Source organism: Equus asinus, chromosome 20 (genome assembly GCF_041296235.1).
Source record: "Equus asinus isolate D_3611 breed Donkey chromosome 20, EquAss-T2T_v2, whole genome shotgun sequence".
Classification (NCBI taxonomy): Eukaryota; Metazoa; Chordata; class Mammalia; order Perissodactyla; family Equidae; genus Equus; species Equus asinus.
Window position 1 is genome coordinate 12,444,420 of NC_091809.1, and position 68,701 is coordinate 12,513,120.

The following is a 68,701-nucleotide window of genomic DNA, read 5'->3' on the forward strand; positions in this document are numbered from 1 at the left end:
GTGGCTGTGTCAGGGCCTCGCTCCTCTTCACGGCTGCATCGTGTTCCAGTGTGTGTACGGATATGTTGTCTGTATCCATCCATCCATTGATGGGTTCTTTTCTTTCTAAACTTTTACAACTTTATTGAGGTTTTTCTTTTTTTTTCTTTCTTTTTTTTTTTTTGAGGAAGATTAGCCCTGAGCTAACTGCTGCCAATCCTCCTCTTTTTGCTGAGGAAGACTGGCCCTGAGCTCACATCCGTGCCCATCTTCCTCTGCTTTATATGTGAGATGCCTACCACAGCATGGTTTTTGCCAAGCGGTGCCATATCCACATCCAAGATCTGAACCAGCGAACCCCGGGCTGCCGAGAAGCAGTACATGGCTCTGCTTAGCCACTGGGCCGGCCCCAAATTATTTTTCTTCAAAAAAATTTTTTGGTTTTGGGAAATTGGTTATCTCGAGGCACTCAGAGCACGATTTTCCCCTAACTGGGGCCCCCCCTCCCCAAGGCCGGGTCAATCCTTTTGTATATAATTTGAATTATGTCTGTGACACACAGCTCAAGTCAGTGGTCTTGGGGGACTCAGAGGTCCCCCCTGCCCGTCTGGACCTACAGGTGGGACCAGCAGAGTAAGAGGGAAACTGAGGCAGGCTCCCCGAGAGAGCCAAGACCCACAGAGACCAGGGAGTCACCGAGACTCCCCTGCAAGTTGATGGCCCCTCGCTGTCCCCTGACCAACCGGGGGGAGGGGGGCCAGACCTCAGGGAGGACCAGGTGACCTCAGGGTCAGGAGGTGGCCCCGGCCCCAAGCCTGGATGGCCCGCCTGTGCTGGCCTCGAGACCTTCCAGTCATGGGGGTCAGGCAGCCCCGGTGGTCGGGGAGTAAGGGTGGGGGTCTTGGGGAAGACGCCCGGGGTGGGGTGGACATGGCCACCCTGGGGGTCCGTGAGGCCTCCGTGTGGGGGGCAGGGGAGTAAGGGGAAGGAAGCCGAGACCCACGCTCGAGTGACCAACAGTCCCGGTTTGCCCAGGACGCCACGGAGGCAGGCCTTCCCATTTCAAAGCCGGGACGCACCGGTCCCCAGTGACACGTCAGGCCAGAGGGGGGCTTGGGGAGGCCCAGGACACGGTGCACACGGGGCCACCCTCTTAGGGGACGTCGGGCAGGTGTGCAGCTCTGGGGCCTTTCTTGGTGGGGACCCCATACCTTCTCCCTGCTCCATCCACCCCAGGGTGGCCTCCCGGTGCCTGTGGCTGGGGGGTCTCCATGCTGGCCCCGAGCTGCAGCCCCTCCGCGGGAGTTCAGAGAAGGGGTTGGGGCCCCCAGGTCAGAGGACTGAAAGACGGGGTGTCTGGGGAGGCCCCCCGGCACCGTGCTCCCGGGGTGCGGTCCCCATGCCCTGGAGCATTGATCCCAATGAGATCCCGCGTGCTGGAGAGGCCTGAAAGCAGCCTGGGGTCCCGGGGAGGGCTGTGGGGCTGTTGGGCTGTGCGCAGGGGCCTGGGGGACCAATGCTGCTTTCGGAGGACAAAGGCCGCGAGCTCCCTGCAGGTGCCACCACCCAGAGGCCGGGGTGTCCCCCTTTTCGAGGGAGTGGAGCATGGGGCAAGGCTGCCCATCACTTGACACCCAGCCAAATCAGGACAACCACCCCACACTGGCCATCCCCGTCCTGCGGCCAGTGGCTCCTGGGGGAGGGGGGCACCTCAGGTTTGCATTGGGTCTTTTAATACAACTTTTAATAATCTGGTTGATCATGAAATGCAACGCCCAGTTCTAGAAACAGCAGCAGAAACAGCAAGAGACGAGACTTTTATACAAAAAAATTCTTTGCTTACAAAACATATGCAAAAAAAGCTAAAAAAACAAAAACAAAAAACCGAGAGACCAAAGGCATCCTCCTTGCTAATTTTCTTCTACGTTAATAAAAAAAAAAAATCTTATAACTAATGTTCTTTTTATTTTCCTTAAAAAAAATATCAGGCGTAGGCACAATTTGCTGGTGGCTTCAGAGCAAGCCAGGTCTGCACGCATCTCCCTCGGGCGAGTGACACGCTCCGGCTCCTCCCCATCCATACTTAAGGCATTTTCTTTTCTGATAACGTGTGTATTCCTTGCTTGTTGTCCGACTTCGTTTCCAAAAAAAACAAACAAACAAACAAACGCTCCTCGCGGCCCGTCCTGGGTGGCGGGGCCGGGACACAGTCTCCGGGACCCGCGTCCCCGCCGGGGTTCCCGCGCTCGCAGCCTCCCGGGTGGGTGTCGGCGCGACGCTGCGCATGCGCGCGAGGAGCGCACCGGCCAGCCCTCGCCGAGGATGGAGACCGGCGCCCGGCGGGAGCGCCCCGGGCTGCACCGAGGTCGGGCACTCGTCCCTCGGCGGCGTCCCTGTCACATGTGCCCGGCAGGGTTGTGGGCCTCGCTCAGGCCTGGGTGGGCGGCCGACAGGACCATCTGGGGGTCTCCGACCACGCCCGACACCTTCTCCTCTTCCCGTCGCTTCAGGCAGGCGGCTTTGGGGTTCAGGTTACGCTCTGGGGGGAGGGGAGAGCACTGTGGGAGAGGGTCCCCCGGGAGGGCGAGCACGGCGGGCAGGGCTCCAGGGGGCGAGTGGGGGCACGCGTGGCCTCCTTTTCTCGGCTTGCCCCCTCCCCGGAGGGGAGCTGTGAGCCACAGATCGGGGGTTCGGGGGCGTCAGTCTGAGTCCCCCGCGGAGACGTGGGCAGAGCGCCCGGCGTCTGCGGGGGCGGGGGGGCGGGGCGGCCGGGAGCCTACCTCGCACCTGCTGCTCCAGGCCCAGGATGACCTGCACGGCCTGCTGCAGGATCAGCAGTTTGGTCTGCGCCTTGTCCGACTTGAGGTGCAGCTGGCACATGCGCCCCAGCTCCCGGAAGGCCTCGTTAATGTCCCGCACGCGCACCCGCTCCCGCGCGTTATTGGCCATGCGCCTCTCCCGGTCCCTCAGGTCTTTCTCCTCCAGGGACAGCACCTCCTCTGTACTGCTGGGTCACAGCACCGGGGCCTCTGTTAGTGACACGCGGGGGCGGGGGTGGGGCCAGGGCTGTGGACGGGACACCGACTCGCTGTGTGTGTGTGCGGGTGCAGGTGTGTGGTCTGCAGGTGCGTGGTCTGTGCAAGTGCATGGTCTGTGCAGGTACGTGGACTGTGCAGGTGCGTGGTCTGCAGGTGCGTGGTCTGTGCAAGTGCGTGGTCTGTGCAGGTGCGTGGACTGTGCAGGTGCGTGGTCTGTGCAGGTGTGTGGTCTGCAGGTGCATGGTCTGTGCAGGTGCGTGGACTGTGCAGGTGCGTGGTCTGTGCGGGTGCAGGTGCGTGGTCTGTGCGGGTGCAGGTGCGTGGTCTGTGCGGGTGCAGGTGCGTGGTCTGTGCGGGTGCAGGTGTGTGGACTGTGCGGGTGCAGGTGTGTGGACTGTGCGGGTGCAGGTGTGTGGACTGTGCAGGTGTGTGGACTGTGCAGGTGTGTGGACTGTGTGGGTACAGGTGTGTGGACTGTGCAGGTGTGTGGTCTGTGCGGGTGCAGGTGTGTGGTCTGTGCGGGTGCAGGTGTGTGGACTGTGCGGGTGCAGGTGTGTGGACTGTGCGGGTGCAGGTGTGTGGACTGTGCGGGTGCAGGTGTGTGGACTGTGCAGGTGTGTGGACTGTGCAGGTGTGTGGACTGTGTGGGTACAGGTGTGTGGACTGTGCGGGTGCAGGTGTGTGGACTGTGCGGGTGCAGGTGTGTTGACTGTGCGGGTGCAGGTGTGTGGTCTGTGCGGGTGCAGGTGTGTGGTCTGTGCAGGTGCAGGTGCGTGGTCTGTGCGGGTGCAGGTGCGTGGTCTGTGCGGGTGTGTGGTCTGTCTGGGTGGGTGGGTGGTCTTTGTCAGGGTGTGGTCTGTGTGAGTGGGTGCACATGCTAGCGTGTGAGCTCACGTCCACAACCACATGCTCCTCTGGGTGCACAGGGCACGCGTTCTGGAGCAAAGGGCTCGGGTGTGCCTGCGTGTGTGCCCCTGGACCTGCTCTCGGCGAGGCTGTGTGATGGTGTCTCAGGGAGACCAGGGCCTCGCTGTTCCTGGGATGTTTTCTGGGGATGGACGCAGGGCCGTGATTCCCCAACCTGGGAGTCTACAGGGAGCCGGGCGCACCCCTGGCCACTCCATGCGCCCCAGGACGGGCCAGGAGGGGGGGGGACCTGGCCCCCTCCCGGGAGGACGACCTTCCTGCTCAGAGCCGTGCGTGCTGGGGGAGGGGGAGCTGGGCCTGTCCTGATTTGCCCTGGGTGAAGAGGCCGCGAAGACAGGCTCAGCAGACAGCGGCCTGGGTCCCCAGAGCCCAGGACGGGGAGACCTCTGGGGCTGGGGGGGGGCCAGGACACTCAGAGTCCCACAAGGAGCCAACCAGCTCACCCCCAGGGGTCTCAGCGATGTCTGCCCCACACTGGGCTTTGCTGGCCCGAGGACGGGGCCTGGAGCGGCTGCCGTGCACCCTGCCTGTGGGCCTGACTCTGGCCGGCGCCTCCCGAGCTCCAGGACTCTGGTTCCTTATCTCTACGGCGAGTGACCCCGGTGGCGGGTCCAATCTACTGGACACTAGCGAGCCCTTCACACAGGCAGGGGTCTGGACCTGGTGCTCAGACACCTGCGCCCCTGCCCGCCAGCTCCTAACCCCGACTGGGCTCAGCAGTGGTGTCGCCGGGTGGCCACAGACAAGTGACTTTGCTCTCTGCCTGTTTCCTGGGGAGGGCGGGGCCGATCACAATGGGACGCCCGCCGTGCCACGGCTGTGGCGGAGGTGAAACGAGCCCGGGTGGAGGCCTGAGACGCGGGGACCCCTGGAAGCTGAGGAGCCGGGCACCTGCCTCTGGTCGGACCCCCGGGCCCCATCTGGTGCCTGTGGCCCGGCGGCTGCTGCCCTCAGGCCCGAGTGAAGACAGCCGGGTGGCGGCACGGCCTGGAGCCCAGGACAAGCGCACAGACCAAACTGACAGTGAGGCCTGGAGCCTGGCGCAAGCCTCGCCTCCTCCTCCCTTCCCTCAAGTCCTGACGGGGGCTCGGGGGAGGGGAGGCTGCGAGGCTGCAGCCCCGTCGTGCCGGGGTGCCGGGCGGGCAGCAAGTGCGAGGTGAGGAGGGGCTGCCGGTGGTGGGAGCGGAGGAGACGCCGGCTGGGGGTGTGGGGGAGGGGCGAAGCGCAAGAGGCAGAACAGAGAGGCGGGCGTGGGGACATGGCACAAGGCCCGCGGCCGTGCAGACGCAGAAACTCGAGCTGAGGGACAGCGGCGGGCAGGCCGGGCCCCAGCTCCCGTCCAAGCGACAGCGCTGCAGGAGAGAAGAGGTTAACGGGCGCAAGAGGGGGCGTTAAGGAAGCAGCGGGGGCGAGTCCCGGGGCCTCTCCGGACCCCCACCCAGCCCCGAAGCGGGGCATGAGCCCCCTGGAGGTGACAAGGATGCGCTCAAGGGCCCGCGGGTATCCACTCAGAGCAACAGTGATGGGCGCAAGGGCCCGGGGGGCACTGGCCTCTGCAGCCCGGCGATGAGCTTCCTGAGAAGGAAGGGCTGGGCGGGCGGGGGTCCCTGGGGTCTGGGGACACTGCTCTGAGCCAAGGTGCCCAGGTCTGCAGGCCAAGGAATCCAGAGTTTTGTCCTCCCATTCCAGGAGGGACACTGGGGCCGGGCGGAGGGCCAGTGGGCCACGGGGTGTCAATGCAGGAAAAAAAGTCAATGCAGAAAGGACAGCCACAGCAGAGAGACGGTCACCACAGCGGGGAGGGTCACAGCGGGGAGGACAGTGGTGACAGGGGAGGACGGTGGTGACAGAGGGAGGACGGTGATGATGCAGGGGGAGGACGGTGGTGACAGTGAGGGGAGGACGGTAGTGACAGAGGAGGGAGGACGGTGATGACTGCACGGGGAGGACGGTGGTGACGGGGAGGACGGTGGTGACAGAGGAGGGAGGACGGTGATGACTGCAGGGGGAGGACGGTGGTGACAGGAGGGGAGGACGGTGGTGACAGTGAGGAGGACGGTGGTGACAGTGGGGGGAGGACGGCGGTGACCGTGGGGGGAGGACGGCGGTAACCGTGGGGGTAGGACGGTGGTGACAGTGAGGACGGTGGTGACGTGGGAAGGATGGTAGTGACAACAGGGAGGATGGTGGTGACAGGAGGACAGTTGTGACAGGATGGTGGTGACAGCAATGGGAGGATGCTGGTGACAGCAAGGAGGACGGTGGTGACAGGGAGGAGGATGGTGGTGACAGTGCGGGGAGGATGGTGGTGACAGTGGGAAGGACAGTGGTGACAGCAGGGGACAATGGTGACAGCGAGGGGAGGACGATGGTGACACTGTGGGGAGGACAGTGGTGACAATGGGAAGGACGGTGGTGACGGCAGGAAGGATGGTGGTGACAGCAGGGGGAGGACAGTGGTGACCGTGGGGAGGTCACAGCAGGAGGGGAGGCCATCCAGGCCGCGGCGCGGGCAGCGGGGAGGGCGCGGCACCCCCACTGACCTCGCACCTGCTGCTCCAGGTTCAGGATGACCGACACGGCCTGGTGCAGGATGAGCAGTTTGGTCTGGGGCTTCTCACTGTTGAGGTGCAGCTGGCACATGCGCCCCAGCTCCTTAAAAGCCTCATTGATGTCTCGGACCCGCAGCCGCTCCCGCGCATTATTGGCCACCCGGCGCTCCTTCTCCCGCTCAGCCTTCTGCTCTGGGGGGAGAAGGTCGTCCTCGTCCTCGTCCGGGCTACGGGGCCGGGGGCCAGAGGGAGACAGTGAGCGGGGGCACGGGGTGGCCCGCCGACGGCCTCGCAGGTGGGCGCCATGTGTGCGTGTGCGCGCGTGCGTGTGCGTATGTGTCCTGGTGGGGGCGGGAGGGGGCGGGAGGGGCCGGCACCTGGTCCGGGTCCGGGGAGGCTTCAGCTCCTTCTTGTCCTCCTCTGAGGGGTCGGCGACCGACGCGTTCTCCTCGTCCTCCTTCGCTTCCCGCTTGATGTCACCGGCCGAGGTGGCACCCGTGCGCCCGAGCCCTGCAACAGGGCCTGGGTGAGGGGCGGGGCCGGGCCGGCCACCAGGGCCCCCGACCAGCCACTCGTGGGAGGGGAACGAGCTCTCCTGGGACAGCCGGGCCTTCCGCTGCCAAAAATGAAACCAGGATCCCTGCCTCACGCCAGACAGACTGAGGTCTGAGATGCAACAGGTGAAATGTGACCTTCAGGAGGACCGTGGAAATCTCACTGTGGCTCACGGCAGGGAACCGCGGCTTAGAATGCTAAAGAGCTGCTCTCACAGGAAGAAAAGGAATCGCCAACCTGACTCCACTGAAATCGAGAATTTCTCATCGCCGGGATAAAGACACGCCAGGACAGAAGATGTGCGTCACATATAAACCAAGAGAACGGGGCCCAGAGGACGTCGGGCGCTCCCCCAGACGGTGGAGCAGAGGACGGGCAGCCGGCAGGGAAGCAGGGACCCGAACGGGAGGTTCAGCAGGGGAGCAGGCGCGGCGGGCGGCTCCACCTCCTTCATCTGGAGGTCATGGACCGTGAGTCAGGGCCCAGCGCACCCATCTCCCGCCTGGATTCGGCAAGATCGAGGGGCCTGACGCTCCTGACGGCCCGTGAGGCACGGCCTCTTTGGGAAACGCCTGGGCATTCCCTGGACAGGGCAGGCACATGCGCACACGGAAATCCCACAACTGGAAACCACACTCGAGAGACTTCGGCATGTGTGCCCCAGAAGACACATTACGGAATGTTCCAGAAGGCAGCCAGCATGAAAGCAGAGTGCGAAAGGACCTGACACGCAGCGCAGGGGACCCAATGCCAGCGCAAGCCAGCAGACAGGTGGGAAGACAACACAGCGGGACGTGGGCTATAACGGAGCCCCGGAGCCATGATGACAGAGAACGAGGCTGACGGCGCGGCTACGCGGACCCCAACCTCGCAGAGACGCAGTCAGCAAAGCGCCGGCCAGTCCTCCAGCAGTGAAGGGGAGGAAGGGAGGGGATCCTGGGATATGACAGCACAGCGTCCCCCTGGCACTGGACATTGGGGCCGGATCACTGTCTGGGGGGCCACCCTGAGCACTGTGGAGGGTTGAGCAGCATCCCTGGCCCCCCCCCACTGGATGCCAGGAGCACCCCCAGTGTGACAACCACAGATGTCCCCAGACGTCACCCACTGTCCCCAGGTGAGAACCCTACAGTGCGTTGACATTGAGAAACACAAGGAAGCATTGACTCTGAACTGAGGCTGGTTTTGGGGGGCAGGGGGACAGGGAGGCACGAGAGAAGCTGCCCTAATGTGGGTCATGTGGTGGGTCCCTGGGGTGCTGGACGTTTAGGCAGCGTTGTCACACACACGTGTCCTGTTACTGTCACGTGACGTGGAATATCTTTCATGAAGGTGACGGGGGGGTGGGTGGCAGCCCAGCTCAGCCACTGCCCTGCAGGGAGTTCCCGCACCCTCTCTGGGGCTCGGTCTGCCCGCTGGAGCAGGGTAGGGGTTGATGGCCTGCGGGACTGGCCACTGTGAGATTCAGGTCCCGGGCCCCAGTGGGCACGGGAGCCCTCCCCCTGCTGCCTCCCCCCTCGAAGGCCTCCTGCCAGGCGGACAGCGTCCTGCTCGCCAAGGGCCCCCCTCAAACGCACCATGCCCTCTTCGGTCTTGAGAGGTACCCTCTCTTGACCTCACCCCCCACTTGCCACTGCCAATCCTCTGCTCCCCCGGATGGTGATGTCCCAAACCCACCGACCCTGCCCCGGTCAGCCTGACCCCACCTGGGTCCTCACCCCGGCGTCCCACACAGTCCCACCTCCTCCGCCTCCCACGGCCGCCTGTCCCGACCCCAGCCCGATGCTCGGGACCGAGCTCTGCTCCTCCCAGTGACCCCGTGCAGGGTCCTGGCTCTGAAGTCCAACGTGGGCCAGTGATGCTGGACGTCACTCTGAATTCCGGACCCAAATCCCACCGCTGCCGCCACATCTGCAAATCCATGGGCTCCGCCTTCACACTACCAGGAACCCACTCACTGCTCACCCCTCTGCAGCCCTGCCCAGGCCGACCCCCGGCATCGCCTCCCTGGACCAGCTCGTCCCTTCCCCTTGGTCCCACTCCTCCACCTGCAGCCCTCCAGGCTCTCCCTCCCTCGGGGGAGAAGCCAAGTCCTCCCAAAGGCACCCCAGGCCCGTATGACATGCCCTGTCCCCTCCCTGCCCTCGCTCTTCCCACTCCTCCCCCTCGCTCCCTCTTCTAGCCACACGGGCCTCCTCGCTGCCCGTCTAACACACTCGGCCTGCTCCTGCCCCAGGGCCTTTGCATGGCTGCACCCTCAGGTGCCTGCCCGCATTCGCTCATCCCTGGCTCTGCTGAAATGCCACAATCTTGCCCCCTCAACTTTAAAACTACAAGACCCCCTGCAACCTCTCCCGGCCCCCCGTCTCCCCCACCAGAACGTCACCTCCCAGCGAGGGGCTCTCTCTCATTCCCTATTTTATCCCAGTGCCTAGAAATGCCTCAGACATGGCTGATGCTAAATACACAGGTGCCGGCTGAACTCAGAGCAGGGGCCACCACAAACCACAGCCTCGCTTGCTCTGAGGCTGCGCCCAGAGCGCTGGGCCCCACTTCCCTTTCGAAAGATGCTGACCCACCGGTGACCCTGCCGGCCTCTCGGGCCTCCAGGTGCCTCTGATGGGGACCGCACCTGCCGGCTCCCACCAAGGCAGACACCGCTCCCCCACCCCCAGCTGGGATCCTGGGCACCTGGTCCCAGTGGAGCTTCTTGCCTTCTCCTCTGCCTCAGTTTCCTCAACTGGAAACGGGGGTGGGACAATCCTGAGCCCGTGGGTCACCGTGAGGGGCTGGCAGGTAGCATGGGGTCCAAGCCCCAGCCCTGTGCCAGGCAGAGAGCAGACGCTCGGGGCCACGTGGCGGTCCTCAGACCCCCGGTGATGAGCCCTCTGTGTCCCCTTTTTCCAAGGAGGGACGTAGCTCTGTTGGGAGCTGCCCACCACCAGTGGGTCCCACCCACGGAGCTGGGGTGCAGGGGACCCGTGTGCAGGCCGCCCGGGCCAGGCCAGGCTGGGGCTTACCGCTGTAGGAGTCAGGCGGCCGGGAGAGGTCGGGGAGGGCGCCAGGCTGGCCAGGGAGGGCCACGTGGCTGTGCAGGAGGCCACCGCTGCCCGCCGGGCCGTCCTCTGAGGGGCCGCCTCCGACCTGCGGATAGGGAGGCGGTCAGGTTTGCCCGGCCCGCGTGCCCACCCACCCGCTGGCTGCCCAGCCGCCCTGCCCGCTCTCACCAGGCCGGCGTGCCGCCCACCCAGCGGCAGGACGGGGCCGGTGAAGCCCGGGGCCAGCGCCCCATGGCCAGGCAGCAGCCCGTGCACGTCACCTGCCGTGCCCACAGCGTGGCTACGCAGCACGTGGATGGCCTCGTCCAGGTGGTCCTCCATTTTGCTCTGCTGCGGGGGGATGGGCGTGAGGGGTCTGGGTCGCCGGGACCCCAGGCAGCCCCGCGCACCTTCGCTGGTCACGGCCGCAGCTCTGACCACCCCCAGCTCCAGATCTCGTTCCCAACACATCAACTAAGTTTATTCTTGTCCAAGCAGCCTGCATCCTACTGCAAATTCTGCCCCCGCCCCACCAGCACACCCACAAGCAGCCCTCCACCCCCGCGCCGGGCAGGAGGCTCACCAGGCTGTGGAGACCCCCATCGTAGCTGGGCGATAAGGCACCGGGGGCTCCTGCTCGGGGCCACTGTGACGTCCCTGCAGGGAGAGGAGGCGTGAGTTGGGGGCTGGGGCAGCGCATCCTCCTGGCCTGACTGCGGGAGGGAGGCCGGAACCAGGACCACTGGGCAGGGAGCCCACTGCCAGCCCGCGATGCCCAGATGGCCACACAGGGGCGCCACACCCACAGACTGATGGCAGGGACCGGAGTCAGGCTCAGTGCTGGAGGCTCGCAGGCCCACCACGGACCCCTGGGGTCTCGGGCTCACGTTTAAATCTAGCTTCTCGCTGGGCCAGGGTGCGAACCCACCAGGCAGGTTCCTGTCTCTGAGCCTGTCCCCATCTGCTGGACCTGACCCCTCCTTTCCCGTGGGGAAGGCGGCTCAGCTAGACGAGGAGCGCAGAGCAGGGCTGGCTCCTCCCGGTCCCGCAGGGCAGTCGCCTGCTGTGAGAACCACAGAGGCCAGGGCCGGGTCTACTAGCCTTATAATGCCACCACCCCGCCTTCCAGAGACCCGCGGCTCACGTCCCCAGCTGATGCTGGGCCCACCCTCATGGCGACAGGGGCCGGGGCCGAGGCATACAAGACATAGAGTCGGTGCCTGACTAACACACGTGGGGTGGACACACGCCAACATATGCCGTTTGGAGTCTGGGCCAGAGCCAAGCCTGAAGCCCTGACCCCACTGGGTCCCCAGCCCCCCATGCTGACACAGTACAGACCACCACCTCCTGCCTCCTGGCCTTTGCCGGCGCAGTGACGTAAGAGCACTGGCTTGGAGGCCCCCTCCTCCAGGGAGCCTTCCCGGATGCCCATGGGAACACATGCTCTGAGGCGGCTGGTCTGTCCAGCTCGCCGCCCGCCCCCCCCCCCCCAGCACCCCGCACAGACCTGCCAGGCCCTGGGGGGAGCCCACGGGGGGCGAGGGGCTGGATGAGAAGTTATTGCTTGAGTGATCCGGGGAGTAGATCTGCAGTGGGGACGAGGAGAGACAGGCCACGGGGTGGCTGGTCAAGGGCCCACCTCCTGGGGCTGCCAGCCCGGCCACCCCCACCACCCGCTATGCCCATGCCTCACCGAGGCCAGCGCCTTCCCGAGGGCGTCCCCAGAGCTGCTGGCCGTGGTCCCGCGGGAGCCTGTGGGTGCAGAGACGTGAGGCCCAGCCTCCGGGAGGGAGCGCCCGCAGCACTGGGCCTGGCCTGCATCCCCGGCTGAGGGGGAGCCCCCTTCTGTGCCCGGCTGCCCCCCACACACGCCCCCAATTTTGCTCTGGTTGCTGCCTGACGTCCCACCACCTGCCTCCATTGAGGCCACGCTGTGAGGCCCTGAGTGATCGAGTCCCGTCTCTGGGCCTCAGTTTCTCCAGATGTAAAATGGGGACACTCTCCTCAAAGAGCTGCTTCCAGATTTCTGGGAGGGGGTCTGAGGAGCCGGAGCACGTGTGCGGGTGTGAGTAACAGGGTAGCTCCCGGCCACCCCCCACCCCCTGCCGCCACTAAACACTTCTGCGCCCGCCCTAGTCTCCAGCTCGGAGAGTGGGATCGGGGTAGGGTGGAGGGGGCATACCCATGAGGCTGTCAGCCCCACTGACGGGGGGTGTGTGGCTGGAAACGCTGCCATAGGCAGCCGTGGGGGCCGAGGAGAAGGTGGACACAGCCGGGAGCCCGCCATTCACCTCCGCTCCGTGCAGCTGGTAGCCCTGTGAGCGGACGGGGCGGGAGGGCGTCAGACGTGGTGGGAGGGCATCAGAGGGGGCGGGAGGGCTCCAGAGGGGGTGGGAGGGCATCAGACGGGGCCGCCCTCACCCCGTGCCCCAGAGCTTACCAGGCGCTCGTGCTGGTGCAGGCCGCCAAACCCGCCGCTGCCAGTGCTGCCCACAGAGCCGCCCCCGCCCGGCGGGAGGGGCAGGGGGGACGAGCTGCCGCTCAGCATGGGCCCGAAGCCGGCCTGGCCGGGGGCGCTCCAGAGCTCGGCCGAGGGGTGCAGGCTGCCATCTGCGGAGAGGGGAACGGTGAGGGGCGAGGGGGCCCAGGCCCTGCCCCACCGTCCCAGGCGAGCCCCACGCACCTGCCACATAGAAGGGGGCAGGGTAGGCGCTGCCGGGGGTCTTGGCGGACGGGTAGGCGGTGGCGTCCCTGCCGTAGTCGTCACCTGAGCTGGGGGGGTACACCTGCAGGCAGGCGAGCACGGTCAGGTGGGAGAGGCCCCTGCCCCGGCCTTGCCCTCCGCCTGGGCAGTTGTCCACCCACCTCCCCGTCTCCCCGTGGTGTGCCAATGTTTCCCCCAAGACAGCCCCGTGTCAGCGTTCGATGCCCTGGGGGCACTGCCATCTCCTTCCACTCTTCTTTCCCACCCTCAACCCCGGCCTTCGTGGACTGGAGGCCCTGCCCAGGACACCTTTTCCCTCCTTAATCCAGCAAACGCCTACTGACTTGTCAAAGCCCAGCTGGGAAACCCCCAGCACTAGAACCTCCCGGGGCCCCAGCCCGGGTCACACAAGACCCTGGGGCCTCAGAGGCCAGGCCCTGGGTTGATACTGCGGCCTGACCGCCCCAGGACAGTGGGATGGATGGGGTTCCAACATCAGTACTGACTCTGATAGACTGGTGCTGCCTGGAACCGCGGCCGGGCCCAGCGGGAAAATGCTGGGGTCGACTGGTGGCGCCTGCCCTGGCCGTGGGGAGAAGGCAGGGCACACGTGCCGAGGGCAGGGGTACCAGGAAACCAGCGTGGGGGCAGGGGTGTGAAAAACAGGGATCCACGATACAGTCCTGTCTTAGAACAGCCTGCACCTGACTGCGCCTCCTAGCAGCACGGCAGCCTCTGCGGCAAACCCTGAGCCTGGGGCCAGCGCGGGGCCAGACAGAGAGGCCGGGGGCGGCCCTGTTGGGGAACCAGCAAACTGCCTTCCTCCTGATGTGAGGACGTCAAGGGAGCCCACCCTGCAGGCCGCTGAGGGCCCTGCGCCGTCTGTGCACCTGGCACCCCGCCAACCGCCAGGCAGCGGGGCGGGGACTCAGGGTGGCACGACCAGGGCGGATAGGGCAGGGCCCTTCTGAACCGGCCCCCGGGACCCCCATCCACGCCCTTTCCAAGGCCTCGGACACAAGAAATGCTCTTCTCCTAAAGCGACAGGCATCCAGGATAGACCCCAGGAATAAGCCCCACCCCTCAGAGGTCGGGCTGCGGCCTTGGGGCCAAGTCCAGCCGAGCCCATGGGGTTCGGGGTCAGAACCCACAAGGAGCCCGCCCACATGCAGACCCACACATGTGGCCAGTGTCCCACTGACGTGCTGGGTGGCCTTGGGTGGGGAGGGCCCTTGAGCCTGGGGACAGGAGAGGCGCTGGCCTGTGGGGTGCCCACCCCGTCCCCCGACTCACCGAGGACGGGAGGCCCGGCGGCACCTTTCGGACTTTCTTGGGCTGCGAGTCTGTCAGAGCGAGAGCAGAGAGCACCACGTCTGGCCTGGTTCCTGCCCCGGCTGCCAGGGGTGTGGGGGGCCCTCCACAGCCCCGGGGACGTGCCTGTCACGGGGGGGTGGCCAGGTGACAGCCCCACCCTGCACCTTGGAGAAGGACCCTGGGACTCTCCTTTGGACAGAATCACTGACCCGTGACCCAGCAGCCCGGCTCTGAGGGTGTGCGGGCACCCCAGGCAGGGTGCGAGGACTCAGAATGGAGCCGCCCACCCCGGCTCCCCGGACGGTGGTCCTCGCTGTGCAGACCCCCACTAGCTGACAGCTGGGGCCCCGACCCCTTCTCCCTGGGTTTTGCGCATGCGCCCAGCTGGGGTGGGACCAGCCTACGCACAGCCTTCAGACGCCAGCTCAGGCTGGAGGCCAGGATCCCTTCTCTAAGATCTGGGGGTGACTTGCTGTCTAAAGTGGTGCCAGGCACAGAGCTCAGATGCTGGCCGTGAAGGGTGAGCTCACAGAGACAACACGCGTGTGCAGAGCTTCCTGCAGCCCGTGGGACGGGGACTGACAGCGCGGAGGTGTCCTCAGACACAGACGAGGTCGGGCACCAACGGCCCACGAGAACCCATGCGGGACCCCCCGCTGCAGTGTCCTCCCCGGAGCGGACAGCAGTGTCCACGGCTGCTGCCCAGTGACTAATGGCTCCGCTTGCACTCACTCCTCGCCTGGGTCCCCCGCCATCTCCCCAGCGTCCCCCCGCCCCGGCTGCCCCACTCACCAAGGCCACCATCCGCGGCTCTCCGCCGAGTGTGCCCGGGGTAGGAGGAGTAATACTGGGAGGCACCCTTGATGCCCGAGGGTGACAGCGGCCCGGGGCTGCTGAGGGCCAGCTCGCCGGGCAGGAAGCCGGCCTAGGAGGAGAGGGAGGCGTCAGGAGGCCGGGCTGCCATCCAGCCCCAGACAATTTCGGTTAAAGAAACACCTCATGCAAAAGGAGGCCGCAGGGACCATGTGGGGTGACAGTGGCCCTCGCGGGAGCCCCTCTGCCCTCTGGGGCTGCGTCTCTGCAGACAGCATCATGGCCACACTGCTGCTGTCACAAAGGGGAGAGAAGCGGCGGGCTCGGGCACACCGGGGTCAGGAATTGCCTGGGGCAGCGTGAGATGGGCTTTCCGCCCTCAGGACCAGGCGGGTCCAGCCCTGGCTCTGCCGTTCCCGACCCCCATCTCCCGTCTGTATGCCCATGGCTCAAGGACGGACAGGGCCCTGTGAGTTCCGCCCGTGGCCCAGGGCCTGGTACCCAGCTGGGGCCCAATAGCTGCGTCTGCTGCTGCCCTGGCTTGGGCACAGCGTGCACACAGGCGGCGCCACCTGGGACAAGGCCTAGCGCACCGCGAGACCTGGGGGCTGCAGGTGGGGACACGAGGGAAGGCCTCGGGCATCAGGGGAAAGGCCCAGGGAGTGACCGGGACAAGAGGCCATGCTGGGACCGCGGTGGCCACCACCGCTCCTGTCGGCCGCACAGGGGGCCGTGGTGTGAGTCCTGCCCGGGCTGGCAGCCTGTGGGGCGAGCTCCCTGGGAGGGCAGGCAGCTTCCAGGATGGCCTCAGTTTCCCCATGTGCCACTTGGGGGTGGGCGGGCGTCTCTTGGAGCCCCTCCAGCTGCGCACGGCGGCCCCAGGTATTCCCCACCTCTTGCTTCCTCCCCGTCCACACCCAGAGGGCCCGGCCTGGCCCACGGTCCAGCCCTATTTCAGCTGCTGCTGGAGAGTGACCAGCGCTGGGCCGACTAGAGAGCCTGCTGCAGGTCAAGGGGCGGGGGACAGACCGTGATGAGCTTGTTTAGAACTAAAACCTATGGGGGGAGTATACGGGGGGAAGGGGTCAAGGCCCCCCAGGCTCCCCACCTGCGCCGCCCCCTCCATTCTCCGGGCTCCACAGACTGAGCACACCAACAGGCCCACCGCTGCCCCCGCCCCGCAGACGTGGGCCTCACCTGAGTCAAGCCACCAACACCCGCGTCTCTCCCGAAGGCGGTGTACGCGCTCCGCTCACCGCTCTTGCCTGGGAGGGAGGAAGGAGGATCACTGGGAGCTGACCCCAGGGATGGTGTGTCCCGAGGGGCTGACCCAGTGCAGGGAACATGCCCGTATACAGCAGGTGCTCCATAAGTGCACAACACCCAGAAAACCATGGTGGGAAGCTGGTCTCCCCATCAGCCTGGGGGACGCTGTCCCAAGATGACCCTCAGAGAACTCTGCAAACCCACGAGGGCCCCCTGACGTCACGTCCCGTCCCTGAGGGGCAAGAGCACTGAGTCGGGCCCCAGTGCCCTTCGCAAGCTTTGGTTTCCTCTGTTCAAGGTCGTGAGGTGCCACCTCCCCAGGGTGGGGGCTCCCAGGGGACAGACTGGGGTGCCTGGTGCCTGCACGGTTCAGCACCCAGGCTCCCGGTGCCACCCCCAGCTCCCAGCCAGTGCTTGGCTTGTGAACGAGCACATGACATCCCTGGGGAGATTGATTCAAGAAACCTGGGGAAAAGGGGCCTTTTCCCCGTGTGGACAGATGAGGCCTGGGGCTCTGAGGGTAACAGCCTGACCGAGAGAACAGCTGGTGTGGGTGGACTCCCAGGGCTGCACGGATGCCTGGATCCAGCCTTGCCTGAAGCAGGTCCCTGGATCAATCAGGACCTGAGCCATTTAAGTCTGTTTCTGGCTTAGGCTGGGCACTAACGTGGACTGCAGGTGGACCATGACCAGCCCTGCTGTGAGCAAGGAACGAGAACACTCTGCCGACTGATTTGAACTATTCTCAAACTAATGGGGAAAAAACCTGTAATTTACTTTAGAAGGATGATAATTCTGACCAGACTCCTGGAGCAAATGCTGCTGGGGGAGGGGGGTTGGGGGGATGGGGAAGAGGCGCCCACTGGCTGTGCCCTCCAGCCTGACCTCCGTGACCCCTCGGAGCAGGTGGCACTGGGCCCGTTTAGGGATGAACAAACAGAGGCCCGGAGGCCAGGGGGCGTCCAGCCAGTGAACGGCCAGCAGGCCAGCAAGTGAACGGAGGCGACGCCCACACCTCCTCCCTCCCGGGGCGGCATGGGCACGGCGCCGACGGGGCAGTGGCTCCCTGCGAGACGGGGCTACTGTGCATACAGCAGGCACCAAAAAGGGGTCTCCTGAGAGGAAGGATGAGGGGTGCAGGGAGAGAATGCTGAGGCTCTAGAAGGGGAGCTGTGCGCATACAGCAGGCGCCCAATCCATGCACCAGGGCCACACACCAGGGCGTGAGGGCAGGATGAGGACCCTCCTCAAGGAATAAACCGCCAGACGGGGCTGGGGCCACACAGGGACAGGCCAGGCCCATCCTGGGGCACAGGGCACTCGCCTCCCCCCTGGCTGCTGGGCTCAGCCTGGGCTCCCCGCACCCACCCCAGACTGCTCGGCTGCAGGGCCGGGTGGCGGCCTGGGACACAGCTGGGCCCTGTGCACCCTGCCGGCCAGGCCACCGTGGGAACTGCCCGCGTCAGGAAGAGGCAGGAGGAAGGAACAGTGAGGGGAACCTGTGCCGCGGCAGGTGCAGGGCCACCCCGGGCCACACGGCTCCGAGCGCGTCCAGTCCCGTGCCCGGCAGGCACCATCCCCTCGGGGTCCGGGGCAAAGGCTGGCCCCAGAGTCCTCCAGACCCCGTGTCCCTGTCAGTGAGTCCCGCCAAGGGTCCACAGGTGGCCCGTCCACTCCCCTGGGTTCCACTGAACCCCCAATGTGCTGCGGCCTAGGGACCGCCACCGACGACGTGGCTGTGAAGCGGCTCCCGCCGACTCCTGGTGGACGGGCCTGAGCCCCCCGTTTACAGCCCCAGTGCCAAGGCCCGGCCGCTCCCAACCCCGGAGCCGCTGTGGTCACCCAGTGGGGGGACGGCACAGGCAACAGCCGGTTGGGCCCCAACATCAGAGCCTGGACTCCTGCGCGTCCCCGCTGGCCAGGTCTGTCTGCCGTCGGCGGGCCTGCATGCACCGGGGGGGTCCTGCACGTCCACCGCACCCTCCATGTGCCCAGGGTCGGGCGCACCCCGGAGACACTCACCTCCGAGCCCAGGGCCCAGGAATGTGGACGAAGAGAGGCCTCCAGGGGGCTCGCCGAAGGGGGCGCCCTCGCTGTAGGTCTGCGGAGAGATGAGAGTGAGGGGCGCTGGGCACCCACTCCGCGGCCAGGGGGCAGCACATGAACCCGCGTCCCTCAGCCCGGAGCCCCACAGCCCAGGCCGGCGTCTGCCCTCCCCACTCTGAGCCTCGGTTTCCCCTTTTGCCCCACCCCCATGAAGAAGGAAGACCCGCGTCCTGGCCCCGCAGCAGCTCCTCACCCGGCCGGGGTCGAAGGAGGACGCACTCTGGTCGCTGGAGCCCCAGGAGCCCGAGCCGGGCCGGTCCTCGAGGCCTGTGGGGCAGGAAGAGAGAGAGAAGGTCAGCCCCGCCCTGCCCAGCTCCGAAGCCAGCTTCAGTCTCCATCACCTCGCTCGACTCGGCAGCCTTCTCGGGCCCTCCCTGATCCAGCCCGGCCCTGGAGTCTGTCCGGCGTCCCCCAGCCATGGCGCTGCCCATAGTGACACCACCGCCACCGGCAAGCACCGCAGACACCCTGGCCCTGAGCACGCCTCTAGCTCCGCAGCTCTAAAACTGATTCCATCAGCTACCTCTGCTAGCAAACTCCTAGCCATCCATCAAAGCCCCAGGCCCCACCCCCGCAGTGACCAGGCGGAGGGGGCTGGGGCAACTGTGTCAGGCTCAGTCTCTCCTGATCCCATGATACAGTCCCACGAGGGCACTGGCAAATGGGTGCTCAGCGATGAGTCTCCCCCCTCCCATCACTGCTAATTCGGGGCGTGGGGCCATCCCTTTGTTGAAGCAGCAGCGGCAGCTGCCACTCAGTACCCGCCAGTCCACAGGCTGGCGGCCCCTCTAGCTGGAACTGAACCCGTCACCCACCAGGGGCAGTCAGAGGCCCGAGGCGCAGCGGGTGTTAACCAGTGAGCTAAGAGGACCCGGGTGGGGTCCTTATCTCCCCACACACTGTCCCAGGCCCCGCCCAGGATCCCTCCTAGGCCCTTCCTGGGCTGGGGGCATTTCTGACTCCATCTGTGGGGGGCTGAGGGGCACAGAGCACACGGCCTGGACCAGCAGAAGGGGAGCAGCCCCGGGACCCTCCCTCTCTGTGCCTCAGTTTCCCTCCTCTGTAAATGGGATTACAGACAGACTCTACTTTGCAGAACCGGGGTGTCCACGGCCACTCTGAGTCTGAAGGCCCCCCAAGCCAGGCTGGGGCGGTAGAGACGGGGATGGGTGCAGCCCAGCCATCTCTACAGGCAGGCCCCACCTTCCAACCCCACGCGCCCCAGCCAGACCCTTCACTCGCCCTCCTGCCTCCCCTGCTCATCTGTACCAGAAACTTCTTTCCAATCACATCCTTCTATTTCGGGGCCTTTGTGTTAATCGTTCCCCCAGGAGAATCGGTGTTTAATTGCTGTCTAATTTACATAATTATGCATATTAATCTCCCTGCCAAATGAATATTCATATCTCATTTAGATTTTGTTTTCTAATCAAAAATTTCCAATGTGATTATGGTGGGGGACTGGGGCGCTGCCTCGGCGGGTGGGGGCCAGGCAGGGGGCTCCCGCGGTCTCCGGGAATCCATCCGGCATCTGCCCCCAGGTTTGGGGTGCTGCACCCAAAGCCCTGGCCCCACTGGGGCTCCGGGAGGAGAGCGGCTGCTGAGGCAGGGGTGACCCTGGGCAAAGCACCAGCACCTCGTGAGCCTCAGTTTCCCTCTACATCCACTTGCCTGTCCTCCCCTCCCCCTTTGGAGCGGCCCCCACCTGAGATGAGCTTGTCCCTGCTCAGGGCGCCCCCACACCCCAAGTGGGCACCCACAGCGTGGCCCCAGAGGCGCCGGGACCCCGTAAGAGTGAGCAGGGAGGCCACGTCCCAAGGCCAGAGCCGGGCACCTCTCGGGGAGAGCTGTTCCCACACCCACAGCCCCCCAAGGCCCGGGGACTCCCCCCAAGCACGGGCCCCGGGAGCTCCTGGCCACCTAGCCCTCTCTGCCCTTTCTGGAAACCCCCTCCCTCGCTCAGCCCCGGTCACCCCCTTCCAGAAATGAGAGAAATAGGGCCGGCCCCTCGCCTGACTTCCATTAATACTGTTATTAACCCCCTCACCGATTAATTATGCATTTTAATAAGCCTGTCATGAATATTCATAGCATACCCTTGTTCGTGTTCTAATTAAAACGCACTAATAAAATAAGATGTTGCTGTCAGACAGTAATTTTCTGATGATTTTTTTTCTTTTTAAACGCTGGAGGTGAACTGCTGGCAGGACGGCGCCTGGAAAGATCTCCGGGCTCAGACCCAGCCCGGCTGGCCCGGGAGCCGCGGCCAGAGCGGGGGGCGCCTGGGGCCCTGGGGGCCGGAGCCCAGGCTGCTGCAGGGATGACCAGGAATGCCCAGAGCGGGGGGGGGTGCATTTGGCTCCCAACAAACCCTGCTCCCGGCTGGGCCACCCCCTCGCCGTGTCACGGAGGGCTGGCCCCCGTCTGATCAAACAGGGAGTGGGCTCGGCAGCTGCGCAGCAGACATGTGTTGGGACCGAGTGGCCTGTGTCCTGGGCCGGACTCCTCTGCGCAGGGCTGGCCCAGTCAGGCCCCTGGCTGCTCCAGTAAATGCAGTTTTATGCGCACGCACCCTTTTTCCCGTCCCGTCCTGTCCACCCCCGTCCACGGTGGCTTCTGCTGCAGCGGTGGACAGGTCAGCCGCCACAGAGACCGGCCGGCCCCTCATGGAGAAGGTCGGCCGACCTGGGACAGAAGACAAGTCCCCGAGCCGGTCCCTCTGCATAGAGAAGCCAGCCTCCCGGACAGGAGCGGGGCTATGGGGCGGGACGGGCACAATGCAGGTGGGCATGGGGCCCCCCGCACAGCCCTGGCCGCCGTCCTCCCAAGACCCACAGGCACAACCAGGGGGTCGTCAGCCTGGCCTGCAGCCCAGCTCTGTAAGCGCCCCCCACCCAGGGGCCCAGGCTGCAGCAGGGAGCGACCCCCTCTCCTTCCCTCCCTCCCTCGGCCTGCCCCAGGGGGCCCTCCGTGCCGGGGTCAGGCCACGCCCCTCCAGCACTGTCCTCCCAGGATTCCTGGGGACACTCCACCCCAGGCAGCCGGATGGAGGTTCCAGAAGCAAAACCCAGCTCTGCTCGCTCCCTCTCAGCCCTGCCATGGCTCCCTACCGCCCTCACGGCAGAGACCAGACTCCTGTCCCCAACATGTGAGGAGACCCTGACCCCCACCCCCAGCAGGGGTCCCCACACCTGCTCACCCTTCCTCCCCTTCAGGGAAGTCACCTCACTGATCCCCTCTCAGCCCGGGGCCCTCTGTGCAACCCCAGCGTTGCCTGCACTGGACGGGCCCCCCCAACCAGCCTCCACAACCTTTCTTTTCCATTTCTTCATGGCACCCACAAATAATGTAACGTGTCTCCAACGGGACTTCCCGCAGCAGTCACCAAGTTCTCCGCCTGTGCTGTCCACGGTGGCGGCCAAGTGCGTGTCTGAACCGTGGCCAGTGCAACCAACAGACAGATCCCGCAGTTCTCCGTGGCCGTGAGCACCCTGAGTGGAGTGGGACGGCTTGTGCCTGCTGCTCGGGCGGCGTGGCCCCCGAGACAAAGATCAAAACAACGACGACAACAACAGTGACAGTAAAAATCACCACCACGCACCACAACCTCACTGGGGGGATGCGCACCCGGACACCCCAAGAACGACTCTCCACTTTCTCTCTTCCTGCAGTTTTCCCGGTGCTGCTGAGACCCTGAGCCTGTCCGTCCCCCACCAGCTTTTCTCGCATAATCAAAGGACAAGACACCGGCCGGTGGCCTCTCCAGTTGCCCTGTGCCCTGCGGCGTCACGGTGGGGCGAGGGAGACAGGGGGTTGAATTTGGGGGGCAGCCCTTCCTCGGGGGCCTGTGGGCTCCCACAAGCTGGGGGGGCTCACTTCTCATGATTTCTGTTTTGGGCAACTTTCTCATTTTCCTGTCCTTTCCGACTTGGAGGAGAGCCGCGGGGGCTCCAGGCCGCCTCCCAGCACCGCCCTCCGCGTTCATACGCAAAGTGCTTGTTTTTCATTCTGCGGGGTTTTAAATTTTAATAAGATTTCCAGGGCCGGCGTCCAAGGCCTGCCCAGCGCCCCCTGAGTTCTATAAAGGATCGAGAAGGTGGGAGAGCATCGCCCCCACCCCGACTCCAGGCGGGAGGGCGGCCGGGGAGGATCTGCCCTGGAAGGGGGGGCGGGAAAGCAGGGGGCCGCCACCCCCTACCCTTCCTAAGACTATGGGGTCCCCCGGAGCCCCCAAAGCGGCAGTCCCCAGCCCTGGCAGAGCAGGAAGCCGTGTAGACAAAACAGGCAGCCTCATCCACCAGGAAGGGAGGCTTCACTCCAGCCCCCCTCCCGAACCCCCAGCCCGGGGTTTTGCCGGTGGGCGGGGCCGGCCCTCAGACGGGGCCCACGAATATGGGGCAATTCTCGGAGTGGAAACTGCCCCCCACCCCCAAATTTAAGATCCGGGACCAGAGTGACAACAGAAAGACCCCTCCTGCTTCAGCCTGAGGGGGACCATGCGATCCTGAGCGTGGGGACAGGAGAACCGCCCAACCCCAAGTCCGAGCTCAGAAAGCAGCCCGGCCGCCTCTGCGTGGAGACACACGGGGAGGCGGACGCAGACGCGGAAGACGGAGCGAGCCAAGGATTCGGGGTTTAACGGGGAAGCAAGCATGTCGGGGACAGCGGCCGCCCGCTGCCAAGGGCGCTGCAGAGCCCACGGGTTCTCTGTTCTAGAAGGAGGAGACCTCAGAGAGAGAAGTGACGGAGAGGTGACCGCAGCGGATCGCAGCCAAGTTTAAAGCAGGATGGACGACACGGAGGAGACGCTCGACGGGAGGAGGGCGCGTTCTGGAAACGCCCCAGACGCAGAGCAGAGGCAGGGATCTGAGACCTGACCCGAGCCGCCTGGGAGCCGGCCGTGCTCCGGAAGGAACGGGAGGGACACCCACCCAAACTGAGCCGCCACAGACGCCCAGGGCTCTCCCCCACCCCAGGGAAAAACGGAGGGAAAGCGAAGAAGGCGGGACAGACGCGTGTGCATTCGCTGGACGCCCAGGACGGACGGACAGACGAGGCCTCCCCAGGGGGAGCAGGGCTGGGAGAGGGGGCAACTGGGGAATCCCCTCCCCAACCAGCCGTCCCTCCGCGGAGGGGAACCTGCCTGCGAAGGCCACCAACGTCCCCTGCTGGGAAAACCACCCCTGAAGAAACGCTCCAGACCCAGAGGGCGGGTTCCACAGCCGGTGCGGGTCAGGAGGACAAGCCGGGCGCCCGCTGTGGGGTCCCTGACTGGCTGCTCCCACCCCCACTTTGCAGATGAGGAAACTGAAGCAGAGGAAAGTAAGTTCCTCACTTGCTCTGAGCCTCCTAACCAGCAGAGTCTATACACAAGGACCCCTGCTTCCCAGCAGGATTCTGACTTGTGCAATTTGCAAACGAAGAGAAACAATGTTTCCAAAATGTGGCGATTTCTTTACACCAGACACCAAGGTGCTGGAGGAGAGCCTGGAAGGTGCCTTCCTCCTCCTCCATGCAGGAGAGGGAGCCGGGATTTCACCCCGGGGTTGCCAGAGTGAGAAAGGGGAGCTTTGAGCGTGTTCTTTAAAACCGTAAATGTGACCACCAGTCGAGCTGCAACCAGCACGACCTTCCAGACCCGAGTCAGGAGAATGTGCGCCCGACAGACGTGGCCGCAAGGAAGGAGGACGAAAGCAGAGAACCTGAAGCGAGGGTGTGGAAGCAAACGGCGAAAATATAAGGCCGCTGCGGACTTAATCTCTTGGAATCTAACACACAGCACCTGCAGCAAGTTCTGGAACAAGCAACTCAGGAGATGAAACATGGTCAGACGCACAAAGGTATACACCAAGTCACGCGGACAAGGAGCAGGGCTGGAATATTCACCGGCAAGTCTGAATTCAGGGATGAGCTTCTGCTGGAAGAGAGGGAGGGTCTGCGGGTGACAGGCTGGACCCACAAAGAAAATCCCGCCCTGACTTGAGTTTCTCGAGCTGATAACCTGGCGTTCAAATCCTCCGAGGCCGGAGAAACACCCAGCGATGCATTAACCACAATGAGAATCTACATGTGGTCGAGCGGGAGACCAGAGCGCCCAGCTCCGCGTCCAACCATCCCTCATCCCTCGGGTACCATGGAGCGTGACAAAGGGGCCCCCATTTCTTCAAGGGCGGGAACGCCCAGCATCTTCCCAACAGCAGCTCGAGCCACGTCTGATCTCTGCATTGGTGGCCCAGCAATTCGCCAGGCCAGAGATCTCCCCAAGGACTGAACTCCAAAAAAAAAAAAAATTTTTAGAAAGTCAAGTATCTATAGAAAAATGAAAACATGGATCTGCAATGCCAACGGGCTATGGCTCGAGGCTGAAGCAGCCCTCAGAGGGACGGCGTAACGCTAGCCACTTGACGACTCGACCGACAGGAGAGAAGAGAATGGACAAAAGTGGCCATTGAAATTCAAAAGTCAAAAAAAAAAAAAAAAACTTTGAAAAGAGGAGGAACTAAGACAGAAGTAGCACAGAGACAGTAGTCAATTGATAAACATCGATTCGACAACGAGGTGGATTCCCTGGAAGAAAAATCAATGCGACAGACAAAACACGAGGCAGCTGCCCAAGGACAAAAGAAAAAGGAAAAATTAGTAAATTTGGGGACTGACACACGGACTGCACCCCCAGCCAAACAAGGACAGGATGCTTTACACGCTCCAAAAGAACGCAACGTTAACCATCTTCAAACGTGTCGAAAAGGGGGCTCTTTCCCTAAGAAAATGCTACAATTGACAAGAGGCGTGCACCAAACCTCAGGAGGAGGATTTCGCCACAGAAACGAGGCAGCTCCTAAAGGAAGGGATGCGAACGGGTGGCAGGGCGGCTCCCCACGCGCCCGGGGACCAGGGTCCCAGGCAGAGACCGTTCCAGAGAAACTGGGTCAGAAACGCAGCCGGGGGCCGAGGGCAGCCCCCCGCCTGCCCCAACTTAGGAACACAGGCAAGACACGAACGAGGAGACGCAGGGGCCAGCAGGTCGGGTCCGTGCACCATGCCCGAAAGGAACGCGTGTGCTCGCTGCGGGTGGTCGTACAGGACCAGAAGGAAACGCCCTGAACACCATAAACACACACGGAAAGATCCGGAACCAACAGCCAGTGTCAGGGTTGGTCCTGCAGACAATGCGCCAGGCAGCACGCTCTGTGCGGTTCTAGAAGACTGGCGGGCGTGAGAAGGTAGAGATCCCCTGCCCCGGGACGGCTTGATGGTTCACCTGGGAGACCGAACCAGGGGGAAAACGCGAGTAACGAAGGATGTCAGGAGGCGACCAGAGAGAAAACGGGACGAGAAAGATCCCCGAACCACAGCACGGGAAATCCTCAAATACCTAGAAATAACCCTCACTGGAAAAGTACGTGAAGGAATTAAGACAAAACAGTATAAAATGACTAAGTGCCTTTTATCCCAATTTTCAAAGTTTAAAAGTAGTAAGAGTCAAAAAATAAAACTTAGTGGGGCCGGCCCGTGGCGTAGGGGTTAAGTTCAGAGGGCCTTGCATTGGTGGCCTAGGTTTGCGGGTTTGGATCCTGGACGCAGACCTGCACCACTCGTCAGCCACGCTGTAGCAGTGTTCCACATACAAAACAGAGGAAGATTGGCACAGATCTTAGCTGGGGGCTAATCTTCCTCAGCGACAAAACAAAAAGAAAGGAAGATGGGCACAGATGTTAGCTCAAGGTGAAATCTTCCTCAGCAAAAACAAAACAGATAAACAGGTTCTCACAACAGGAAAATACAGTACTATAGAGAGAAACAGTTCTTCCCAAATTCACCTATGAATTTAACATAATATCCAAATTACAAAGGTTTTTTTTTGGGGGGAGATGTGGGAAGAAGAGACATAGCATAATGATTCTAATGGTCATAAAAAATAATCAGTGTGTCTGAAAACACGGGGGAAAAAAACGAAAAAGAACTGAGGTAGGACAATAAAAATACCATAAAACTACAATAATGAACACTGGGTAGCACTGAGATAGTAACAGATAAAAAGGTAGAAAAGTGAAATAAAAATTCACAGGTAATTGGCAATTTAGGAAATGCTTTGAAGCCCTTCAAAACCACCAATAAAGGTTTCCTTGAGTTTATTCTCTTGCTCTATAACTTCCTAACTTAAATGCTTAATCCCACTCTTTTCATTTTATCCGCTTCAATGAGAACATCAAAAGCTATGATTCCTCCCCAAGTACAGCTTTGGCTGCACCTCAGTCTCAACGTGTTTACATTACTGCTGATTTCTGTCTAGCCTGTCTTGGCTGTTTTGATTTCCCCTTTAACCCAACAGGCGGGTAAAAAGGAATTTTGGTATTTCCAAGTGGTTAGGTTTTTTTATTTCTTTCTCCTTTTTGGTTTTTTATTTCTAGTTTTGCTGCATTGTTCTCAGAGAATGTGGTTTATGCTTTAGTCAGTATTTTTTATGTTAGAGGTTTTTACTGTGCCCAGTATGGGGTCAATTTTTATAAAAGGGGTGTGGTCTTTATTTATAGGGCTTGGCCTTTAAAAAGACATACGCTTGGTAGATAAAGTGCTTCTAGGGGCCAGCCCGGTGGTGCAGCAGGTAAGTGTGCACGTTCCACTTCTCGGTGGCCCGGGGTTCGCCGGTTCGGATCCTGGGTGCGGACATGGCACTGCTTGTCAAGCCATGCTGGGGTAGACGTCCCACATATAAAGTAGAGGAAGATGGGCATGGATGTTAGCTCAGGGCCAGTCTTCCTCAGCAAAAAGAGGAGGATTGGCAGCAGATATTAGCTCAGGGCTAATCTTCTTCTTCTTCAAAAAGAGTGCTTCTAACTGGAGATGTCCCTCAGAATGGCCCGGAAGCTCTGACAGGCCCCGTCTGAGCCTCTGCACCAGCAGCTCTGGGTGCAGGGCCCCAGGACACGTGTTCTGAGCAGCCCCACGGGTGCACAGGGCCAGGAGCTGCTGTGTCAGCTCAAGCTTGATCACTTTGCTGTCAAGCTTCCCTCCCTCCCACTCACTTTTCACATCTCTGATCTGCCCAGGATGGCAAAAGCACACTTTTCTCTCCTCCAGCATCTTTCCCCATAGGTTCCTCAACCTGATACAATGAGGAGCAGGCACGTTCATGACCATCACATCAGCACTACAGAATGGACTGTGTCACCCAATTCCTAAAAATGTTCTCAAAATGGCACTAAGGCCAGAAAACCATAAATAAGAAGACAATGTAAAAACGATACCTGTAAACCACTGAGACAAACTAGACATCTCCACCAGTAGCAATGGTTACAAAGAGAGAGTGAACAAAAAAGGCTGCAATGTAGATGGCAAAAAATTAACAACCTTCCTATATAGAGTTCTTGCAAATCAATAAAGCAGAGCAGGGATACAGGACACTATGGGAGGCAGGACTGGGTGGTCAGCTGGGATGGTTACAGCTTCTTCATTGGTAAAACATGGCTAATAACTATACCTATTTCCTCGACCTGTGAGGATGGAGGGCTCACGATCAATGATCCAAGCTTGGTGGCTGGCACACAGTGCTCCAGAAATAGTGATATAAGTCCTGGTTGATAAGCACTATCATCGCTGATGTTCAAAAGTTCATCGGGCGTTGATAAAAGGAACAAACTGGTGGTACAGCCCACAACTCAGATGGATCTCGAGAGAATGAGGCTCAGTGAAAAAGGCCCATCTCAGAAGGTTCCACACTGTGCGAGTCCACACTCAGAACACTATCGACACGACAGAACTGTGGGATGGAGAACAGATCAGCGGTGGCCCTGGGTGTGGGGGGGCCCCGGGTGTGGCTATGGAGGGGGTGGTGTGCTGATTGGACGCCTCTTGCTCTGCATTGTGGCCATGGCCTAACGGCCCTACATGCGGCATGAAACACACACACACGTAAACTGGTGAGATCTGAGCAAACTCAGGGGCTCTTCCTGATCTCCCGCCACAGATGTGAGGGATGTCGCCGCCGGGGGGGCGGCGGGGGGGAGGTCAAGGGAGGGAGCGAGGGTCCTCCCTGGACACTTGGCTGCAACTTCCTGTGAATCTCTAGTTTCCAAAATTAAAAGCCAAAAACAAAAGTTGATCAACTCCAAAATAAGAAAGAAAAAGGGCACAAGACAGTGACGGGAGACTCGTCACGAAGGAACTCACGTGGCGGATGAGCTCCTGCAAAGACGGCCGCCCGTGAGCGGTGACATCAGCACCCTGGAAACGGCAGACCCCTTTTCTGAGGCCCAGCGAACGGGAGGAAACTTAGGAAGAGCCGGCGCTGGCCAAGGCGATGGGACACCAGGGGACGTGCGCAGCGTGATCACACGTCCACGGCCAGCCGTCCTCCATCCAGAATCCACCCGGGAGGCCGGGATCGCAGGGTCCCCTGTGGAAACGACACAGCGGCCGCCTCCCCCGCCCTCAGTCTTCGTCCCAAGCGGGCGCCACGTCCACAACTGCACAAACCCAGAGAGCCGCGCGGACGGTAAAAATAGGAAGACGCTTCCTCTGCTGTGTCACTGAGTGCTTCCTGCCGTCCCTGGGGCCTCGGACCCGCCGGCTCTGGCCGCAGACGCGCTGTCATCGGGCCCGGGCCCCCTCCAAAGGGAGGGGGACACACTCGGCTCGTCTTAAACGTCCTCCAATCCGGATAAAAACCCGCACACCCGCCTGGCACGGCCTCGCCTCTCCGACACCATCAGAGGGAGCCAGGCGGCCCCCACACCCGTCCACCTCCCGCTCCAGCCACTGTCGGGGACACCGCCAGGGCCGGCCGGCTGCTGACCTGCTGGCAGAAAGTGCCCTTTCGGGATGAATCTAGGAGCAACTGAGGACTCAGAGAAACCAAACTAAATAGACGCCACGCCAGCACAGATGAGGAGGGTGACGGGAGCCCGTGCCGGGGACCCACAGGCACGTGGAAACTCCTGACAAACGGTGGTGGCCCCCCAGCCCCAGGCCGACACGGCCCGTCTGGAAGGACGGTGACCCACTGACGGAAGAAAGAAACTGAGGCTCGGCAAGGGGGTCTCCCCCGGTCCTGCCCTGCTGACGGACCACCCAACTGCGCCCCCCTCCCCGGGGGCTCTAGTCCCACTGGGAGGAGGCGGGGAACGAGCTCAGGGAGGGGAGACCCCCGTCCGACCCTCTGCTGACGGGCAGACGCCTGGCGAACAGACGAGCAAGCTGGGGCTCAGAGGAGCACTGTCACCTGATAACACGGTGTCACAGCCTGGTGGTGTTGGGGGGCAGTGACGAGGCCCTTCAGCTTGGGTCTTAGGGCCTCAGTCCTGTGCCCCCCGCCCCAGGCTCAGGCTGGCGTCAACTGCTCGAACTGCACTGGTGGAGGGGGGGGTCCCCAATCGCCTGTCCGGCGGGGGATGGTCTCAGGCTGGACCAACCATGCCACTTCCCATGAGGGTAAGAAAACTCAGCCTGACACGTCAGGGGAACAAGGCAAGACCCTAACTGTCCAACGGGGTCAGGGCAGGGCCAGAGAGCGAGCCGGGGCTGCAGATACAACAGGAAGTCAATCTGCAAATATTCACGGGGGTCTCACTCAGGCCAGGCGGGGAGCGGGGGGTCTCAGAGAAGAATTTTTCCCGGTGGCCGAGGGGCTCACAGGCCCCTGGCTTCCGCTCCTCGGGGCTGCTGGCCTTGTGAGTGGACACTGGACGAGGGAAGACGGCCTGGGGCAGAGGGGGAGAGGAGGGCATGCCTGTGTCACCTCCTCCAGGAAGCCCCCGGGGCCTGGCCCTCCGCCAGGCAGGGAAGTGGCAGCGCCCTGGCTCCCGGGGCAGCTTCCGAGGGTGGGGCATGGTGGCCTGCGGGGATTTCCACATCTCAGGAAGGACTCCAGCCAGTCCTGTGGCCACTTCCTCAGGCGGAGGGGAAGGCCAACGCAGGGCAGTGGGGCGGCAACACGACATCCCTCCCTTGGGGGCGGGGGGTGAGCGTGAACTGCCCCTCGAGACCCCCTCCTCCTCCAGCCGCAGCCCACTGGACACCCGGGTGGGATTCAGAGACAACTCCAAGATGGACCTTGGGTCCTGGATCCCCAAGACACATAAGGACACAGCTCGGACACTGAGACCCCAGAAAAACACTAAAGTCCACACGTAGTGCCGGGAGGTGCTCCCCAAACCCCACCGACGGTGCAAGTGGACCCCCCAACATGCACCTCCCCAACGGCACCTCTCTCTGCCTACCGCCCTTGACGGCTCTCACCTCCCTATGGGGAGAAGCCCAAGTCCTCCCTGTGGCCCACCAGGCCCCACACGACCTGTCCCATCCTCTCCGTCCCTCTGCTCCAGCCACACGGGCCTCCTCTCTGTTCCTCCAATATGCCAGCCCAGGCCTGCCCCAGGGCCTTTGCACAGGCTGTGCCCCCTGCCTTGATACCATCCCCATCAGGCCTCTGCGCCAACATCCCCTCCTCGGAAACAGTCCCCAAGGCCCTGGCTTTGTGACAGCCCCTCCCTGCCACTCTGCTGCCTGACTCCCACTATATGCTGCTTCAGGCCGTGCTGTCTGTCCTCCCCCTGCCTTGTCGGCGGCATTCAGTGCTGGCCAGGGTGACCAACCAGTCCGGGTGTGCCCGGGATTTTCCCAATTTGAGCTCAAAGTCCCAGGAACCCCCTGGGTCCCAGGTAAACAGGGACAGTTGGTCACCCCAGCGCAGGGTACATAGACAGTAAGCAACTAACACACACTTGGATGAAAACAGCCAGGAGCTGGGTGGGATTTGGTGAGGGCTGGGGTTCCACGTCACGCCCCTTCTGTGCCTTGGTTTCCCCAGGGCGGATGGACTAGAGACTCAGGACCCCACCTGGGCTAGGGGGACCTCGGAGGCTCAAGTTGCTGCTTCACATGGCCCCCCCGTAAGTAACACAGACACCCCCCCACACACACCAGGGCCCAGGCCTCGCCCCCCCCACCCTACCTGTAGGCCTGGGCGCGCCCCCAAACACCTCCTCCCCGGGTGCCCCGTCCACGAGCCTGGGTCCGGCTGTCAGCCCCGCCCTGGGCTCAGGCCGCGCTGTCCCCGCCCCGGCCCCTCTGCACCGCCCATCTCTTCCCACAAACACGCAGCCCCGAGACAGCGGGTCCTACCTGAGCTTCCAAACTGGGCGCCGGCCAGGGAGGCGGGCCGGCCCTTCCCGTTGGCCACCGGCAGGGGGAACATCTGCAGGGGAGGGAGAGAGACGTGAGTGGGGCAGAGCCTGGGGACGGGGATCCGCCTGGAGGAGACCCCACAGGTGGAAACAGGCAGCACACGGCCCGGCCGCACGCGCCTGCGCAGAAGGCTCCCCCTGGCCGCCCCCCAGCAGCATCCCGGGAGATACAAACGGGGCTGTTTGCACAGTTTCCAGCAGAGGAGAGTAACCTGTTAGGCACTTGATACAATGTATCTGCTCTCTCAACCGATACAAAGTTCCCAAGTTGCAACTTAGGGAAGGGAGATCACCGCTGCTCAGCAGGGGGACCAGCAAGGACCACCGGAAGCTCCAGCCCCCTGCACGACGCACGCCACCTTTCCCAGCAAGCCCAGCATCACCCCCTCGTGTGCCCCTGACCTTAAGTGGAAGGAATGGGGGGGACAGCCAGGCCCCGACACTGGGACAGGGAGACTGACCCGGGGCGAGTGACCCCCGCGGCCCCCCCAGCCCCATGCTCTGTGCTTAGCAGCTGCCAGAGCAGCTCCCGTGGCACCCCACAGCTTGCTGTCAGAAGGGGAAACAGGCTCAGACGCAGGACACTGGAGAGACAAGAAAAAGGCTGCCACCCCCACGGTTGATTCGGTGGATCTCCGGGGCCTGATGTGGGACGGCCACACCCCACTCTCCCTCCCTGCCCTGGCTCACCCCAACCCAGAGCGCTAAGTCCCTAAAGATTAACCAGCTTAGCAGCATTAACCAGGAAAACCCAACACCAACAAACTCTTTTGCCACAGAAAAAACAAAACACAGCCACGCCCTGCCCCGAGGGTCTGGGTTTTACAGATCCCGTTTGGGGTTCAGGTGATTCAAATTGGCCAGAATCGAGGTCAAGGGCTTGTTGGGGAGCAGCTCAAGGCCCCCCAAAACCTTCCTTGGCCAGCCAGGAGGTGGGGGTGCAGTGCCTGGGGGCGTGACTCCCGTGGTGGCACCACGAGCCCTGGGAGGGGCCCAGAAAGTGGGGTCCTGTCCCCCATGCCCCATTCTATAGAAGGGGAAACTGAGGCCATACGCCACCTGGCCCTGGCAGGACTAAGAGCAGAGACTCATGGGAAGTGTGGGGCCCGGGCGGGTTTTCACAGATCTGTGCCCCACCTCAGGGGCGTGCCCACTCAACTGGTCCAGCCTCCCCAGGGCCCTGTCCTCCAGGATGGCTCCTCCCCCCCTGGGGAAACTGAGGCCTGGGGGGAGGGGCTGGCCTGAGCCAGGACCAGAACCAACCGGACCTGAGGCCTGGGGGTCAGCAGCCAAGCCCCTGGGTGTGTGGGGGCTCCACCCCACCTCTCTGTTTCGTCTTCTAGGGTGCCAGAGGCTCTGCTGACGTGGCACTTGTGACACGGGGCACTGGGCCGTGTCCTGTGGGCGCCACAGGTCTCATGACGAGCCCAGACCAGGCCCTGAACCCCTCGGAGCCTCAGTTTCCTTTTCTGTGAAACGGGCTCAGGACTCAGGCCACGTGGGACATCCTGAAACCCAAACGCACGTGGGCGTCTTGGGCACGGTTCAGAGGGGCGGCCTGGGCTGGCGGGGTCACCCAGCCGGGTCACAGGGCGAGCATCTGCCAGCGGCACCCCTCCCACCCACCCCTCAAGCCCTGCCCCAGGCTGGGGACCCCTCAGGCCCACGTCTGCCCTCTTTCTGACCCCCTCCAAGACAGGAAGGCCAGGTCAGGGCAGACGGGGGTCTGACAGCGTGGTTTGATTTTCTCTCTGTATTTTCATGTGAACCTCACCCAAGAAAGCGGCTGCCCTTTAAAATCTTTGGTTGCGGTCTAAAAACGAGTTGTTTTAAAGAAATACATTAACTCAGTTTCTCCGGGGCGGGTGGGAGGGCAGCTACGGGAGGGGACGACAGCTGTAACGGGGGGGGGGGGGGGGGGGGCTGCCTCCGCGCCCGCCGCTCGGCCAGGGCATTCTCCGGGACGAATGGAAACCCAGCCCTGGCCTTTCTCCCACGGGACACCGGGCACCTCAGCCCTCTCGGCCTCACTTTCCTCATCTGGAAACCGGGTGCCTGGTGCTGAGCTGGGGGGAGGACACGTTGGGACCCTCCGGCGAAGGGGCCAGGTCGGGGCCCGTGCGGCCGCCCCCCCGCCCCCCCAGTCGCTCCGTTCCGGCCCAGTGATCTATGACTTGTCAGTTTAACAAAAAAACAAGCGAGCTGCACCCCTGATTACTCAGCCGAGGAGGCAAAAATAAGACGGGGCTTAAAAATACCGGCGTGGCCCTTCCGGAGCGGTGGCCCCCAGTCCCGTGGGCTCTGCTTTTCCGCAGGGCGGCTGACGTCGTTTTGGTTTAGGGACTTTTGTTTTCGACAGACCTCGGCGGCCTGGGCCCCGGACGGGTGGAGGGTTAAATTCAGACCGAAAACTCCCTCCCCAGTCCTGTTTCAAGCCCGAACGGTGCTCGCTGGGGGAGGGGAGGCGGCAGGATTTAGGGAACTGGCCGTACCCAGGTTCCTGGGTTTGCCAGGAAACACCAACCACTCCCTCCCCCAACACCCATGACAGGTGGCCCACTGCATAGACAGGCAAGTCGAGGCCCTGGTCCTCCAAGATGCGCCCCAGCTCCCGACATGCAAGGGGAGCTCCGGTTCCAGCCTCGCCAGGGCTGCTGTGTGACCTTTGGAAGGCAGCAACCCTCTCTGAACCTCCATCTGCCCGGCTGGGAAACAGGCCGTTCTGGCGTGGATCAAACTGCCTGGGACATGTGAAGAACCTCTCACTCTCACCAGGGCCCGCCCCCTCCCCAACAGGAAAGCTTCCTCTGGGCCAGCACTGCCCAGATGCCCATCCACATCTCCTGCGGTCTCCTCCCGTTCCCTGCGCCCCAAGCTCCTGGCGACACACCACGCTGGCCACCGCGTGACTTGATAATTGAGTCTGCCGGCTCACCAAGGGTCCCTGCTCCCTGCACAGGCCAGCCAGGCACCGGACACTCCTTTTTTCTTTTTTTGCACACACATGGAGTGAATAACCCTGATCACACCCATTCTGCAGATCACAAATGCCAAGGCCACCACCCCCCCAGAGCCAAGCAAGAGCCTCAGGGCCGAGCCTCCCCATGGAGGTGTTGGAGGCTCTGGGCAGCCCCTCCCTCTCTCTGGGCCTCAGTTTCCCCATCTGTAAAGTGGTGGACTAGCCCCAAGCTGTGCCTGGGCAAACACCTGGGGTGACAGGTGCCTCTGGAAGCTGGGGAGGGCCTGGCTGATGCTCACTGCTGTAGGGGTGCCAACCTACCCGTCGCAGTGCACCCCAACTCCCCCGGCCCCAGCCAGAGGCCCTTCCATCCAAACCAGCTTAAGGCCGGGCTGTCGGGGGGGTTTTCTGCAGATGCTTCTTTCCCAGGAAGCCCGGGGTGTCCAAGAGGTGGCCGGAGGCCTGGGCTGCAGTGGGGAGGAGCCCGGGAGAATGGGATCGAGGCTCACCATGCTGAAGTCCAGGAGGTCGCTGAGCTCCTTGTCCGTGCCCACGGGCGCCATCCTCTGCGGCTGGCTCATTCTCTGACGGTGACAGCGGGCGCAGGGGCCAGGGTGGGCACCTCAGGCCTGGAGACTGCCCTGCGTGGTGGAGAAGGGAGGTGCCAGGACAGACACACACGGACAAACAGGGAGAGGAGAGAAAGGGTGAGCGACTGAGGCCGGGGTGGCCAGATGGGGAGGGGAGAGCTGCTTAAAGGCCCCTCTGACCACCCAGAGGATCTGGGTCTCCCCACAGTGAGTCCCTTCCTGACACTAGGGGTGGGGGCAGGGCAGCCAGGATCCAGGGGTCTGGGCCCCTGGAGACCCCTCCCCAGAGCCCGCGGGGAGTTTGAACAATGAGGGGGGCGGGGGGGGGGGGGGGGGCGCGAGAATACAGCTCCCCTGAACTCTCTCTGCGACCACCAGGGAATCGGGAATCAAATTGCAAATTTTCAACGGGATGCAGGGCGGGGAGCCCGCCGGCCAGAACCCGCCCCTCTCCCCCGCCACTTCTCCCATTTCCAACCCCCCCCCAACCAGGCTCCCCCACTGGCCACGCCCCCGAGAAGGAGGCGGGGCGAGCCAGGCCCCGCCCCCAAGGAAATTTGGTGGACCCCCCCCTTCCCAGCAGCTGTCACAGCACGTTGAAGGCCCGGTCACCCCCAAATTCAAAGCGAAAGAAATCCACAAGTGAGGAGGAGCCGCCCCCTCCCCGTTCACGACCGAATTGGGGGTGGGGGGGCGCCCTGCGCAGCGACCTACCCACAAAGTTCCCCTCCGCCCCTCACCTCCTCCCCCCACAAAAAAACAACCGAACTCAGAAAAGAAAAAAACAACCCTGGGTTGTTTTATTGTCGCGATGTATCCGGGAATTATTTTTAAGCAACTTTGAAAACATCCCTCGCCGCCGCCCGCCCCTGGGGGGGGTCGCAAAAGCAGGGTTTCCCCCGCAGGGTCCCAGGGGCTCCGTGCTAGAATGGGGGTGGGGAATCCACCTGCCAGGCCCCGTCCCACCCCAGCGGAGGGCGAAGGGAGAAGGGCGAGGGGTGCGTCCCGCACACAGACAGCCGGCCGAGCCCCTCCGGGTTCCCCGGGTGGGGGGCGGGGGCGGCCGCGGAGCAACCCCAGAGGCTGCGGGGGAGAGGGGGTTCCGAGATCGAGGGAGACCCGACTTCAGAAGCGGAGAAACTCCCCGCTTTGTGGGCCAACTAGAGACGGGGTGTGAAACGGATGCCCCGGCGCACCCCCTCCCCCGCTAAGTTTTTTTTTTTTTCTTCTTTTTTGGAGGGCGTGTGAAACTGACTTTTTTTGAGGAGGACGAAACCGCACTCTTTTGTGGGGTAGTTGAAACCGATCTGAAGGCAGACTCGGGGGAGGGGGAGCTGAAACGGGCTCTTAAGAGGGGGCCGCGGCGAGACTTCTGGGGGTCGCCGGGACTTGGGAGGGGAGACTGGGAAAGTGTTGGAACCCACTTCGGGAGACGCTTGGGGGGGGGCCCCAGAGAGCGTCTTCCTCTCGGGGGTGGGGGGGGAGAGGAGGGGTGGGCGGAGGCCCGGGAACCCAATCCCCCGCCTCACCCCCCGCAGCCGGTGCAGGCGGCGCGCCCGGGAGCCCTTTGAAGCTCTGCTGCCGACCCCCAGCCGCCCGCCGCCGCCTCTCCCCGCGGTAACGCGGAGCAGATGTTCCCCCCCGGCCCCGACCCGAGCCCGCGGCGCGCAGCCCCTTCCCCGGAGACAAAAGGGCTCCCCCTCCCGCGCGCCCTCCTCTCCAAACTCCGGCCGGCCTCCCGGGGAGGGGGCGCCCGGGACGCGCGCACGCCCGGTCGGCCGGCCCTCGGGCGCCCCCGCAAAGTTTCCCGAAGTGGCCGGGGGCGGGGGCCGGGGCCGGGCGCGCGCGCTCCTCCACGTCGCCGCCCCCCAGCGGGCGCAAAGTTGGAGAGAACAATGACTCGGGCGGCCCGCGCGCCCCCGCCCCAGACTCGGGCGGCCCGGCCGCCGGCCCCGCGCGCCCCCGGCCCCGCGCGTTACCTGCTCGGCGCGGCCCGGCGCGCGGGCGGCGGCATGAACGGCCCCCCCGGACAAAGGGCGCGCGCGGGCCCGAGGGGCGCGCGTGGGCGGCGGCGGCGGCGGCGACGCGTGGCCTGGGGCGCTCCCGCGTGGCCGCGCCCGCGGGGCCCTGCGCGGCCGGGGCTGGCGGAGGCGGCGTGCGCGGAGCCCGCGGTGCCCGCCGCCCGCGACGCTGGGCTCGGTCCGCCCGCTACGCCCGCGGCCGCCGCCGCTGCCTCATCTTCCTGCGGCGGGAGACATGTTCCGCCCCCCGCCCCGCGCAGGCCCCGCCCCACGCCGGCCACGCCCACGGCCCGCCCCCTGCGCTCCACCCGCGCCGCCGCGGATCCCTCCGCCGCCGCCCGCGCCCGGCTCCCTCCTCCCGCCCGGCGCGCCCGCGGGAGTCCAGCGGCGGCCACGCGGCACCCGGCGCCGGGGAGCGGGGGCGCGCGAGGGGGGGCCCGCCGGCCAACAGCGCGGGGAGGCGGGGGGGACTATCTCCCAGCGCGGAGGCGCACGCGGGCCTGAAGCAGCTCCCGTGACGCAACTGGGAGAGGACCTTGAGATAGAAAGATAAGGCAGAGCGAAGGTGGCCAATGAGGAGGCGCGGGAGCCTGATTGGCGGGGCCGCCCGCCATTCGTGGCAAGACCCCGCCCTCATCCCCGCCCCTCCACCGCGCGGCCCTGCGAAGAAAGAGGCGGGACTCTCCGAGCGAGAGGCCGCGAGAAGCGGTGGAGGGCGGGGGGGGGCGGGGGGCGGGGGGGGGGGGGGTTAGTTTGGAGTTTTATTCTCAGGTTGGCGTGGCCGCCCGCGCGGCCTGTTCGGTTGGGTCGTATCTGTGTTTCTAGGGCTAGCTCCCGGGGCTGGGTGTTGCGAACGGGCATCCCCGGCGCCGAGGGAATGAAGCAGACCCATTTCACGGGCGGGGCAACCGAGGCCAGCTCTGTTTCAGGGTCGAAGAGCCCCGCCTGGCACCGGCGCTGTGCCTCTGATTGCTGGTGGCCTTTGCCTGCCTGAGTCTGTTTGCTCAGCTGTAAAATGGGATTTGGATCTTAATTTGCACAGGACCAAGGCTACACTGGGCCTTCTGATTCTCAGTAGTCTGTGCGGCCACTGAGGTCCAAAGATCCCCCCAGAGCCAGGGGCTCCTCGACTTCTGAGGACCACAGACCCTACAGAATGGGAATAAGAATAATTATAAATGAAAATGACAGAGGCTTTCGTGGCTCCCCATGTCCCCACAGAGAAAACCAGGGGGCTCCTAAAAAAGCCACAGGCCCCTCCTGCTACACCCGAGGTGGGCTGACCCTCACTCTGACCCCTTCTGGCCCACAGAATCCGTCATTGGCTGCAGGCCTGGGGCAGGAGGTGTGGGTCTTGGAGTCCAAGTTCCAATCCCTCGTTCTTCCCTGTGGCCTTGGGCAAATTCTTGCCGTGCTATGGGCCTCAGTTTCCCCATCAGGAAAACGGAAGGGTGCAGCAATGGGCGCAGAGTGGGCGCCCACAGCCCGTGCCTGAGTCCTTCAGCCTCTCCCCATTGACACCCTCTGGAGTGGACGCCCCCTCGGTCCCCAGCCCTTATCTGTGGCCCAACCCTGACCCCACAGGTCTGTGGCCAGCTCTGGCTTCCCTCCAGCCTGGGGGGGGTTTCTCGAGGATCAGGTGGGGTTCAGACCTCTCGGGGTCCCCAACCTCATTTGGGGTGGGCCAGCCTTGCCTTCCCCACAATGCTCAGGGTCTAAACCGCAGAGTCGGGGCCATGTTCCTGGGGGGTGGGGGGCTCTCAGCACACCCACTGAAGTGGGGAAAAGATCCGTTCATGGACCATGCACTTATTGAGCACCGACTGTATGCTAGGCTTGGTGCTGGGCAGCGGGGCACTGTGGTGACTGCGACCTGTCCAGTCCCTGCCCTCCAAGGCAACCTGGGCTGTCAGAGGCCTCCCTTCAGTCCCAAAGGTGCTTCTTTCCGTCCATATGTTTGGCCGTCAGGTTCTCATCCCCGAGTGATTAAACCCATTGTACAGACAAGGAAACTGAAGCTCAGAGAACCCCTCCCTGCGGGCCAGTCCACCCTGAGGCTCACACCTGCCAGGAGGCCCTCCCGGCACCCACAAGCCACCATTGTCCTCCCTGGGGAGGCCCGGCATGGGGCTGAGTCACCGGGCGGAGCAGCCCATGGGGGCCCCGAGTTGCTGCCACCTCTGCCCAGCCCCGCGGCCTGGGCGCGCCCTCCAGGGCCCTGGCACAGGACAGGCAGCCAGCGACTGGTGCCAGGGGCCCCTCGCGGGCAGCCCACAGCCCGCCCGCGCCCCCGCCCGCCTGACTATGGCCTTTGTTCTCTGCTGGGTGCCCGGCAGCCGGCCTCCCCACCTGCCCCTTCCTCCTTTCCCCCCAGCCACACCTACTGTGCGCCACCCAGGCTGGGGACCCCCCGGGGCAGGAGACGACCCCATTGCTGTTTGGAAAAAACGAATGCCAGGGGTTGGTTCCCATGGAGGGGGAGGGGGCAGAGCCCGGAACTTGGGGCTGGGGGTGGAAGCTTCCAGAAGACAGACATGCTAGGTGTGCAGGCTCAGGTTGTCCACAGAGAGAATGTAATTGGACTTAGGACTTCAGGAACACTCTCTCGCCCTCCGTTTTCATTTGTCTCCAAAGTGGGTCCCTTGTCCCGGGGTGGGACCGGCCGCTCTCCCGTCTCCCTGCTCTCACCCCACCCAGCTCCGCCCTGTTGACAGAGGTCCCCGCGGGAGGGAGGAGCGCTTATCACTCGGGCCAGACCCCTGGCACCAACCTCATTTCTTCGTGCAGCGTGTGCGTGTGCAGGGGGCTGGCTGCCTCTGGAACTGGGGGTTTCTCCATCCATGCGGATCCCGTGAAGGGGCCGGACCCTGATGTGCCCCCACTCGCCATGGCCAACCCCCCGCCCCCCGCCACCGCATCCTGGGGCTGGTCTCATTCATTCGTCCATTCATTCATTCTCCCTGGCCTCTGGGAGGGAGGTTTCCGCAGGGCCTGCTGGTGGAGCCTGGGGCCGGGGGTCTCCCTGGATATGGGATGGGGGCTTATTTCCATCCTCCAAAGAGGGAGAAGGTGGGCGTCAAATGGAGGATAGAGCAGTCCCCTAGCCACTCAGATGTGACTTCTCTGGTGCCCAGGGCCGTGCCTATGAGGAGGGGAGGGGACAGATAGGAGTCGACCCCCGCTCCTCCACCCCGGACCCGTCCTGGGGAGCCAGGGGGCCAGGAGCGCTGGGCAGGGGGCTCCAAGAGTGACCAGAGCCCCAGCCTCAAGCTTCCCTTGCCAGGTGTCAAAAAGGACCCAGAAGAGGCTCTGAACATGTGCCCCGAGACCCTGAGCTCCCTGGGTGGGTCCCCTGGGACAGCGAGTGTCACATGGCTGGGACCAGAAGGATGAGTGAAGTCGACGGGCAAAGAGTGGAGCACGTTCTAGGCGAGCGGGGGGACTGCAGGGGTGAAGGCCGGGACATGGGGTCCCTGGGGTGTATTTAAGGAACCCCTGAGGCCAGGGAGCCCAGAGAAATGGAGGGGACAGCAGCCAAGGCCGGAAGGAGGGCAGGATGAGTCGGGTCTTGATGGTGAGGGCGCTAGAGAGCCATGGCGGGGATTTGAGCAGGAGAGGGACGGGATCCCATGTCTGCGGTAGAGGAGGGCTCAGAGAGGAGGGAATGGGGTGGTCATTAGGGGAGAGAAGGGCTGACCATGGCGATGGTTGGTGAGCTGCTGGACTGGGGGCAAGTTTGAGGGGTAACTGAGGGCTCAGCCGTGGGTGGGGGTGAGGAGACAACCACGCGTCGTGGAGCTGGGCATCTGGAGCACCAATAGTGGTGCCCGTCTCCAAGCACTGACGTCTTAGGGTTAGGGATAGGAATGAATGGGGCACAGGAAGTCCATGTCCTGACCGTGCCCAGGCCCCCCGGGACAGAGCCAGGGCCTGGCCAGGAGGGGCTGTGCGGCGGGGGTGTGGGGCAGGGGGCGGTGAGGGGGAGAGTCAGTGAGTGAATGAGCCCCCACCAGGCTGAGCCCAGGCCTAGTCTAAGCCCCGGCCCCAAGCTGGGCCCCAATTCTGGTCGGAGCCCCAACCCTGGACTGAACCCCGAGTCCCCCGACCCAGACCGAACCCTGAGTCCCGTTGAACCCCCAGCCCGGGGCCGAGCCACCTGATCTGGATGGAGCCTGACCACACCGTGCCCTCTTTCCACCTGGGCCCCCCGGCCCCCTCCCCACCTTCCCTGTGCCCATCCCCCCAGGGCCGTGCCACCTGCCCAGGGCAGCCCTTCCCCCTCCTGGCCCGGCGCCCACAGCTCCTGACTCAGGGGCCCCCAGGGCCTGTCCCACCACATTCCGGGGCAGCCTGTGCAAACACAGGGCGCCTCCCCAGCAGCCCCCACGGGCATCGTCCGGCCCAGTTCCCTGGGAAGAGGCAGGGGACAGGGAGCCAGGCCGGATTCCCGCTGCCCACGCACCCACCCACAGAGTGGCCCGGCTGACCCCTGCCCGCAGCGGCTCAGGAGGTGCTCCTGTCCACCCTGGGCACACTGGGGGTGACCCCCTTGCTCCCCAGGGCTCTCCAGCTCCCCTGAGCTTCACCCAGGAGGCAGCAGGAGACTGTTCATATGGGGAAACTGAGGCAAGGCTTCACCCTCCCTGTCCAGGTCTTCACCTGCTCCCGGTGGGCCTTCCAGAAGCGGGTGCAGGGCATCCGAGCCAAAGTGTGGGTTCCACTCAGGGGCGCGGGGGAGAAGCCAGGGGGGCCACATGGTCTCATGGGGGCCCGGAGCTGAGCCTGCACTGCTGGGTGTCCCCAGCCAGGAAGCTGATCAGGAGGCGGGCACGGCTCAGGCAAAGGCCAGGAGGAGGCCTGGGGACCACCAGCTGCTCCCTGGTGCGCTGAGGACCATGGAGAGCCCTTGGCACTCAGTGACACGGACCCCAGTCCCAGCCACCCCGTCTGGAGCCCCAGCTCGGCCCACCCACCTCGCAGCCTCAGCAGCCTCCATGCTGCCCTCCTTGCTGTTCCTCCGGACACCTGTGAGTTCCAGGCCTTTGCCCTCCTCCAGGCCACCCTTCCTCTCCTGGTGCCTGGCTGGCTCCTCCTCACTCTTCAGCCCTCGGCTTGAGGGCTGCCTCCTCCAGGAAGCCTCCCGGGTCCCCAGAACAGGCCGGGTCCCCCGCCCGTCTTGTGGCTCCTCTCACCAAACGTCCGTTCACTGTTTATGGTCACATCCTGAGCGGCACCCCCGAGGGCAGGGATGGGGGCCTTCTTGCTCCCTGTCGCTCCCCGAGGCCGAGGCCTGGCGCGGAGGCCTGGAGGGTGGCGGTGAAGTCGGCATGTGTGCGGTCAGGCTTCTGGTTCCCAGGGGCAGGTTTGGGGCCTGACGGCTGGGGGTCCAGGGAAAGACACGGACCATGAGGCCCATTCCCAGTCCCTGGGCCCGGCTCACCTACGGATCCAGGTTCAAATCCTGGCTCCACCATGTCTTGGCTGTACGACCCCAGGCAGGGGCTGCCTCTCTGGGGCCTCAGTTTCCCCTTCTGAAAATGAGGACCTGGGCCCTGTAGCTGCTCATGTCCTGCTTTCCCTGTGCACCAGCACATTGAGTTTCCCCCGGGCCCTGTGGGGTGCTGACGGTTATGGCACTCATTTTGTAAGTGGGGAAACTGAGGCACAGAGGGATGCAGCCACTTGACCAAAGCCACATGACTGGGCGGTGAACTCAGCCAGGGTTCTGTGCCCGGGACCACCCAAGGGCAGGGTCCATGGGGTCTCCCACGAGCCAGCTCTGTGCCTGGCAGCGTGACCCAGTTTCGGTGGCCAGCCTCTCCTGTGTCTTCCCGCCGGCCCACGGAGTTTGGGGCAGTAGGTAGTCGGCCCCATTTCGCAGAGGAGGGAAGTGAGGCCCAGGGAAGCTGAGTTGACCCCACATGCTCCCTCCCGGCTGGGGCTTGACGTGGCCCGGCTGGGAGTTCGCAGAGAAAATAAATAAGTTGCATAAATAGGTCAGCCAGGCGGCCGGGGAGAGGGAGGGCCCATTCCTCCTCGCGGGGTGAATGGCCAGGCCTCTCTGGGTCCCCGGGCGTCTGGGCTCAGGCCTGACCCCTACTTGTCCTTGTGTGAATGAGAGTCCTCGCGTGGCGGGCAGGCAGGGAGCAGGTATGAGGGGCCTGGACTCGGCCGAGCTCCCTGGACCCCCAGGATTGGAGGTGACACCCGGAAGGCTGGCCTTGCCCCGCCCCCTCCACCTCCTTCCCCCTTCAGGGGTGGAAAAAGGCACAAGCAAGAGCTAGGAAAGGAGAAAAATCTTCAAATTGGGCTACATAACATAGAAACAAAACACTTCTCTATTGTAACAGACCCCCAGATGAAGTTATAGGAGGTGTGACAGCCGAGGCGGGGAAATACTGGCAACATCATAACAGAAGAAAGATTTGTGTCCTTCCTATACAAAGAGTTCCCACAAATCAATAAGAATAGCAACCCAACAGGAAACCGGGCAAAGAAATGAAGAATGAGTCCATAGAAGAAGAAATAGAAATGGCCACTGCAGACACAGAGAAAGAGAAGCTTCAAGTCACTCACGACGAAAGAATCAAGACAAATACGCAAACGAAAAACAACCTTTTGTCCTTATTGTTGGCCAAAAGGGAAAACGTTGGCCACATCCTGCGATGCTGAGGTAGATGTGGGGATCCACTTTGGGTGCTCATTACAATAAAGAAACTCTATGTCCCTCCGAACTCCCCCTCCAGGTCCGGTCCTAACGCTCATAAATCTAATAAAAATGATCGCACAGGCGGGATGTTCATGAGAAGGTGGTTTGTGGCGGCCGATATTGGAAACAAGCCGTGTCCAGCAAAAAAGGGGATTCATAAGAGGATTCTGACACAGCCGTGGGACGAATACTGTCCTCGCCTCACACCCAGTGGGGTTTCTGTGTGTTCTGTCCAAGCAAGAAAGATGTCGGCGGTGGACCGTTCAGAAAAAGTAGGAGTCGGGGACTCACGGCGCCGTTTGGGGGGTAAAGTTTTTGCAAAGGAAAAAAGCGTGAATCGAAAAAGCGCAGGAGGAAATGCCCCAGGGTTCGGCGGTTGCTTGGGGTGTGGGGGGGCCACTTTCAGTTCTTTATATTTAAAAAGAGCTGGGATTCGCTGAGAATTGAACTCCATTTTTCTGCATGGGTTTTGGTATTTTTTTTTTCAATTAAAACAAAGTTTAGTTTTTCAACCCACGGCTGAAGCTGTGTGACCCCACAGAGCCCCAGGATGGCGGGTGGGTTTCCGGGGGGGGGACCCCGACCCCTTCGGTGACAAGGCTCACGGGGCGTTCCCTGGAGGGGGCAGGCTTCCGGCTGCCCCTGGGGGCCTCTGGGGGAAACCCCTGGTGCCCCGGGGGAGGCCCCCCCCACCGGGGGCGATCCTGGGAGTGGGCAGATACGAGGAGCACTGTAGAGAGAGTCCAGCGGCCTCACTTCCGCACTCAGAACCCGGGTTCTCAGCAGTTAAGGGACCAGTGATGAGGTCACCCACCAGGGCCAAGGCCGGGCCTCCTGGTCCCCGGCAGGTGCTGGCGGAGCGGAGAGGGGCGGCCCCTTCCCCCAGGGCAGGGACGGCCCCACAAGTGGCCTGGGAGGAACCGGGTCAGAGGGTCACGGAGCCTTCCCTCCGAAGGCCACTCACTGGTCTCGGTTTCCCCATTTGCGTTGAGGCCCTGCCCACCCCCCCACCATGGGTCCCTTGGCTCTTCGTTTCTCCTCATCACCCAACTGTCGGCACCCCTCTCGGTCCCCCCCACACACACAGCTGGCCCCAGGGCTGGGGAGAATGCTGGGCCCCAGGCCGGCTGAGACCTCTCTGGGCCTCGCTCCGAAGGTCTGCAGAAGGGGCCTGAAGAAGGACAGGACGCTCACCCGCCAGCTCCTGACTCCTTCCCTGCCAGGGCCCCAGGAGGCCCAAGAATCCAGACAGAGGCCAACTGAGGGCACGAAGCACCTACTGTGTGCTCCCCGGCCTGGTCTCCCTTCAGCCACGCTGGCTTCCTGCTTGCTGCTCCTGAATGCCCCGTCTTGTTCCGACCTCGGGGCCTTTGCACGGCTGGCCCCTCTGCCAGGAACCGCTCCCTCGCTCCCTCTGCAGCCTCTGTGCTTGTTTGTTAACCTTCCGCTGACCTCCCCAGGGCCACAACTAGCTGATCTGCTCCCTCAGTTCCACGGGGGCAGCCCCGGGGCCCCGCCTGGGTCTGGCACCTTGGGCACTCGGTGGAGCGAGAGGGTGGGGAGGACAGAGTCCCACTTCACAGGGGAGGAAACTGAGGCTCAGAGGGGGAGGCCTGAGGTCACACGGCTAGCGGTGCCTGGGAGCCCTGGCCCGGGCCAAGGCCTTTCCTCCCGGCCCCGGGGGCTGCGGTTCCCGGGCAGCTGGTGGGGCCACCAACCGGGCCTGGTGTGTGGCAGCGGCAGCTGGGGCTCCTCGGGGCCCAGCCCCCACCACGCAGGACGGGGAGCAGCTGGCGGCTGGGCCGGAGCAGCTCGGAGCCTCTGCGGGGAGGGGCCGCGGGGCCCTCCTCTCTCTCCCTCTGTCCCCCTCTGTCTCTGTCCCTGTCTCTGGCCCCCTCTGTCTCTGTCTCTGTCCCCCTCTGTCTCTGTCTCCCTCTGTCTCTCTCTGTCTCTCTGTCTCTGTCTCCCTCTGTCTCTGTCTCTGTCTCTCTCTGTCTCTGTCTCCCTCTGTCTCTGTCTCTCCCTCTCTGTCTCTGTCTCTGTCTCTCCCTCTATCTCTGTCTCTCTGTCTCTGTCTCTCCCTCTCTGTCTCTCTGTCTCTGTCTGTGTCTCCCCTCTCCTGCACTTTACCTCCTGGGCCATGGGGGCTGGGGTTGGGCCCCCTCCACGGCCCTAGAACCCCCGTACCCCTCCCCCTGCCCATGTGAGCGAGCGAATGGACGGGACCCCCCCCCCCCCCCGCCTGCATCCCCCAACATGTCCCTCCCCGGACGGGGAGCCTGGGACACACCTCTCACTGGCCGGGGGGGCCCCGAGCGAGACCCTGCCACCGCAGGAGCCCATTTCACTTCTGCAGGGTGTTCGCGGGCGGCCTGTCTGGCCAGGATGTGCTGAGCATGGGCACTCAGTGGGACCGCAGGCTTGGGGTCCTTGTCCCTCTGGCCACACAGCCAGCCCTGGGAAGAAACAATCCTGAAGGAGCCACTGGATCATCTGAGGCTATCATGGGGGTGGCCACAGAGGGTCCCAGGGAGGGGGGATATGGAGGCCAGGAGTGATCCTGGTTGGGGCACGGCCAGTGCACAGGCCCTGAGGCCCAGGGCCACCCTCAGCCAAGTTCCTGGGTCCCCACCCCCAGGTCACACAGCAAAGTTGGCCTGGCTGACCCTGCCCACTGCTTCCTCAATAAGGCCCTTAGGCCAAACCCTGGGGAAGGCAGACAGCTGGGGGACTGTGGGTGCAACGAGGAGGGCACTGGGGGGGCAGGGAGTCGGGCACCCCCAAACCCACACGCCCTGGCCCCTGCCAGGACAGCAATCACACCAAACCTCGCTGACAAAAGAATCCATCACAGCAGAAATATCCTCCAGGGGCTGTGGCTTAATCACCCCCAATTTGCATTTTTGCATATTAATGATGGCAGAGATGCTAATTTTGCAGCAGTATTTTTTAAAGGTGCAGAAACTCTGGAAGGGGGGGCGGGTGACGGCAGGGCTTTCCTCGAGGGACCTGGGGGTGCTGGGACTCTGGGTCCGAGATCCCTGCCCCTTGGGGTCACCCCTGCCCCTTGGGTCACAGGGAGCCCGTCCCCAGGGGCGCCGGTGTCTCTGCTCTTGAAATTGGGGCACTCACGCCAGCATTAGCCGGGGGAACCAGGATTCCAGAATTTTCTGCAAATGTCTCCATCCTGAGCAGCATATGGGGGAAAGTTGAGAATTTAGGCTCAGAATCTGTCTTAAAACCTGTGGATTCTGTCATAGACCCTGAATTGTGCTGTGGTCCCCACCTCCGGGTTCAGACCAGAAGCCTGGGGGGGGCCCCTCGGTAGCCCCAGGGGTGGGCTGCACCCCACACCTGGCTCCGGGCTCACTGAGCCCCCCTCAGGATGCCTTGCAGCTCCCACCTGCTCCAACTGCTCACCTCGGGGCCTCTGCACATGCCGTTCCCCTCGCCTGCTGTGCCCTTCCTTTCCTACAGGGTGACCTCTCCAGGGAGGCCTTCCGTGCTGCTCTGCACCACGCATGGGTCCAGTCCTGTCACCTCCACGTCCCCATCGCGAAGCTGGGGAAACTGAGGTCCGGAGCGGTGAGGCCAGGTGCTCGGGGTCACCCAGGGTCCTCCCAGACCCCTTCCCTCCCACTGGCCTCAGGGGGGCTGCGCCCCGGGGGCTCCAAGAGTGGGGTTCAGGCCCGAGGTGAGCTCCTGGGCGCATGCTGCCACCTGGTGGCGCCCCGGGGAGAGCCCACCCCGCGCAGGGGGACCCCGGGAAACCCCCAGTGGGGGAGATGCCCAGCCGAGCCAGACGCCCCCGGACCTGGGCACGGGCGGGATGGAGGGGCTTCAAGGGTGAGGAAGGAAAGGGGGCCCCGACCCGCTGGCCCGTCTGACCCCATCCAGAGCCTTTCCGCCCCATTCCCACCCTAATACTGACCCCCAGCCCGACCCGCCCTGCCCAGCACCCTCCCCTGCGCCCCCGGGACACACGCGCGGCGGGGCCCGTGTCCACCAGGGGGCGCCCGGCGCCCAGGAACCCGCGGGCTGCTGCGCACGGCTGCGATCTGCGCACGCGCGTGTCCGAGCTCCCCGTGGGTCCTGAGCGCGCGTGTGTGTTCCGCCGGCTCGGGCGTGTGCGCGCGCGTGCCCACGCGTGCCCTGGCGTGTCCTACGCACGTGTCCACGCGTGCCACGATGTGCTCGTGTACGGGCGCTGCTCTCGGCTGTGTTCGCCGGCGCCCGGGCACGTGCACGTGAGCTCACGAGCACGCTGGTGTGTTTGTGCATGCTCTCCACGCGCGTGTGTATTCTAGCGTGTTCGTGTGCTCGCGCGTGCTTGCGCTTACGTGTGTGTTCTGGCGTGTTCCTGGGGGTGCCTACACGTGCTGCAACAGTCTGCTCGGATGCAGTGTGCGCAGGTGTGTGCACACGACTCCATGTGCCCTGGGGGGACTGTGCACGTGCGCACACTTGCATGTTCGCATGCGTCACGCGTATTTCTTCACGCACGTGCCCACGCGCCGGGCATGCCCACACTTCCCCGTCTCCTCTTGCTTCCATCTGCTCACCTGTCCTCAGCAGTCACACGTGCACGAACACACCTGAGCACACTGCGCCCGAGCCCGTGTGCGCGCCCCGAGGAACCGGCCAGAACACCCACAAACGCGCTGACCAGCCTATTCGCGCATGCGCGGGTCCTGGCACCCACACGCCCGAGCGTTCCCGCATGTTTACTGCGCGTTCACGGATGCGCGTGCGCCCACGCGCGCTCCCTGTGGTCCCTGCGACGGGGCACGCGCACCTGCGCTCACGCGTACCTGCACGTGTGCTCATCAGAGCCACGGCCCACCCTCAGGTCCCCGGGGAGACCCTGGGCCCAGCAGGACACACCCTGTGGACCGCCCCTCCCAGGAGCTCAGCTGCCTGGACACCCGAGCCCCGCTCCCTGCGCCCCGCCCTGCCTCTCCGTCCTCCACGCCGGCTCCTGCCCCCCGGTGACCACAGGCTCCGGGTCACCCTGCTCTGCACACCCCGCATGGGGAGCCTCTGGCTGGTTGCTCTCTGGGAGCCCGGTCAGGCCTCAGTGGCCACAAAGCTCCTGCCTCTGGGCCTTCACCCGGGCTGTTCCCTTTGCCTCAGGAATCTGGCGACGTGTCCCCAGCTCAGTGCCACCTCCGGTTACAGTGGCCCCCATTTGATCCTCCCCACACCCCGATTCTTTCCTTTGTTGCCCTGACCCGGGTCTCAGCTGCCGCCTGTCCCTGGATGAGGAGCTGTGCTCTGGGAAGGCACCCTGACGTCTGGCACCCCATGGGCACCCGACTGGCTGAAGGATGTGCGCCCAGCGGCCCCCTGATTATGGGAATCCGTGCCCGGCTCCGACAAGCCAGCCCCAGCCAACCAGGCCCAGACAGGGGCTCCACGACAAACCCGCCAAGTGGGGACTCCATGATCCCCCGCCCACCCGCCCCTCCTCTCCACTCATGCCACCGGAGGGGCTGCCTCCCTTCTCCTATCTGTTCCTCCTCCATCTCTTGAACTCCTATTCAACCTGCGGGGCCCCGTGCTATTGGCCCCTCTTCTAAGACGCCTCCCCTGGTCTCCCGGGCGTGAATGGATGAGAGACCACCATGGAGAACAGGCAGGGTGCCAGCTCCCCCAGCTCAGGGTGACCTCAGGTGGTCCAGGCCCAGTCTGAAGACAGGAGCCTATCTGTGGCACGTCAGGTGGACATCCAGGGATGACTGAGTGGCGGTTCCTGGGCCCCGCCCCGCGGTGTCAGCATTGCTCACAAGCTGCCCACGAGGCTCTGATGTGAGGACCCCTCTGTCCCTCCCTCCCTCTCACTCCTCCTCTCTCTGTCCCTCTGTCACCCCCTGGCCCTGGCCACCACCCCCCTCCCCCCCCGCCGGGCCTCCACGGGCCATCTCCTTGGCAACGGTGGCCACAGGGTGGGCCGCTCGATCAATCTCCTTTCACCCCTGCAGCCCCGACCCCGGACCTGGAAGGTGTCAAGGAAGTGGGGTCAGGCCTGGGTGTCCGGGGTGCGGGGACGCTGTGGGGTCAGGACAGGGGTCCCTCAGCCAGAGCAGGGTGGCGAGACTAGGAGAGGGTGAGCGGGTCCCTGGGGCTAGGGTCAGCAGGGTCAGAGGTCAGGCAAGTCCTGGGCACACAGTGACAGTATGACCCTCCTGGGCCTCAGTTGCCCCCTAGGCACATCCAGTCTCCAAACCAGGTCCAGCCCAGCTCTTCAGAGTTCTCCGTCTGTGGGAGCCACCGCCCCAGCCGACGCGAGGAAGGCTCCATCCTGGTCCCTGTGACAGCTGACGACACGGCCACGCGGCCAGGCACCGGTCAGCGCTGGCCTTCGACACCACCCCTGCTTCTGGAAGATTCTGCCATCACTGCTGCTGCACTGTCATCGTTGTTGCTTCTAGAAGATTCTTCCATTCCAGTTCAGAGCCGCTCACCATTCCAGCTCCCGGGAGGGTGGGAAGCGGTCAGGGCCCTGGGGTTTTCCCCTTCAGGGAGGGTCCCCCAACACCCCGGGAGGGAGCGGCTTCTCCCCTGTTCCCGGGTGGGGGGCCGGCGGGGCCGCAGGTCGATGAGCGGGGCCCACAGGCCTTCGATCGCTAAGTGCGTTTGTATAGATCCCGGGCCGGGTAGCCTGGGCCTGCGGGGAGGGTGGCAGGGCCGCGGGGGCCTCCGGGGACCTTGGGGGGCTGAGTGGGGACTCCAGGGCGAGAGTGGGGGTGGCACAGTTCAGAAGAAAGCTCTGGCTGCTCTCTCCCCTTTCGGAGCCTCAGTTTCCCCATCTGGGCAATGGGGACAGATGCTGACATCCAGGGGTTTGCAGTGGGTCTCCCGGGGCCCATTTTCCAGAGGAGGCGTCCACAGCTCAGAGAGGTCAGGCTGCGGGCCCAGGGCCACCCAGCCTGGGGGCGGGGCTGCACGGCGCGCTGTGCAGATGGAGACACTGTCTCGCTCCGCCTGTAGCTGGGGTCCCGCCCGGCTCGCGGAGGGTGGGGGGGGCCTCCCCGCCCGCCTGGCGCGCTGCTGGCCCTTTAAGAGCCCGATTGGGGCGCCTCCTGGGTTATCGATCGATCGTCGCAGCCTTGGAAACGCGATTAGATTATCGGGCGGGGGAGGCGGGGCGGCGCCCGAGCCCGGGGCCCCTGCCTGGGGGCCCTCCCTCGTGCTCCCGGGACGAGGGGCTGCAGGGTCGGCGCCCGGCTTGTGGGTTTGGAGACTGAGGCGCAGAGAGGGGGCCGCGGAGACTCATGGATCCAGCCGCATTTATTGAGCGCCTGCTGCGTGCGCGGGGCGCGCGACTCCAGCAGTCACCATCTGGAAAAACACAATCAACTATGAAACTAATATTAGGATCGTAAATAACTGCGGCTCGTGACGGGCTCCTGGGGTCTAGGATCCCATTGCACAGATGGGGAAACTGAGGCCGGAGGTCGCGCCGGCCAGAGGGGCTGAGACAGAACATGCAGGCCCCCCGCTCATTCCTGGGGAGCCTCCCCCGGCGGGGTCACTTAGGGAAGGGAAGGGGCTGGTTTCGGGGGGACCAGCCCTTCCACCAACCCTACCCCTTTCTGCACCTGCAAAGACCTCTGGGAGGGGCTTGATCTTGGGGGCGGGGCGCAAGGCAGATCGACCCCCGCGTGAGGCCCGAGTGGGACGCACGGACTGGCCCCGGGACCGGCGGGGGGCTGGGGGGCACCCCCCCAATCTCGGGAGCCCCCGGGGGGGGGGAAGCTCCACTCAGCCGAGGCCGCGCCCCCTCCGCCCACTCCGCACGCACGTGGCCACACGCGGGGCGGGGACACCAGAGCGCCTGCGCGGACAGTCTGCGCGCCTACTGTGTGCCTCCCGCGGCCGGCCGCCCTCACCGGGGCGCGCATGCGGGATGCGCAGTAAGAGCTGATTCCTGCTTCCAGCCACGCTCACCCCAGAGGCCCGGTTCCAAACGCTCCCACAGCAAATGTTTGTCGATTGACTAAACAATAGTACTTAGCAATAAGGATTATAGTAGTAAATTAAATGCAAACCACTCAGACTGGACTTTAGCTCTTGATCACCCTCCCAGCCTCCGCGTCCCCACAAATCTCAACGGATCAATCATTCCCAACACTTATTGAGTGCCGACTGTATGCCCTAGGTCGCCCCTTCTTCTCCTCGACAGACCTGTGAGGCAGGAAATAAGGTCGACCTGGTCTACAAAGTGGGAAACCGAGGCCCAGGGAGGTGGAGAGACTTGTTCACGGAGCCCAGGTGAGGTATCCAGATCCATCTGTGTCTGACGCTTGGGTTGCCTCTGAGGAAAGGAGCTTCATCGTGTTATTTCCGAGGCTCTGAATGTGGGGAAACTGAGGCACAGAGCCAGGGAGCGGCCTGGGGATCTCCCAGAGCTTCGAGGAGGAGCCAGGAGGCAGTTCCGGGCGAACGGTGGAGATCAGCCAGGTTTGGGCCACAACCACACGGTGTGACCTTGAGCGCTTCACCAGGGTCACCTACAGGAATAGGGCCTGACCACTAGGGGGCTGGGGAGCGGGCCGCCCACCTCCCCCCTGAGTCGCCCCTCAACCCCGGCAGGGCCCCCCTGTGCGCCCCCCAGAGCTCTGTCTGCCTCTCCCTGTCTCTCTGTCTCTCTCCCCCCCTCTGTCTCTCTGTCTCTCTCCATCTCTGTCTCTCTCTCCATCTCTCTGTCTCTCCATTTGTCTCTCTCTTTCTGTCTCTGTCTCTCCATCTCTGTCTCTGTCTCTCCATCTCTGTCTCTGTCTCTGTCTCCATCTCCATCTCTGTCTCTCTCTCTGTCTCCGTCTCTCTGTCTCTCCATCTCTCTGTCTTTCCATCTCTGTCTCTCTCTCTCCATCTCTGTCTCTGTCTCTCTGTCTCTGTCTCTCTCCATCTCTGTCTCTCTCCATCTCTGTCTCTCCATCTCTCTGTCTCTCCATCTCTGTCTCTCTCTCTCCTTCTCTGTCTCTGTCTCTCTGTCTCTGTCTCTCTCCATCTCTGTCTCTCTCCATCTCTGTCTCTCCATCTCTCTGTCTCTCCATCTCTGTCTCTCTCTCTCCATCTCTGTCTCTCCGTCTCTCCCCGCCCCTCCATCCCTCCCCGTGTCCCTTGCCCCCGGGCTCAGCCACGTCTCTCCCCACCTCCAGCTCCGGCCGGCCCCTCCTGTCCCTCTCGGGAGCCCTTAGCCGTGGCCTCTCCAGGGGTCCCTGTCCCCCCCCACACCGTGAAGAGCCTGGTGGGGGGGCCACCACCGTGGGGACCGACGCCGGCCCCGCGCTCAGGGCCACAGACACTCTCTGGCTGCACGGACGTCCCCGCCTCTCCCGGAGCAGCATCCACAGCCGCCGTGCTGTGTGGCCTTGGCTGGGACCCGTTCCTCTCTGGACAGTGTAACCCCACTGTGGACCGTCAGGCTGGGGACCCCCAAGGGGCTGGGTCACCGGGCAGCGGAGAGGACACAGTCGGGGCCCAGACCTCCCTCTGGCCCAGCCCTGAGCGGCACCCCCAGCCTGGGGCGCCCGGATGGGGGTGAGGAGACAGTAAAGGGACCAGCCGCCCAGTCCTTTGGGTCTCCCCTCCCCTCCTGCTGGGGAAACTGAGGCACAGAAGGGCAGGTATGCCAGAGGAGGGCTCCCAGCGCCTGAGTGTCCCCCATGCTGCCCCCGAGGCTTTGGCTGGGACTGTCCCCCCCCAAAGGTCCCCCCAGGCTCCCCGTTCGGGGGTCCAGAGGCGAAGCTGTCCTGGCAGCGGGAACAGCAGGGGCCAAGGCCCTGAGGCAGGAAGTGGGAAGTGGAAGGAGGAGTCTGTGGCCGCTGGCCTGGCCTGGGGGCCACAGGCGGCTCAGAGCGAGGGGGGACGAGGACCAAGCCCTCTGGCTGTGGGGAGGGAAGGTGGCGGGCGGGTCGGGCCAGGCGGCGGGCAGGGGTGCGGGCGGTGGCCGTGGCGCCGGCCCCTGGAAGCAGTAATTAAGGGCTCGCGGCGTCCCCGCGGCATGATGCATGTCCACCCTCACTAATCATTTATTAGGTCACTGATGGTTCGTCAATATTAATTCATTTATTTAAACAACTCGGTTCGTAATGAAGACGTGGCCGGAGCGGGGAGCCCGCCGGGCGCGGGGCCGGGACCGCGGGGAGGGGCTCAGACCCGGGGGTGGGGTCACCGGCAGGGTGAGGTCACGCCACGCCCCCCCCACCCCCGACACCGGGCCCATGGGGACACTGAGGCCGGGGCCGGAGGGGAGCTGCCTGGAGGCCACTCAGACCAACCGCTCGCCGGACCCTGTCCTGCTGCCCTGCTCCCCGAAGGCACATGCCAGCCGGGGGACCACAGGCTACAAGGCTGAAGGGTGGGCGTCATCCGTACCCCTGCTGGACCCTCAGCCTGGACCACCCTTCCCGGTCTCCCCACCGGCCTGGCGGACTTGTCCAGGGGGACATTTAAGAACAAAAAATCAGATCACCTCCCTCCTCTGCTCAAGAGCCGCCCATGGCTCCCCAGTGCCCTGCAGAGAAAACCCGAACTTCTCTGTCTCCGCTGCCCCCTCGACCTCCAGTCCGTAGGGCCCCATCGCGTCTCTGTTCCCCGCGACCCTGTTTATCTCAGGAGCTCACTGCGCCCCGACTTGTCTGGGCGATTCATCTGTTTACCCATCATCGGTCGTGTGTTTCCCCCGCTGGCCTGAGCTCGGGGACGGAAGGGACCCTGGCTGTCCCAGGGTGTGGATGACATTTGGCAAATGCCTTCTTTCTGAAGCAGCAGACACTTTGGGGGCCTGGGTCTCAGCCCCTCGGTGAGGAACCCTCCCCGGAGGAGGCCCCGCCAGGGCCCCCGGGGGACGGAGCCTCGTGCCACCTTCCGGGTCCTTCCCACCGCCCCTTCTCCCGGAGCCTCGCCCTCCTGCACCCGAGGTTAGGAGCATGACGGTGACGGCTGACGTCTCCCTCTCTGTACTTGCAGCCACTGTCTGCCATTGACGTCATCACTGTCTCCTTTCTACAGAAGGGGAAACTGAGGCAGTGAGCGGTTGGGCAGCTGCTGGAGGTCACACGGCGAGCGTACGTCGAAGGCAGGACTCGGACCCCTGCCTGGGCCGTCTCTGTGCCCCGGGCCACCTCTAACATGTCCCTCCAGCCAGGGCCCTCTCCTGCCCCACCGCCCGCCGGGGCACCCACCGCGCTCAGGGTCGAGTCCTGGGGCCCGGCCCTCGAGGTCCCCACGCCTCCTGGCCTCAGGCACACGGTGACCCGTCCGCCCGGCCTCGTCCTGACGCGGAGCGTGAGCCGGGTGAGGTCGGCAGAGTGAGCGCGCCTGCGAGGCCGGCACCAGGGCGACAATGATGGCAGTGACGTCCCACCGAGGGGTGGCTGTGAGAATGACGTCCGACGTTCCCGCCTGCGTCCGTGCGTCCACCCAGCGCCCCCTCTGTCCTCGGGTCCACGCCGGGTGAGCTGAGCCCGCCGGGGAGTCCAGGCCGGGAGACAGGGCCCGACATGGACATTCCCAGACCCTGGGGGCCCGGGAGGGTCCCAGAGAGAGATGGGACCCTCCACCCGACACCCACCGGCCGTCCCTGGGGAGGCGCCCCCATGTCCTGGGTCTGCCCGGCGCCCCCGGAACACTCCAGCCACGCCGACGGTGCGGGAGGCAGGCGGCCAGGGCGTGAAAGTTAGCGTGTCATAAGCAGACTCTGTCGTGCTCGCGGCCACCACAAGGAGGGCTCGGGGGCGGCCCCTGTCTGAGCCTCAGTTTCCACACCTGTGAACGGGAGCGGTGCCCGGCGGAGGGAGGCGGGCCGTGAGCCCAAGAGGAAGAGGTCTTCGTAAGGACGTGACCGTGCCGCGGTGAGTTGGGGATCAGCCCGGGGCGAAGTGTCACCTAATTTAACCCTGGCCGGGGGGCCCGGTCCTTCCCCAGACAGGTCAGCTAGGGATGGACGACGAGGGGACCCGGACGTCGAGCCCAGAACCCCACCTGCTCCAAGGGCGCGGAGATGGGGGACGGTCACCTGTGGCATTGGGGGGGGGCACCTGCTGTGTCTGGGGAGACAGCCAGGAGGGGCGGAGAATCCCCCAGAAGACCCTGGACCCCGAACCCCGCTGAGGGAAGGGGGCACCCAGGGCTTCAGGCGTCAGCGGGCTGGGACAGGGTGGGGGGATCCTGGGAGGCCAAGGGTGCGGGTGGCTCTCTGGCTCCTCTGTGGGGCCAGAGTGGGGCCCAAGGGCAGGACCCAGGGCTGGGGCCAGAGCCTGAGGGGTGTGGAGACCCTGCTTGGGGGGCCAGGGCGGGCTCCCCGAGGAGACGACTTTGAAGAACAAGGAGAGGGAGCTGCCTAGGTGACAAAGAGCCAGAAGGAACTGTATGTGCAAAGGCCCTGAGGCAGGCACGGCAAAGAGGCCTGTTTGGTGGAGGCAGGGTTGGGGCTGGAGGTGGAAGAGGCCCCGAAACAGGTGGAGAAGTCGGCGGGGCAGGATTGGGGATTTACAGGGAAGGGAGGGAGCCATGGGGGGCTTCCAGCCGAGGGGAGGCGACAATGCAACTTTCCTCTGAAAAAGTCCTGTCTGGTGCCTCATGGCGGCTCCCGGGGGAAGGGGGGAGGTGGGAGAATCCGGATCCCACCCTGCCAGGTCCGGGTGGGATGAGGGGGGCCAGATGGTGGTCTGCACCCTGTACCCCAACCTCCCCCCACCCACCTAATCCTGGCCAGCCTCCAATAGCCATCTCCACGGCCCCACACCGGGCTGGCCTCAGTTTACCCCTCTGCATGGGGGGGGCTCCGCAGGCGGGCCACTGGGCATGAAGGTGCCCTTGGGGATGTCACCAGCTGGGTGGGAGGACCATACCCAGACCCCAGGAATCTGGGTGGGAAGCCACTGCCGGGGGTGGGGGGGACGGGAGGCTCCCTCTCGGGCCTCAGTTTCCCGAGCTGTGAAATGGGGGATCGGGGCCGTGAGGCAGAGGCTGTGGGGGACGGGTGCTCACATGAGGTTCCTGCGTGTGAACGAGAACCCCAGGGATCTCACCTCCTGCCCCCACAGATCCTCACCGCCGGCAGGGGAGACGGGTCCGTGTCTCCGAGCTGCATGTGGAAGGGGGCCGGGCACCTCTCTATGCTGTGTCGTGGATGGCCTGCAGTAGGTCTCTGTGTCTTTCAGCCTCAGTTTCCCCAGTGACCACAGCTGACCGGCTGGCCCCTTTCTGAGCCGGGAACAGACCCTCACCCACCCGAGGAGGCCTGCCTCCCCAGCCCGGCCCCCTCTCCGTGCCTCTTGCACCCCCCCCCCTCCTAGGGACGGGGAGCTCACCCCTTCCCCAGAGCCCTCGCGGGAGGTTTGACGTGTCAGGCGGCGGCGGCCCCGGGGACGGGTCTGGGGGCGGCGGTTCTCGGAAGAGGTGGACGCGGTTCTGAGAAACCCCGAGACCCTGAGGGACTCCTTTCCCTTCTCAGAAACGCTGCCCCCACCGACGCGGAAGACGAGCAAGAAACAGGCACAGGCGGCCGCGGGCAGGGGGCTCAGAACAGCCCAAGACGCACCCCCCAAAGCTGCCCCCATCTCTCCCCCACCCAGACCCACCCAGCATGGCCCCCGCCTCAGGCTGACGTCTCCCGCCCCCTGCCCGTCCCCTCCTCGCAGGCCCAGGGCACACCCTGCTCCCTCCCTGACGTCCCTCGTCCCTCCTGGTACACTCGCCCCCGTGCGTGACAGCCCCGTGCACCGGGGATTCACGCCCGCTCAGCACACATTTGGGGGCCGTTTGGGCCCTGCCTCACCCACCATCTGGGCACCGTCCCCTCCCCACGCTGGGGATAGGGTGACACCAGGACCTGCGGCCTCTCCTCCCCGACGGCTCCCCACGGGCTCAGGCCCAAGGGTCGTGCTGGACACATGGCCTCTCCGAAGTGGGACATCTCTGTGTCCCCTCCCTCAGCCCAGGGGACCTGCCGGATGTCTCGGTTGGCAGCCCTGGGGTGGCAGGGCCACCTTGATGGCGCGTCACAACCGTCCAGGCTGGGAACGGCCACAGGGCGCTGCAGGCTGACCGCCCGCTCTCTGCGCACGGCTGGGGTCTCACGGGGGCCCACCCCCCCAGGAGGGGAGACGCTTATCCTTGTCCCAGAGTTGGTCACCCGAGTCCCCACACGGCCCAGGTTGTACAGGTGTCCACGGGAGGAAAGCGCGGCTGTGGACACCTGGTGGCGATGACGGCGGCTGAGACGCACAGGGAGCCCCCGTCCACGTCCCGGGTTGGAGGCGCGGAAAGGGAGGCACACGACCTCGCCCCGAGCTCGCGGAACGACCCCTCCGCTGCCTGAAAGTCCAGGCAGTCCTTCCAGAAGGATCCGGGGCCCGGCAGGTACAGGGGACAAAGGGGAATCCAGACTCTGGTCCACAGCTCAGCAACTGGGTCCCCCTGTGTTCATGGGGCCCCTGTGCCCCGCTCGTGGGGTCTCCCCTGGAGTCACCGGCCCCATTAATGCTCTGTCACCCTCTCCCTTCCTCCCACAGCCCCCTCTGCGGCTGGGCAGCTGCCTAATTTCTGGGCACACCAGCCCCGCCTCGGGGGTCCCTAACGGTCACCTGTGTAGCCTGCAAACTTGCCAGCTTCCGATTTCTGCCACAGAATCAGGCTTCACTCCCCTTAGAACGGCTTTGAAAAGCGAACGGTCGAAAAAAACGAGAAATAACAAAGGTCGGCGAGGAGGTAGAGAGACCGGAACCCCGTGTGTCTCGGGGGGGAATGTGCGACGGGGCAGCCGCTGTGGGAGACGGGCCGACGTTTCCCCGGAGAGTCAAGCAGTCACCACGGGAGGCGGCCCTTCCACGCCCAGGGCCCCGATCCGTGGGGGCGGCTGCGGCCTCAGGTTGCGACCCTGGGTTTAAACATTGAGATAAAATTGATGTAACATAAAGCCAACCATTTTAGAGTGAGCTATTCAGTGTTTTCAGTACATTCACAATGTTGTGCACCCATCACCTCTATCTAGTTCCGGAACATTCCATCACCCCAATAAGATCCCCCTGTCCCCATCAGCATCACCCCCACCCCCTCCCCAGCCCCTGGCCCCCACGAGCCCGCTCTCTGTCTGTGGATCTGCCTGTTCTGGACGTTTCACGTCAATGGGGTCACACGCCGTGTGTCCTTCTGTGTCTGCTTCTCTCCCTGAGCGTCGTGTGTGCAGGTCCGTCCACGTGCAGCCATGTCAGGGCCTCGCTCCTCTTCACGGCTGCATAATATTCCCCTACACAGATGGACCATATTATCCATCAACGGACACTCGGGTTATTTCCACCACCCGTGCTGCCGTGACTGTGTGTGTACGAGTATCTGAGTCTCTGTTTTCAATTCCTTGGGTCTATACCTGGGAGTGGAATTGCTGGGTCACCTGACAATTCGATGCTAATTTTTTGCGGAACCATCACACAATTTTCCCATTACAGCCCCTGGATTTCACCTCTGTCCTCCGGGCGAGAAAAGTCCATCTGAGAAATGGGTGCACAAATCCAAGAACCCCGATGAGGCGGGGCCTCCTCTCAGCTCAGATTCCCAGCGAGCCCCGGGACCTCTTCTGCCTCAGTTTCCCCATCTCACAAATGGGCAGTTGGGGTCAGACCTGGGTTTCAGTTCGTGTAGTGACGGAAGGATCCATTTGCTCAAAGGATGGATTTGCAGAAGGCTGGCGGTTCACATGGATGGAACACGGCTCCTCTCCTCCACGTGGGGTGCAGCGTGGGGCGCACATGAGTTCCCCGTCCTCGCTGCTGTTCCCCAAACAAACTTAGGGCTTAAAACCACACGAGTTTATTCTCTTTCATTCCTGGGGGTCAGGAGTCCGACAGGGTCCCACGGGGCTAAACCCAGGGGCGGGCAGGGCGGGTCCTCCCGGAGGCCCCAGGGGAGGAGCGTGTCCCGCCTCCTCCAGCTTCCAGAGGCGCCGCGTCCTGGGCTCGGGGCCCCTTCCTCCGTCCGCACGGCCAGCAGCGCAGCGTCTCCATCTCGGCCTCTGACCCTCCCACCGCCCTCTGCTCAGGACCCTGGGGTGACCCTGGGCCCCGGGAATCCAGGGTCACCCCATCCCAGGGGCCTCGACTTAATCCGTCTGCAGAGTCCCCTCTGCCCCGTGAGGTGACATGGCCACAGGGCCCGGGACCAGGACGGGGATGTCTTTGGGGACCACTACTGAGCCCACCCCAGGGGACGCCCCCCAGTCAACCTCCCTCGTCCACCTTGGAGCCAGGACACCATCCACAGCCTCTGAAGCCTCAGAATAGTTCGAGCCTCCTGGGATTAAATGACCTCCAGCTTCCTCTGATCACAACAAGCATTTATTGAATGCCGGCTGTGTACCAGGCCTCTCTAGCAGGACCGTCCTTGCGGGCGTGTGACCTGTGCCGTTGCCCAGGGCCTCACGCTTGGTTTAACACTCCTCTGTCACCGTCTTGAAATTCTCGCCAATTTGATCTCTGAATTTGTGCTTTGTAAGTGAAGCCCGGTGGGGACAAGGCACGCACACCATGCGGGCGTCCCTTCTGTTCCCGGCTGCTCCATTTGCGCCCGCCGGCCTCCGCGGGGCCAGAATGGTCGCACGTCAACCAGCAAAATGCAAACAGCCGGGTTGCTTTCACGCCACATTTCAATTGTTCCATAGAGAAGAAACACATAGGCGAGCGCCGTCTACGAAATGCAAACTCTGCGCGTCCGAGCTACGCGCTCTTGTCCTTATTTGCATTGAAAACTGGCCTCACGCAGCAGAAACAGTAACCCTCCTGCCGATCATTCAAAGTTTTAACTTTCTTTTATTTCGAATGACCTGGAATAGCAAACGGAGAAAACCACGACCGGCAGAGCGAGGGAGGCACCGGGGAAGAAAGGAAAAAGCTTCATACTTTAGCGCCGTGACCGACGTTTCTTTCGCTGCTTTTCGAACACGCAGGCCCGCATTTGCATTTGCAGCGAGCGCTGCGAGTTACGTCGCCGGGACCGCAGACAGGGTGCTGGAGACTGCTGCGGACAGACAGACAAAAACCTCTGCTTTCCTGGACCAGACATTCGAGTGGGGGAGATGGACAGGAAATGAAGGAATATTTCAAACGGGAGGTGGGCGAGGAGGTGACACAGGGCTTCACAGAAGAGGGGGCATTGGAGCTGGGGCTTTGAGGGACAAATAGGAGTTTGCCTAGTGATGAAGGTGGAGGGCAGAGGAAATAGCACCAGTCTGAGAAAGAAAGAGCATGGCTGTAAAAAGGGGTAGTGAGGGAGGCGGGCAAGGCCGAATCCTTGAAGAACTTTCTGCACCCAACCAGGAGAATAGGGCCTTTATCCCCAGGCCATGAAGAGGCATAAAAAAGGTTTAGAGCAGGGGAGGTACGTACCAGGTCTGCGAGTGAGAAAGAGCCCCCTGAGGTCAGTGTCGGGGATGGTTTAGATCAAGAGTCTGCTAACTATTGGCCAGAGGGCCGAATCTGGCCCTTGGCCTGTTTTTATAAATAAAGTTTTATTGGCACACTGCCACGCCCACTCATTTCTGTGTCCCCTCCGTGCTTTCGCTGCAAGGGCAGAGCTGAGCAGTCCCGACAGAGACACTCCGGCCCCCAAAGCTGAGTGCGTTTACTCTCTGGTCCCTTACAGCCTGGTCTGCAGGAGCGAGGGCAGAGGTGGGGGGACCAGAGGGGGTGAGGCCGAGCGGAGGCTGCAGAGGGAGCCCATTCCAGGGGGACACACAAGCATGTTGGAGGATGCTGGGAGGCCTGGATGTGGGGGCCAGGGCAGGACGAGGGGGGCAGCGTGTCCAGCTGGGGGATGGATGGCAGAGCGGCCACTGATGGGGGCACGGGAAGACCCTGAAGCCAGTTAAGCTGAGTCTCGGGCCTGGGACGGTGGGGAGGGGCTCTGGGGAGAGGCCTGGGGTGGCCACGTGGGCCTGGAATCTTCCGTGAGGCCTGGAGAGCCTGGACCAAGGCCTCCAATGCATCCTGGGGGGGTCCCTGGTGGCCCTCTTGGGACTGGCCCCTGTGTTTCCAGAACTTACCTGGCGACTTTTGGGTACAGCCCAGCAGGCCCCACGCCTGGAAATCCCGAGGGTCCCAAATCGCATGTGGCAGGAGGCAGCTACCAGGTGTGGAGCTCTGGCGGGCACCCTCTGGTCCGGGGTGGCGCCCAGAGTTGTGGAAGGACCTTCCATGTAAGGAACCCACATAGGAGCTGTGGTCCACGGTGCATCTGGAGGAGGTGTCGTCGCCGTAAGTGACCAGGCCCAGGTGCCCGTGCACGGGGGGGCCAGGCTGGCACAGGGCTTGGGTCCAGCCCGGGTGGAGCATCAGATGCCCGCAGTGGCCGGGGGTCCCTCCCACACCCTGGAGGACCCCAGATCCTGCACGTGGTGCCCCACTCGCCCCCAGGGCAGAGCCCCCGAGTGTGTCCCCACAGCCTCTGCTTCGCCGGGGCCCCTCGGCCTCCCCCGCCTCCAGGGCCTGGCTGGCACAGCCCGGGTGCACGGATGCCCAGAAGGATGGGTCGTGGGGCGGGCAGGGCCATCGACAGTCGTGCACCGCGGGGCGGCCGGAAGCCAGGACTGGGGGCCATCCGCTGTCCCCCCCCCCAACCCTCCCGGCAGGCGGATGAGGTCGGGGACCCTCTTGAGCGAAGCCGGGCACCCGCCTGCCGCCCTGGCCCCATCTGCGCGGAAGGCCCCAGTTCCTGAATTGCTCCGTCGGGCCGGCCACAGGCCTCCCCAAAGCCCTTAATAGCTGGGCCTAATGTTTTATTGTTGGTTTTAAAAGTGTAATTAGTTCAAGTGTAAACACAAAAAACCTGCTTAATTAAGAATTTTTAAACAGGGGCATAAAGAGCTGGCGGAAGCATCCAAGAACCCCGGGCCGCTCTCGGTCGGATCGATGGGCAGAGGCTGGCGCGCGGGGGGCGGCGGGGCCGGGGAGCCGCCGGTGGGGGCCACGCGCTGCGGCCCCCGGGGACCGGCCGCTTTACGAGCCGGGGCTCACCGGTGCCGAATGATTTTTACGCATTAATGGAGATGACAGTTGGCCAACACAGACCGGGTAGGAAGCCTTGATGGGTGGCTCGGAGCTGAGTCCCGTGACCCCGGGGGCCAGCGGGGTGGGGACAGCGCCTCCCCCGGCCGGGGAGGCCCCGGGTCTGCTCGTCCTCCTGGGGCGCGCCGGCCGGGGGGCGGGGGGGGCCCCTAGCCATGAGGGATGCGCGCGCGCGCACGCGCACGCCGGTCGATGGAGGCTGGGGCGCCACTGGGTCACCTCTCGGCCCATCAGCATCGTCCTGGGAGCGCGTGGCCGCCCTCCCTCAGTGTCAAGGGCTTGAACTTGGCGGTCGGTGCAGGCAGCGCCTGCCTCCCCCCGGGACAGGGCGGCGTTCACAGGGGCGCGGGAGGGCTGCGTATGAAGCCGGGAGAGGCGAGCTGAGCTGGCCGCGGCCTCCGCGGAGGGGAGGGTGGTCTGTCACCAGTGGCAGGAGGTCGTGGAGGTCCCAGGCCGGCCCCAACCTCTCGCTGAGTCCAGGATTTGGCTGCTCCAAGCATCACCGGCTTGAGAAGCAGGAGGAAAGTTCTGGAAGGCCGAGCGGCTGATGGCACGCGGGGCCGTGTAGGCTGGGCCCTGGGGGCTGTGGGTCCTGGGGGCCCCGGAGACACACCTGTCAGGGTGTGGAGCGTGGGTTCCGGCCCAGTCTCGCCCCGGTGTCTGTAAAGGGGTCCGGTCATGCCTCAGCCCTCTGCCTGCCAAGGCGACTTCCCAAGGACACGAATAGGCTGTGTTCCCAAAGCAGCCGGCAGGTCGAGGCTGGCGGCCGGGACCCACTTCCCGCCTCTTGGATTCAGAGGGGTCGGTGGTCTTCACCGTTGTCCCCTAAGACCCTCTTCGGGTCCGCCCAGCCCTGCTCCACACGTGTGGGGATGGGGACAGGACCTGGGGCACGGTCCTCGCACGCTGGGAGCGGCACAGATTCTGGCGTCGCTGTCACTGCATCGCATGTGGTCGGGATGCTGCCCCCTGGATGGTGTGGATGCTCGGGCTTGCCCAGGCCCCACAGTGACCCAGGTGTCGGATCCGGTGGGGCCCCACGCCAAGGCCTGAGCTTGGACCTGCTGAGCCCCCTGGAGACTGCGGAGGAGGGCCCAGGGTCGAGGCCCCAGAAGGAGAAGACCCTCCATTTCTGGAACAGACAGCCCACCTGCTGGGGGGTCCTGGCCTCCGATTTCTGGAATCTGGGCAAGAAGGGGCCGAATGGAAACCTTTCAGGTGATCAGAGAGGCTGAGACGGCTGCCCGGGGCAGCTCAGCAGACATTATCCTCCCACTGCCCCCACCTCTCTTCCTAAGGGACGGAGCAGAGGTGGGTCCCCAGTGGGCCCCTGCCTGCCCGCCCACGGGTGTCAGGGGTCTCTGGGCTGGGCCCCACAGTCTAGTGGGTACTCCGTCCGGAGCATAAATGATAATACCCGTGTTGAGGCCGCTGCCCAGCCCCGCCTGCTCCCGGAGGCAGCGACAGGCGGATCGATAGCTGGCGAGGCCACAGCCTGACAGGGATTCCTCTCCTCTGATTGGGAGGCGGGTGCTGGGGGGCAGGCGGCAGCGGGCGGGCGGGGCCAGACGAGCAGACCCACCGGCCGGCCGTCTGCATGGTCGGGGCCTTGGCTGGCTCCGCGGGTCTCTCACGGGGGTGTCTGTCTGTCTGTCTGTCTGTCCGTGTCTGTCTGCCTCTTTGTCTGTCTTTCTGTGTCTTCATATCTCTCTCTCTCCTTTCTGGTTAGTCCGTTTCCCTGGGTACGGCTTTGGGGGGTCTCCATCTCTCTGTTTTAGCCCCCATTTCTCTGTTCCTCTCAGTGTCTCCCTCTGTCTCTCTGTCCCTGTTGGTCTGTCTGTCTGTCTCGCTCTCTGCCTCTGAGAATCCAAACCAGGACCCGAGATGTCCCCTAGAAAGCGCCCCGGGAGCCCACATGCCCAGCTCCGAAGGGCAGCCCCCAGCCCGGGAAGAGCCGGGTCAGGGTCACCTCCCTGTGGCCCCCGGACCCCCAGCCCCGGCTGGATCTCCCTTGTCTGCGGTGTTCCTTCAAGTCTGAACAAGTCGCCAGCACGTCGAAGCCAGGAGATCTCCACAGGAAAACCCGATTCTGACTCCTGGGCCGCTGTGGTTGCCGAGGCCTGCAGCCTGCTCTGGTCCCTGCCCCCGGCCCCACCTGCAGCGGACCCGGCTTCCTGGGCTCCGTCTGTTGGGACCCTGGCCGCCTGTGAGGTGGAGTCTGTGCCACAGACGAGCAGATCCGGCAGCACCCACTCCTTTCCCCACCGTGGGTTCAAATCTTCCTCCCAGGGGGGAGCCCGGTGGAGCTCTCAAGCCTCTGGAGCCCCAGGCTCTCTTCTGCACAGTGCGGGCGAGTTTCAGGAAATGATTCCAGTTCCCTGACAGGAGCAGGGCTCCCTTAGCAGACAAGACACTTTGTGGGTGTGAGAAATGGAAGTTGGGTTCCAGTGGCACCAACACTGGAACGATGGAGTGGACGTACAGGTGGAAGTCCAAAGAGGGCAGCTGCAGGTAAGGCTTGATCCAGCAGCACAGCCTGGTCACTAGGACTCCAAGATGGGGGCCAGCAGTCTCTTCTTTCCCTCAGGCCCAGCAGGAGAGAGACAGAGATAGAGAGAAAGAGAGAAAGCGAGAGAGAGGCATAGCTCTCTTTTCCCTCTAGGCAGCCCAAGGCCTGAGGTTCACTCTGATTGGATCAGCTTAGGTCACATGACCACCCTTGACTGGATCCCTGCAGCCTGAGGATGGACAGCTCCGTCCCCACACCTCCAGCTGAGGGGCTCTAAGCCCCCATATTGTCGGCATCCAGGCCGTCTACGTGGAGGGGTGGCAGCTGTGGTGACCAGCAAGGGCTCTGCTCTTCCCAGCTCTCCGTCAGCTGGGGTCACGGGGGGACCCACCAAGGGGGGCTGCGGCTGGGGGGGCCGTCAGCACATAAGGAGCACCCAGGACCCCCAACGCGGGACCCACTTATACTGAAAATTAATTGTTTAGCTGAATTCACGTGTAACCAGGCTGCCCAAGTTTATCCAGTGACACTGGAGGGAGAGGCTCCATCCCCGGCCACCTGAGGGGCCCCCCTCACGCCCAGGGCCTGGCTGACCTCCAAACGTCCTTCCCCCCTCCATTGAGCACTTATTAAACACCTGTTGTGGAAGCAACACCCCCCCCCCCCGCAGAGGTGGGGGCCCAGCCAGGGGATGCCTGGAGTTGGGTGGGGGGCGGAATCAGGTCAGGACAGCCCAGAGAGGCCAGGAACCCACCTGGGGTCACACAGCAGATCGGTTGCCCAGGCCGCCGAGGCCCACAGAGGGGCTTCCCCGGGGAGGATGCGGCTGGGCCTCTGGGCGGCCCCATGCCGGCCCAGCCTGGCAGCAGCGTCCCTCCCACAACCTCGCCAGCGCAGATCAGATCGATGGCTCCGCGGGGTTTGCAGGAGCCACACAGCCCAGATTGAAGGAAGAGGGCGGGGAGCGTGGAGTGAGGGGGGGTGGGGTGGGAGTGCGGACGTCGAGAGTGAGCGCGTGCGTGCCCGCGTGGACGGCTGTGTGGTCCATATGTGTGTGGACATCGGTGCGTGTGTCCGAGCGTCTGCGTGCCGGGGCGTGTGTGTCCCTGCGGCGGACCCTCTGGGGCCCTGTGACCTCGTCTTCCGTGGCCGATGGCCTGGCTCCGGATGCTAATAGAGAGGCAGCCCTGGGCTACGGGCCTGAGCCCCATGACAGCGGGGACCCCCAGGGAGCCAGAATCACAGGGGCCCGAGGTGCAGGGCCGCTGGGTCTCAGGGCTCTCGGACTCAGCTGTCCACATGTGGACGCCGGGCTGAGGGCCCCGGGGTGTCCACCCCTGACTTCCCAACTGGACAGGACGGGGCAAGACCACCAAGGCCTCCGGGTGGGCAGCAGGCCACCGTCCCTTGGAAGCCGTTTCATAAAGGCCTAGTGTGGGAGGGGCTGGGGGCAGGGGGTCCAGAGATAGAGACACAGAGACAGAGGGGCAGAGGCCGGGGGTAGACTGGCACCAAGAGACACACACAGCAGCAACTCTCACTGTCTCTCTTTCTTTCTTTCTTTTTTTTTTTTGCTGAGGAAGACTGGCCCTGAGCTAACATCCGTGCCCATCTTCCTCTACTTTATATGTGGGACACCTACCACAGCATGGCTTTTGCCAAGCGGTGCCATGTCCGCACCTGGGATCCAAACCACCAAACCCCGGGCCGCCGAGAAGCGGAACGTGCGCACTTAACCGCTGTGCCACCCGCCCGGCCCCAGGAGTTGTTACTTTTTTGTTGTTGGTGGTGTGTCTAGTGGGTTCTGACTCCTGGTGACCCTGTGGACGGCTGAGCCGAGCCGGCCCCGTCTTTCTGCACCATCCTCTCCGCTTCCGGCGCTAAGTCGGACAGTGCTCCGCTGCTGTTCACGGATTTTTCGTGGCTAATTTTTTCGGAAGTGAGTGGCCACATCCTTCTTCCTAGCCTGTCTTACCCTGGAAGCTTCGCTGAAACTTGTCCACACACGGTGACGGTATTTGAAACCCCACGGCGACATGCAGCCGCCACAGCGCGACAGCCAACCGACGGGTGGCGTGGTCCCCTGGTCAGGACAGATGGCCGAATCTTAACCACTGGACCACCGGGGCTGGCTACTCTTTTAAAAATCAAGGTATATGGTCCCGCAATTCCGCTTCCAGGCCTGTGCCCGGAAAGACGGAGAAGAGCTGTTGAAACGCACATGCGCACACGGACGTCCACAGCGGCGGACACGGCACAGTGTCCGCCAGCTGATGGTGGATAATGCGGGCCAGCCGCACGCCGGGGTAGTACTCAGGCTTGAAAAGTCATTTTAAGATTCTTTTTGAAAAGCTACTTAGCCTTAAGAAATCCTGACGCCTGCTCCCACGTGGAGGGACCTGGAGGACGTGATGCTCAGGGACGTGAGCCAGACACGGAAGGACACACACTGTGTGGTCCACTCACAGGAGGTCCCCAGAGGAGCCACATCCACAGAGACAGAAAGTGGATGGGGGGCCAGGGGCTGGGGGAGGGGTGGGAGTCAGTGTTTCCTGGGGACAGAGCTTCAGTTTGGGGAGATGGAAAGTTCTGGAGACGGATGGAGGGGATGGTGGCACAACTGTCTGAATGTGCTTCATGCCGCTGAGCTGTGCACTGAAAAATGGCTAAGATGGATTTTGCCACAATGCAAAAAAAAATTTTTACAAATGGAAAAAAAAAACTAAGTAGAATTTGTACACAGTCAAATGCACAGATCTTAGTCCATAGTTTGCTGAGTTTTAACAGACGTGTCACTCGTGGTGTAAATAATTCTTCCACGTCGGTTCACTGCGGTTCTCATTCATGAGGTTCGGTTTCTCGCGTTATCGGTCATTTACGCCTCCTCTCGTGGGGGTGTCCTCGTCGCGGTTTTCGCCCGCGGCCCCACCGTCTGTGGCCGTGAAGAATCCGGAGGAAAATGAATGCCCCTCAAAGGAGGCCGGCGAGCGGCAGGGGAGTCCGTCCCCGGTGGTCTGCTCCGAGGGTCTAAGTCCTCACGCGGACCGAGCGCCGAGGTGTGTCGTCCAGCGACAATCGCGAGGCCCGAGCATCAGAGAGACGCGGGGACAGAGGCGCACGCGGGCACAAACCCAGCCCGTGTCTGGAACGAGGCCCAAGACCCTGGGAATTCGCGTCCCTGGGGAGGGCAAATGAGACTGGGGTCTTTTTGCTGTGCTCTATTTGGTACGGCAGGAGATGTTTTTTGCCACCGTGCGCAATAAAATAAATATGCTTGCAGTTTAAAATTTGCTGCTGGCGCCATCGTCCCCAGAGAGCAGAGCCCCCTCCCCAGCCCAGCATTGGAGACCCCCTCTTCGGGTTGAAA

The 68,701-nt window shown here is 63.7% G+C and overlaps 1 protein-coding gene across 17 annotated transcripts; it reads right to left on the bottom strand.

Moving 5' to 3' along the window:
• Positions 1-1,706: 1,706 nt before the first annotated feature.
• TCF3 (transcription factor 3) lies at positions 1,707-37,147 on the bottom strand. Of its 17 annotated transcripts, none has more exons than XR_011496086.1 (20): positions 37,008-37,146; positions 34,948-35,079; positions 31,418-31,490; positions 18,489-18,562; positions 18,212-18,290; positions 16,121-16,188; positions 14,903-15,035; positions 14,090-14,139; positions 12,776-12,878; positions 12,533-12,702; positions 12,275-12,407; positions 11,786-11,844; positions 11,600-11,678; positions 10,673-10,746; positions 10,279-10,440; positions 10,072-10,195; positions 6,874-7,006; positions 6,488-6,683; positions 2,760-2,986; positions 1,707-2,518 (listed from the first exon to the last, which is right to left on the bottom strand). XR_011496086.1 is itself a non-coding variant. In XM_044753615.2 (19 exons), exons 2-19 carry the CDS (start codon positions 35,017-35,019, stop codon positions 2,376-2,378), a joined length of 1,965 nt encoding a protein of 654 aa, XP_044609550.2. In that variant the 5' UTR covers positions 35,020-35,079; positions 37,008-37,147; the 3' UTR covers positions 1,707-2,375. The 17 variants fall into 17 exon arrangements, 10 of the variants coding, with proteins under 10 accessions (XP_044609550.2, XP_070347745.1, XP_070347744.1 ...); XR_011496083.1 differs by having other exon boundaries at positions 2,760-2,983; positions 6,488-6,723; XR_011496081.1 differs by having other exon boundaries at positions 6,488-6,723.
• Between the last annotated feature and the right edge of the window lie 31,554 nt (positions 37,148-68,701).

Coding starts and splice junctions, on each gene's coding strand:
- TCF3 (XM_044753615.2), bottom strand. CDS start 35,019: ATGAGCCAGCCGCAGAGGATGGCGCCCGTGGGCACGGACAAGGAGCTC. Junction 11,845..12,274: donor TGGGGCTGACAGCCTCATGG/GTATGCCCCCTC, acceptor CTGCACCCACAG/GCTCCCGCGGGACCACGGCC. Junction 2,519..6,487: donor CCTGGAGCAGCAGGTGCGAG/GTCAGTGGGGGT, acceptor CCCTCCCCCCAG/AGCGTAACCTGAACCCCAAA.